Source organism: Carex rostrata, chromosome 8, assembly GCF_964058835.1.
Source record: "Carex rostrata chromosome 8, lpCarRost1.2, whole genome shotgun sequence".
Lineage (NCBI taxonomy): Eukaryota > Viridiplantae > Streptophyta > Magnoliopsida > Poales > Cyperaceae > Carex > Carex rostrata.
The window spans coordinates 14,031,471-14,088,246 of record NC_135925.1 but is presented as its reverse complement, the minus strand read 5'-3'; the positions used below and the strand labels follow the sequence as shown (position 1 = coordinate 14,088,246).

General features: G+C 33.5%; 4 protein-coding genes, 2 long non-coding RNA genes and 1 pseudogene across 7 annotated transcripts; 5 read left to right on the top strand and 2 right to left on the bottom strand.

Annotated features, from left to right (window-relative positions):
• The first annotated feature begins 12,238 nt into the window (after nt 1-12,238).
• On the top strand, nt 12,239-14,021 carry PRPL35 (Ribosomal protein L35). Its single transcript, XM_078307545.1, has 3 exons — nt 12,239-12,535; nt 13,264-13,380; nt 13,818-14,021. The coding sequence occupies exons 1-3, from the start codon at nt 12,239-12,241 to the stop codon at nt 13,893-13,895; spliced, it is 492 nt and encodes a 163-aa protein (XP_078163671.1). The 3' UTR covers nt 13,896-14,021.
• On the bottom strand, nt 12,323-12,599 carry LOC144558701 (uncharacterized). The gene is made up of 2 exons (XR_013512970.1): nt 12,459-12,599; nt 12,323-12,428 (listed from the first exon to the last, which is right to left on the bottom strand). It is a non-coding gene; the product is annotated as an uncharacterized LOC144558701 (long non-coding RNA).
• A 1,784-nt stretch (nt 14,022-15,805) lies between the features above and the next one.
• On the top strand, nt 15,806-16,375 carry LOC144558562 (SKP1-like protein 1B pseudogene; annotated as a pseudogene).
• Nucleotides 16,376-23,280: 6,905 nt separating this feature from the next.
• Nucleotides 23,281-25,869, top strand: LOC144558702 (uncharacterized). Its single transcript, XR_013512971.1, has 3 exons — nt 23,281-23,742; nt 24,693-24,775; nt 25,743-25,869. It is a non-coding gene; the product is annotated as an uncharacterized LOC144558702 (long non-coding RNA).
• A 7,441-nt stretch (nt 25,870-33,310) lies between these two features.
• On the top strand, nt 33,311-37,730 carry LOC144558696 (two-component response regulator ORR24-like). Of its 2 annotated transcripts, none has more exons than XM_078307541.1 (6): nt 33,311-33,687; nt 34,263-34,415; nt 35,238-35,624; nt 35,865-35,941; nt 36,373-37,227; nt 37,410-37,730. In XM_078307541.1, exons 1-6 carry the CDS (start codon nt 33,501-33,503, stop codon nt 37,458-37,460), a joined length of 1,710 nt encoding a protein of 569 aa, XP_078163667.1. In that variant the 5' UTR covers nt 33,311-33,500; the 3' UTR covers nt 37,461-37,730. The 2 variants fall into 2 exon arrangements, with proteins under 2 accessions (XP_078163667.1, XP_078163668.1); XM_078307542.1 differs by lacking the exon at nt 33,311-33,687 and adding an exon at nt 33,700-33,797.
• An 86-nt stretch (nt 37,731-37,816) lies between these two features.
• Nucleotides 37,817-42,482, bottom strand: LOC144558697 (alpha/beta-Hydrolases superfamily protein). Its single transcript, XM_078307543.1, has 10 exons — nt 41,988-42,482; nt 41,689-41,869; nt 41,156-41,289; nt 40,824-40,936; nt 39,375-39,498; nt 39,100-39,255; nt 38,746-38,898; nt 38,493-38,572; nt 38,337-38,386; nt 37,817-38,154 (listed from the first exon to the last, which is right to left on the bottom strand). Exons 1-10 carry the CDS (start codon nt 42,399-42,401, stop codon nt 38,021-38,023), a joined length of 1,539 nt encoding a protein of 512 aa, XP_078163669.1. The 5' UTR covers nt 42,402-42,482; the 3' UTR covers nt 37,817-38,020.
• Nucleotides 42,483-47,997: 5,515 nt separating this feature from the next.
• Nucleotides 47,998-55,277, top strand: LOC144558695 (chaperone protein ClpB3, mitochondrial-like). The gene is made up of 10 exons (XM_078307540.1): nt 47,998-48,362; nt 48,623-48,841; nt 49,355-49,592; nt 50,046-50,241; nt 50,578-50,632; nt 50,781-50,931; nt 51,289-51,597; nt 52,045-52,310; nt 53,111-54,040; nt 54,691-55,277. The coding sequence occupies exons 1-10, from the start codon at nt 48,087-48,089 to the stop codon at nt 54,979-54,981; spliced, it is 2,931 nt and encodes a 976-aa protein (XP_078163666.1). The 5' UTR covers nt 47,998-48,086; the 3' UTR covers nt 54,982-55,277.
• The last annotated feature ends 1,499 nt before the right edge of the window (nt 55,278-56,776 follow it).

The following is a 56,776-nucleotide window of genomic DNA, read 5'->3' as shown; positions in this document are numbered from 1 at the left end:
GCCCCCCCCCCCAGCCCCTTCCCTCTCTGTTACGCCAAAACCAGAGGGGCTCCGCCCCCTCCCCTCCTCCGTCGCCGGCGAGCCGCCCACCAGCCCGCCACCCCCACTCTCTCCTCTTTCTCTCACCGTGAGCCCCACCAGCACCGCCCCCCTCTCTCTCTCTTTTCCCGCCTCTCTTCCCCACCCGTCAAAACCCTAACCCGCGCCCTTGCTCACTGACCCTGGACCTCCTCTCTCGATTGATCCCTCTCTGTTTTTCGCCTTTTGCCCCTGATTTAGTGAGGATCCGAAAACCTAGAATTTGGGGGTTTTCGTTGTTGCTTGCGGGTGCTAATCGGGTGTCTCTTGGTGCTAATGTGGTGTTTGGAGACGCTAAATCTGTGGTGGTTGATTCAATTGTGGTGGCCACAAGGCACGGCGAAACCCTCGGAACCGGCCACTTTCTTTCGACATTCCCTCTTTCGGTAATTTCTAAAATTCGTTTCTAAATTCTTGATTTGGGCCTTGATGAGTCGATTAAAGACCGTAGCACTTGAATTGACTAATTATCGAGTTCGAATTGTTGATTTTTTCGACTCGGTCAGATTTAATTGATATCGTAGCATAATTGTAGGAAGTGATTTGTATAAATTAAAGGGGCTAAAATGTAAGAAATTATTTGTTTGAAATGGTGGCCGGCCATATGTGAATTGAAATAATTGAAAAGAGGCCTTAAATTGAATTGTTGGTAAATAGGTTTTGAAATAGCTTGTTATGGCCATATGTATGTATGAATGTGAGATTGTATAAGTGTTAAGTAATAAAGAGGAATAAAAAAGGTTGAATTGCAAAGTAGACACCATTGTGTGAAATTATATTGATTAAGGACCAATATGAAAAAGATGTGAATTTATATGGAATGATAGCCGTGACTTTGCTGTTGGGCTATACTTGAATTAAATTGAAATGGTTGATTGTTTTGGGCCTTAGTAAATTGGACTTGAATTAAAATGATTATAAATGAGCCGAAAGGTATAAAAGAATTGACAAATTAAAAGACGGCTTTTGAAATTTAATTTTTGATAATGTAACCGAATTAAACTAAGTATACGTATAATATGGGTGTAGGCTCGGTCGAGCAAGATTTCGCGAGGCAATTCGAGACGCCTGAACCTTAATTAAGCGGTACGCTCGTCGTAATCAGGTGCGGGATTCTTGGACTTGTTTGATACTTTATTTTCAGGAATTAAACTGTTTATTCGTTTGTCATGTTGAATGATTAATTGTTGCATATTTTGGAATTCATGCTGCATATTGATTCTTGCATAAATGAGAATGATTGAATTGTTAGGTTAAGATTAATTGGCATGTTGGTATGGTTATTATTTGATTAGTTCTATTAATTGTTCTTGTTGTGAATGAAACTGCCAGGCCGACCTGTTTAGGTGGCTGGATAAGGTAACGGTGACCTATCCGTTGACCTGTGTTTATGAATTTTCCAGGCCGACCTGTTTAGGTGGCTGGATAGGGTGACGCTGCTGACTTATGCGTTTGACCTGTTAGAATTTGCCAGGCCGACCTGTTTAGGTGGCTGGATAAGGTGACGCTGCTGACTTATGCGTTGACCTGTTAGAATTTGCCAGACCGACCTGTTTAGGTGGCTAGATAAGGTGACGCTGCTGACTTATGCGTTGACCTGTTCGAATTTGCCAGACCGACCTGTTTAGGTGGCTGGATGAGGTGACGCTGCTGACTTATGCGTTGACCTGTGATGATTTTGCGAGGCTGACCTGTATGTGTGGCTTTGATATATTTGCTCGAGATTTAGCAAAGTTGACCTGTATAGGTAACTTTGATTCCGTGTGATTGCATTTGTCAAGTTGACCTGTATTGGTGACTTGTAACCGGACCTTAGGAAATGGTTAAGCCAAAACAGCTACAGATGGGTGTCAGATAAAGGGTCCAGCTTGGTTGGCCATCTGTAGGCGCCTGTAACCCTACAGATGTGAGTTTGATAACGGTTCAGCTCGAAAGAACATCTGTGGTTGCTACCAGTCATAGGAAATGAGTTAAGCCAAAATATATGGTGTGTTTTGAAATCCGTATTGGAAATTCCGTGAACTGTGTTTCAGGTTGATAAACTGTTATCGAGCATTGGTATTCTGTTATTTATGATTATATATATCTGTTTGCACTATTATTGTTTGGGTTTCATTGTTGAATATAGAGTCTGATTGCAAGTCCAATAATCTAAACTGTGGCAAATTTCGCACTGAGAATTTATTCTCACCCCCTCTCCCCGATTATTTTCAGGTTTATTTTATGGATGCAGCAAATGAGGATATTGGTAATGCATATAAAAGATCCACTTCCTTGCGTGTATATGTGACCCTTGATGAATACACGCGACAGGCTGTCAGACCCTCTGGATTTGGGGTGTGACAACCTTGGCAATAATCATGGAGACAACACCACTTATCTCCGAATGCTGGACACTCTTGCTCATTTGGATTGGCCCAATTTGGACTCCAACCATTTAAGGGACGAGGACGGCCGGTCGGTAAACGAGACCAACACCAATGTTGTAGAAGCACATTTGGCCCGAACATAAGCTTTGTTTTACGCTGAACCGCAACACAAAGACTTCTGTAGAGATAAGCTAGAACAGCCCCACCCCAGTTGTACTGTTCCGGGGAATCAAGATCTTGTAGAAATTGCAAATACATTGCCGGAACCGAATCTCCCGACGAATCAGCAAAAAACATAGACCCGAACAAATCGAGTACATACGCCCTTGTGTACTGGCATATCTGCTCCTCTGTCGGCTCATCCGAGTTCGTATTTGGCATTGCAGCAAATCGAATACGCAACTCCTTCAAACTTATAGCATACCTAGAAGTCGCTCGAACCTCTTGCGTGTCGTTTGGCCCCGATCTCTTTTTCTTTTTAAGCACCGCACTTGCGGTCCCATTTCCAAGAAGTTGATCCACTAAGATAGACCAAGTACGGTCTGAAGCACCTGTCACCGGTAACCCTACGATCGGCAGCGCCCAGAGACAAGAAACATCCTGCAGCGTAATTGTCATCTCTCCCACGGGAAGATGAAAACTGTGAGTCTCTGGTCTCCATCGCTCCACGAGACCAGCGAGGAGTGCTGGATCAATTTTTATGTGAGCCATTTGAGAAACCTGATACAAACCGAGTCTAAGTAAGAATGGTTTGCAAAGGTCGTTGTACTTAATCCCAGTCCAGATACCTCGAGGGTCCACTCCTACATCTTTGTAATCCTGTCAATGTTATACAATTTAATTAAAGTAAAATATTGTAATTCAAATAGTTATATCATTCTATAAAAAAAATAAAATTATATGATTCATGTAGTAACTTACATCATCATGGATTCGTGAGACCTTATGTTGGTCATGCGGCATCCATAATAAATTGCTAAAATTATTTGCTGACCATGCCGATTCAAAACCAAAATCATCATGTGCAGATGCAGCATGTGAAGGGCCACCCGGATCACGACTACTTGACATTCTGCATGCATGATATTTTAAAAAAATTTAATAACAATCTAAATTTACTAACCACTAATATTATTAAATAAATTACTAAATTAAGCAATTACCTATGAACTCTAAAACTCACAAGAATAAATAAATTGATAAATAAATAAAATACGAGATGAATAAATTATCTAATTTATCACTTCTTGCAAAATACACTTACCAAACTAATAAAATGAAATCTAATTAATTCAATTCATTTTCAGAATAGATTAGGAAAATAAGTACCTACATTACCTAAATTACTTGTATTACCAAAAAATCTAAAATTAATGAACTATGAACTTTAGGCTAGAATATTGTCCAAATAATCCTATGAATTATTTATATCTAATAAATTGCAACTACTGATTGAGAGTAGGTAGTTAATCTCAAGAATAACTAAAATAATGCTATCAATACTAGGGGTGTTCATCGGTTCGGTTCAGTTGAAACCGAACTGAACTTGGCAAACCAAAGTTATCATTCAGTTTTAAAAATAGAACCGAACCGACCCGAATTAGCATAGCATTCCTGTACTTCAATTTTACCAAGCCATGCTGAAAGAGTTCATTGATGTTAGTGTAGAATGCTCTTAACTTTTTCGATTCCTCTAGACAATTCATAGAATTTTCTTGCTCCAACTTAATATTCAACTAATTAGTTCGTCTTAGTTTATCAAGGTCAGTTAATATCCATAAGTCTGATCTAGTGACATTGAAAGATTTTCCTTGGAGTAGTTTTACGAATATTTGGTATTTTATTATATCTGTTGGAATTTCTGATTTTAACTAATTTTGTTTTGGTTAGTTACCATTTTATACTGTTGAAACATGATTATTTCTCAATTTGTCTCAAGACAAAACAACCAAACAACAAAAGGAACCAAGCACTGCAGCACATTCTCTATCAATATTACTGAAAATTTAATTAGGGTTATCCTTTACCAGCCAAAATTTTGTGCATATGAGTTCCGGTATTTTAATGATGATCATGATTTCATGGTTAAGTCACAAGAACAACCAATTAAGTAAAAGAGGAGCAAATACCTGACTGTAATTTAAGGGGTTTAAGTGATTCCTATTTTTCATTTTTTCTATTGCGGGTGGGTTTAGGTGTGTTATGTAGCTTGTTTTTTCTTTGTTTTTTTTTAAATCTAACTTAGTGATAGGAAAATTGGTTCAAACCGAAATAACCGAACTAATTCAGTTCAGTCCAAAATCGAACCGTTTGAATACTCCTAATCAATTCTTTTAAAATACAATTAACAAATTAATTAAATTCACTATAATCAATAGTTTGATAACAAATCAAATTAAAAATTACTACAAATTAATACATTTTTACAGTAATTTAATTTAATTATATTTAAAACAAACCTGAAATAATCTGAAATGATGGATGGCTGAGGCGAAAATTTACAGATCCGGACGGGTTGCGTTAGTCCGTCCCCTTCTTAAGCTTTCTTCCGCCTTCCAGATTTTTTTTGCGCTGCGGAGCGGAGACAACGAGAGACAGAGAGCGAAAGTTTTTTTTGCTGCGGAGCGGAGACAACGAGAGACAGCGGAAGGAAAGTAAATAAGTGGGGGACGGGTTAAGAGAACCCGTCCACCAAATTTTTTTTTTTTTTTTTCGGGACGGGACGGGCTGTGTAAACCCGGCCTGGGAATTTTTTTTTTTTTTTCGGGACGGGACGGGCTGTGTAAACCCGTCCGGGAATTTTTTTTTTTTTTCTGTGATTATGGTTAACGCTAATCAGATTAACCGGGACGGGTCAATTGGACCCATCCGGTGGGACGGGTTTACAAGACCCGAGCTACTTAGTTTTCGAAAAAACTTAAAAGTAGTGTTGTTTTTAAATATTTAATTTATTTATTTCTATTAATAAAAAAACCGGTAAATGCGTCAAGTATTGTGGGTCGGTTCATTTTTTTTTTTTTTTTGGGTTGCAGAAGATAAAAAAATCGAATCAAACAGTACTAAAATTACAAATTAGAATCTTTCTCAATCAAATGGAAACAGTTAAACTGAAAAACCGAACTGATTTATCTGAATTTTACCGGTTCAGTTAAAACCAAATAAATCGAACCAGATGGACAGTCCTACTCATGTGGGTTCGTCTCCTATTTTTTATCGGTCTAAAATGGGATGTAAATGAGCCGAATTTGAAATGACAATAACGAACTGTAAAGTCAACTCAAGTTGGTTTACAACTCGTTTGACCAATTAATTTCCTTAGTTATAGTTATATAGAGATTGGCTAATATCAAAATGTTTGTTCCTAGACCGTGGTACAAACGCTTTGGTTTTTTACATTTTCAAAGTCTAAGCAGTCAATCCAAACTGTTCAACATTCAATCTATATTAAAATGTATGTGGAGACCAAATTATATATTTTTTGGATTTTTTTTTACTAATAAGAGTTAATCTAAACACAAACAATTCAAATGACTTGGAGTTTATTTAAACATAAACAATTCAAACATAATTAATAATATAACTAACAAAACAAACAATTCAAACAGCAGCTTAGGAGTCATTTAGAAGGGTATGAGATTTATTGTGATGAATTTTGTATAACTCAAGTTGTTAATGAGCGAGCCGGGATATATTTAAATTCAGCTCATTTATTAAACAAGTCAGCCAACTCAAATTAAAATTGACTCGAGCTGTAAATAAGCGAGTTAAAGCAAACAATTAGTGAGCAAGTTTTGAATTTAAACGATTTTGTACAATTCTAGATTCTCCATATTATATAGTATGAAAACTTGGTAGCAGCGGATTGTGATTAATCTTTTTGTATTTCCATGCTTCGGCTGCTTGCCTGTCGACATTTTTCTTAATGGACAGAATTCTAAATATGGCTTTATAATTTGGACATACATATATCGTTGGAGATTTTAATTGAAACGACAAATTTAAACTGTTAAAACTGATGTAATTCATTATTAATGCATTTATATATTAAATTTATAAAGTTTTGAATTTATTTGGTATAAAGTCAAGTGGTTAAAAAATGATAAATTTGAAGTCAATTTTCATCATTTTTTTTACTACTTGATTTTATATCAAATGAACTCAATTTTTTTATAAATTTGACATGTAATCGCCTAATGAAGTACATCGGTTTCAACAGTTTAAATTTGTCGTTTGAAGTTTATATAATAGATTTTTAAGACAATAACACGGAATGTATTAAGCTATCTATAGCACCTAAGGCTTACTCATTTTAATTTATGTAAAATTTGGAGGTATAATACTCGTATTGTTTTTCTAAGTAGAATAAGTTCAATATTTAATAATATTTATGATATTGTTCATTATTATATTTTCTGAATCAAACACTGTCAATTGTCTTGATAAATATCATAATTATTGCATTATATAAAACTTGAACAAAATATTATCTGAATACCAATTTGTAATTAATGATCACTACCCTCTGTAAAATATGACAAGTTTATACCTTTCTCTTGCTCTTTGTTGGATAGTAAAAGAAATGATCTATAGAAGTATTTGTTCTTTTGATTTGGGATTTTTAACATGTTGCTTTCACTTTGGTTCCGGTTATTACCCTAATAAAAATTACTGTTAGTAATTGTCGCCCATTTTTGCCTGATGATAAAACTGAAAATATTTAAGGACCGAAATGCTACATTTATAATTTTAAGGATCAAAACAATAATTAAGTAATACTCAAAGGATTATTTGTGTAATTTACTCCCTTTTTCAAGATATTGTTTTCAGAATCTTCCTTGTAAAGTCCATTTGATGTGTGGGAAGGAGGAATCGAAAAAATTATGAGAAATACATTTTTAATTAAATCAATGTTTCTTTCTCCGGTATAATTAAACTTACAAAAAAATAAATAAACTGCTTGCCTCTTCTTTTTTTCATTTTCCGACAAATTAAACAGTATTAATCCGGAAAATTTGCTATTTTCCACCTTTTTTTACTTTATTTTCTAGCGCATCAAACAGACATATGTTTCACATTATATTAAATCCAATTCCTTATTGAATATGTTTTACAAATTTAAAATAGAATTCAATGCCACTATTGATAATCCATAGAACCATGAACATCGATCATCTAAAGCCACTATTACATCAGAATTTTTTTTTTGAATTCTTCTCTATAGCAAAGTTGGCTGGCCTGGGGGTTTGAGATGTAATTGTCACACCTTGATCTCAATGAACAAAGGGAATTAGGAGATATTCGGCATAAAACAGCTGCAAATTAAATGAATAGAGCATCAGTTAGCTCTTCTCAACTTCGAAAAACAAAAAAAAACCCAGAAATTATTCCTTATTTCTTTTCATTATATTTTATTACATTTTCAATGTTTTGATGACAATGAGATAGAAGTTAAAATTTACCTTCCAAATAAACATGTAAAATGATGTTATAGAGCTTTTGTTTTCTATATCCAAACATCGTGCTCGAATTAATAGAACAGATGCAAGTATTCCATGACCAATAACCTACAATGAAATAGGAAAACAAAGAAGAAAAAAAGAATCACAAACAATATTTAAGTTATTCTACAGATATAAATTTCATATTTTCTAACTTCAATTTCAAATATCATATTAAGAGTAATTTTTATTCACCGTTACAATTCTTCGATATATGTCTGAAGAAGCAACTCCTACCAGTATTGCAATAGTATATGCTGTTAAGAGTAGCTCGATGCAAAGCCAAAACACCTGCTTAGACATACATTTTGTGTAAAGTCAAAAAACCGAATGATCACGAGGGGTCTAGCAAGTATTTGTTAATATATGAATATTAATAATAATTTTCTTTTGAAGGAATTGATTTTATTGTACATACCCTCTTTTGCCCCAACCGAACACTAAAAGATTGTATGCCGAAATGCTTATCTCCATTGACATCTGGAATATCCTACAAGAGTTTAAAAAAAGTTAAACTAGGTGGGCTAGAAAAAGTTTAAACTGCGATTATAATTTTAGATCCGGACTCCCAACAAACAAACCATTGTCCACTGAATTGGTCTAGTTTACAAGCAATACAGTGGCTGTAAAACATTTTACGACTTGGAACTCATTTTCAAGACCTTTAATAAGCGAAAATATACTTAATTATCCCTTTAATTTGCCTATTGACCACCATAATCAATATGTTTGGTGACAATTACAGACCATTTTATTACATGAAGCAAGAAAAACTATCAATTGTTGTCGCAGGGGAAACCTGATTCTTATGAGGAAGAGATTTACCTTGAATAGAGCTATAACAACTGCGAAGAAACACATGAAAGCTGTTGCAAATATCACCGACTTTGTAAAGGCCAAAGGTCTTTGTAACACATATACCTGATTGGTATGTCATACAAAATATTATATAGGAGTGTCACCAAAAAGTTAAAAAAATAGATATTTAGCATATAGAAGAATGAATGTTTTATACCTGTATATGTGCATAGAATGCTAATTGAACTAAGATAGCCCTTACACAGAGGATGCATGTGGCCGCAAGAAATGCATGCCTTTTCCATCTAAATAAAGGATGCTGAGAAAAACAATTAAAAAAAAAAATTCTTGTGAAGTAAAGATTAATATGATATTTTTAATAGTAGAATGTAATTGGATAATTACGTACATCAATCGAATATGCACTTCCGAGAAGGAAGCTGATGACCAATGCACCGAGTAGAGGTGGTGATCCAGACTTGACTCCCAAATAAAAGCTCTAATTAATTAAACAAACAAATCGATCAAAAATTTGAAATAATAATGACATCAAATTGAAATTAAATGATAATATGACTATTAGTAATAGAATACCATGATTAAGAAGGAGATAACCAACGTAACTCCTGTTGCAATATTTAGCTCCCCTGAAGCTAGTGGTAAATTAGGCTTATTTACCTAAATGGAAAATCAGATCATACTCATATTGCATTCAACATATTAGAGAGAGAAATATCAAAGAAGAAACTTGCCTTGTCGATTTCAATGTCATAAATTTGATTTAGCCCAACCACATAGATATTCATGAAAACAGCTGGTATTAAAGCCTGTAAAGTACAAAACCAAAATAAAAATGATATTATGTAGAAGTTTGTTGTTGTTCTTCTTCAAAGCCTTTGTTCCCAAACAAGTTGGGATAGGCTAGAAATGAAACCCAACCGAAATCAGAAATACAGAGTCACCCATCCTAGTACTACTCCTTCCCAATTCGTGAGGGTTTCATTTCCATAAAGATGCTGTTTTTTTACCGCTGGCTCACCAAGCCTATCACGAACCCTCCTCCTTTTTCTTGACTTGAGATAGGCTGTGTAGAAACTTATGTAGAAGTTTGTTACCGATGAAAAATCAAACTACCCTAAAACATGGGTTGAAATATTTGATCCAAGCAAAAGGTTTTTGTAGAAAATAATAAATCTTTGAAAGTGTACGTACCTTAAGAAGTCCAATAAAAAATAATGGGGAAATATCGGCTACAGTCTTCACTGGAAGTAGTGACACAGATGTCACACCTATAACCTGTCAAACCAAAACTACTATAACCATGTTTTCTACAACAACAAAAAAAGAATCATATTCCTCTAATTGATAAGCAGACTTTTTGAACCTTCAGTATTGGAACTTACAGTGCCAAAAATTGTGTGAGGCCGACAAAACTCGTAGAATGATTTCAAGTGCTTAATTGTGGTTGTAAGAAACCCAGCTGGACCTTCGGATTCCAAGTTATATGCACTTGAATGGTCATATCTATCAGACTTGCACCTTATTTCTCGGCATCTAATAAGGTGGCTGCATGGTGATCTTGTGAAGCCAACACAACCATTTGTTGAAATCAATTTGAAAGATCTGAAACTGAATAAAACGAGTGTTCCTAATTACTGTTTCAAGAACCAAAGCAAACTAAGGCAAATAATTTTTGCTATCTTGCCTATGATCAAGTAGCAATTTATGAATTAAGATTTTAGGTTCTGTTTACAGAAACTGTGGAGAATTTCTTCATATAAAAATGTTAGATTGTGTGCAATTGCAATTAGGAACAATGAAACATAGGACATCCCTTGCAAGCAATTCTAACCACATGCAAGTTGAGTCGTGGGAAACTATTGAAACAGAGCTCGAGTTGAAAAAACAAAATTTCGGCCATAATTAAAAGAAAATATGTTGAAAAAGAAAAGAAACCTGGTTGGATTTTATCAGTAATTAACAAAATCTTGCCAAGAAAAAAAACTGTTCAAGTGTCATGTCTGGTTACAAAATATTTTCTATGATTATAAAAAAATCACTTTAATTGAAAATTATTTTCTAATTGATTTCTTTCTTCTCACCTTATGCAATGGAAAGCGGAAGCTCTGGCCTCCATCGCTTTACCTGAAAAATTGAATATTTTTCACATGCAAGTTCTAAATTTTATGGAAAAAAAAACTACATCAAAAGAAAATTAATTAGGAAAAAAATAGGAGGAGAGACTTACCAATAAAAAAGTCATGGCGTGCCAGTCCCCTTTTTCTTTGATCATCTGCAATAGAAATAGAAAAGATAATATTAAACGAATGTACCAATTCATGCAAACATGCATAAATTAAATCAAGGAAGATTTTTAACACGGTCATGCATGCATGGAGCTTGCCTATTAAGCAAATACGTACCTCTTTTAAGATGTGTTGCTGGAATCGTTTGCACTTTGAGCATGTCGGATCAAAATAAAATTGTGAAAGTAAAAGAAAAAGAAAAGAAAAGATATAGAGGCAAGAGGAGGAAAGGAATGCTAGCATTTATCAGTGACTCTTTAATTAATTTGTACAAGCCTAGACTGCTTTGTAATCCGTTTCCTCTTCGGTATCTGAACACTGGAGACGTCCATTTTGATCAATCAAAGCTAGCTAGTTTAGAAGAATGTTTCAGATTAGATCCAATGCTACTGCAGCTGATCAAATGAACATATATACAACTGTAGACTGGTACGATTAGACTGCGGATCCATACCTACAACCTCTCCATTAATTATCACGAAAAAGATAATGGAGAGGACTTAATTTGACGAGACTATCCGCATGCAGTTTGCATGGCGAAAGAATGCCAGGTATCAAAAGAATTACAGTGCAGTCGTCTCGTCTGGCGTCCGATTTCTAATCTCTTGTTTTATATTTCCTGCTGTGTTGCCTGCCTGTAACGAGTCATTGACATGTTTTATATTTCCTGTTACAATATCTGGAACCCGATCGAACCAACTTAATTCGTATATATATTTCCTACTGTACGTACCGTTACAGTTTTCGACAAAGGCAATAAATTCCTTACCGTACGTTTTGTTTGAATGTTTACTTCCAATTAATTACTAATCGATTTTGACTTAATTAGTTGGGGGCTTGGGGCTGGAGCCAGGCTCTAGAAATGAAATGACCAAACGGACTGCTCTAGAACCTATTTCTAATTTAAAAGGCCACTGCATACTGCATAGGTTAGTCTAAGCGGGCTATTATTGGGCCTTCATGCTTCATTGCTTTATCATGTTGGCATCTGGCCCATGGTAAAATTAATGGACTCTCAATTTCATTGGAACTTGTGGCAATTGCGCAGTCTCTTCTTGCTTCTCAGTTCTCTCTATCCACAGAAACGGAAACGAGGTCGCTCTCTATTTCTTCCTTCGCTCATAGTCATAGCTGAACCACTCTCAGTATCAGATAAGATTGAAATTTAAAGAAGATCAGAGAAAAAAAAATGAATTTATCAATGTGTTTGAGTAGGTTATCCCTTTCTCTCCCACCTCCCCATCTCTGCTCCAATGGCGGTCGTATTTTCCGCCGTCCTTTTCCTGCTCCAATGGCTCTCCATTTGGAGAAGATCGGCAGCCACTCCAATTTCTTCGCTGGTTCTTCTCTTTCGCTGGGAAAGAATCTTTCTCTGTTCTCTATGACTATGCCTATGCCTATGCCTATGCCTATGCCCACGCAAAAGCACTCAAAGCTCACAGTTTTCGCCGCTAAGACAAAGAAATACAAAATGAAGACTCACAAGGTACCTTATCTACATTACTAATTTTATTTATTCATTGCTAATCTAAGTGCAAGCTCACTTTAAGAAGAATCCCTCTTACTGATTGGGGGAAATCGTTGCCTACAAAATTGGTAATGTATACTCAACTGCTAGAGCATACAAGTGTTCTTATAATTGAAGCGAAATGCCAATTTTGTTAAAACATTGACCGAATTGATAAGTGTATCACAGCTATCAGAAAGACTATTAATGAATATATGGAGCTCTTTTATCAAAGTATCATCTGTAGGATAACAAAACTAAATTAAGTTCCTTGTTATTTTACTGTTTACTATTTTTATCTCCTTATCTATACTTAAAAGCCAAACTTACTTTTTATTGCTTCTTATTTTTTTGTTGAAAACTAGTAAATCCAAGGTAGGTTACCTGCTTTCATTACTTTGGAAAGCCTTGGATTCTGATGCTACTGTTAGCAAAAAAAAAGACTTCTGTTTACTGTTATCTGCCAACCTCTGATTATATTGTGGTACCTCCTTATATTTATGCACGCATATAAATATATAATGTTGGTTTCTTTATCATTTTCATGGTTGGTAATGGATATGATATTTTACGGAATGTAAGGAGCACTCCCATTTTATTGCTTTAGATGGTCAACCAAACTTTTGCCAGCTAAATACTAGATAGCACCAGTGTTTACAGTAATGTTTTGGATACATTTTATTTACTGTAATTTTTTATAATTTCAGTCCTCAGCAAAAAGGTTTCGGGTGACTGGTACAGGAAAAATAGTGAGACGACGTGCTGGTAAACAACACTTGTTGGCAAAAAAGAATACCAAAAGGAAGAATCGCCTCTCCAAAATGGTACATATTTTATTTCTTCACTTTTTGGGTGCTTATTCAATTCTTTCTTAATCAGCATTTTCTAAAATCATAAGCTGGCTTATATGTAATGGTTTTTAGCCATGTGATTAATTCCGTCATAAAATGTGGCTTTTTTATGCTTATCAAAGTATAACTGTATAACTAATGAGTACCAAGCTGTATTTGTATGGTATTAGATTAGGTTGATACCGATCCTCTTAAGCTAAGCTTGCTTTCTCTGTCCGAATTTAGTTCTGAGTTTTCTTTAGCCTCAATTAGACTGATTAAAAGAAGACTTGAATTTTGAACTATATTAATTTATTAGTATGTATGTACTTTATCGAGTTGTGAAAGTATTAGAAATTTAAGTATAGTAAATCCCTAAATAATAAAAGTTAATAATTCTTCTGAGCATATCTTTTGTTCTTTCTTAATAGGTACAAGTGCACAAAAGTGACTACGACAATATAACAGGTGCACTGCCGTACCTCAAGGTCAACCGAAAGGCAAAATGACATTTCTGCTCTTGACTTTTCTCTCTTTGTTTTTTGGCACACATTAGCCATGCAAAGTCTCTCTTGTACTTAATTTCCCTTAGCAACGTTTTTCAGTATACTCTGCTCGATCAATATCTTTTCAATTTTTCTTTGTCTAATGGTTTTTATTACATATAAAAGTATTCTCATGTTGGTATAAAATGCCTATCAATTGTCTCTAACAATGCTGTAATCACTATTGATTCATATAAGATGTTAAAATTAGACCAGGAACTAAGGGTACTTAAAAATTCCTAGTTGATACCGACCTGGCTGTAAATTCGGTTTGTCGATCCATTGGTACGTTGTACCAGTAGATCATCCATTAGTATATTGGCTGAAGTGAATGACGTTTTCAATTATTTATTTTGATTGAATTCATTATTTATTTGTTTTACCTGGTTCCATTGGCAAGTCCATTGCTTTTAGCCTTTTACAGCTCTATGCTGTAAATGAGAACTAGTAAAATATTATCTTATGAAAATACGTACACTGGAAAAAGCACACAATCATTAAAGAATGATATATTACTTCAGTTTTCATTTGCTTGATCCCAAAAGAATGAAGTGAAAACTTTTTCTCGCTATTTGTTGAATATCTATCTCTCTGCGGAGTGATTACAATAGTTACAATTGGTTTCTACTTTCTACTTTCTACATTGCCTTGCCTGTTCTGTTCTGTTCTGTTCTTTAGCCATATTTGGGCTTGCAGAATTGAGAGACCCATCCACTTCTTAGAATTACAAAACAGCCCAATTTAATCTTGCGGTCTAATCGGTCTAATAAAATTATTCTGTTCTTTCACAATAATTAACTGCACAATTTAAGATGGTTTACATTCACACAGAATTAAGCTAAGATAAATATTTTCTTTGGTATAATTATAGCAGGCATCTTTTACTTATTTTTTTATATAAAATATGCGGTCACATTTTGATATTATTTTTGACAAAAAAATTAATATTTTTGTAAAATTGCATTCTACATTGTAGGAGAAATCCATTGTTTTATGTTGTGGATAAATTGGTCTTTTTTATAATGGCAGACTACAAATAATCAAATGGTTCCAATAAAACACATATGTTAGATTGTTAATTACAAAGCATGTAAATCTTACATGTTATAAAAAAATTTCCAAGTATAGGCATCACTCACGAAGTATATGGATTTCAACGGTTTGAATTTGTAGTTCGAAATCAATTCGATAATCTTTAGAAGGTGTGCTCACCAATCCTTCTTGGTAAACACATCACACCCTGCTGACTGCTGAGTTTGTTTGTTCAATTCTCTTGTCTCTGAGCTTCGTCAGGTCTAGAACCTGACACTTTAGCAACTAGCTAGGCCGTGCAATAGATTCTGGAAAAGATTGTTGTCTCAGCAGAACCTGGTACTACCAGTGCAGACAGACGAACATTCTCCGACAAGGCCAAGCTGGTTCACATACTAATAAATGAAGCGGCGATAGACGTGAACAATTGGGGGCCATTTATACGAACTAATAGATAGGATTAGACAAGGAATGAGATAGATGTATCGGGTTGTGGCCTTGTAAATACTATGTAGAACCCGATCAAGAGTACATAGTGTATAGACTATACAATCAAACTAGGATTGTAAAACTTTTTTAATTATCAATCAAATCGTTGGAGCAATTGTTTCCAACCTTCAAAAATAAAATAAAATGGGAAACCAACCGTTGAACGGCCATCACATTCAGCTTAAAATGATCAGAAGATCAGACGACGGTTGATTCAAACAACACAGCATTGGATCATGCTTGGTAAGTTGGTATATAAAATCATAGCGTCACCTAGAACTCAACCAAGATTCCAAAGATCACTCATCTCCTTAATTTCTATTCCTCTCAATTTATCTTTCCACAATAAGAAAATGTCGGACAACACGACCGACAAGAAGATCACGCTCAAGAGCAATGATGGAATGGAGTTCGATGTGTCTGAAACAGTGGCGAAGCAATCTACAACGATCTGCAGCTTTATAGAAGCCCACCCCATCATGGACCCCATAAACCCCAAAAACGACCCCATCCCCATACCCAATGTCAATGCACAGATCATTAAAATGGTGATCAACTATTGCGAGAAGTGTGTTGAGGCAGCAGATGAGGCGGAGACTGAGACTGAGACTGAGACTACCATGCAAGGTAGCAGCACCACGCAGGTAGCAGCAGATGAGGCTTCCTCAAGGATTTCTGACAAGGAGCTGAGGATCTGGGACGAGTTATTTGGAGGTGTCGATATGAAGACACTCCTCAGCCTTATCAATGCAGCTAACTATCTCAACATCCAGGGCCTGCTGAACGTTACATGCAAAAAGGTGGCCGGCAAGATGGAGGGGATGAGGGTGGAGGAGATCCGTCAGGCCTTCAACATCACAAACGACTACACAGCCGAGGAGGAAGAGGAGATTCGACACAAACACCATTGGGCTTTTCAGTGATGAAAATTATTAACTCTCCTGCTTTGATTTGGTTCATCAAGATTGTGTCTTTTAGCTGCTAACAACTTGTTTTCTGCTTCGATTTTTAAGTCTGTTTCAAAATTGTCTTTTAGTTGATATCATATATTGCTAGTGTGATTATGCTCTTTTAGTTGATGTCATAAGTTCAAGGTGTCTTTGACAAGGAATTTTGTATTGAGATTTAGAGGTTTTTTTTTTTTTTTTTCTTGGATTCAACATTGAGTTGTAATAAGTTCTGTGAAAAAAAGAAGGAAATGTTCTTACAATTAGAAGTTTCAAACTTCATTTCTTAAGTTAAATATATAAATTAGAAAATGTCGCACCTAATTTGGGTCCAAAATCCTAGAGCTCACATGTTAACTTACAAACTTTCTTCCTGTCTTTACCAATCTCAACCTAATTAAAGAAATATTTAAATTAAGGTTTGATGTTTTTTTAATTTCGAAATTATAAAAGTCACATTTTCATACATATTCGATGTAAAATTAATAATTTCGACCACTATATAATATATGACAAAAATTGAAAATTGAAAATTTCGAGCCCTCTCATGATAGTAGGAGTCAATATGTGAAGCCAATTTAAAAAAAGGACGAATTTGACAGTATCTGACTTTTCATGTCAGGTTTGGCTAATTGTGAAGGTTTTATTAACCCAAATTCAACTTTCAATTGACATATCATTGCCTGTATCGTACCTGTGTACTGTTTCCTCTCGAGGAACTCTGAAAATATAAATATGTACCAGTATTACCAAATATAGTGAACAAGCATCATAAAAGAGATCCTGCAATACATGTTGTCAGATTTTAAACTTTCTCACATAATATTGTTTATTTGTATATATTGTACATTTAACTTCTTTTATGCACAATAAGCAAAATTTAAAATGAAAGAAATATGAGCATTTGCTGGTGTACAAGTACAATTGCTCAAATGTGAGCAGCTGCTGGTTTCCCTGATGGTTCAACAAATGCAACGGTTACCAGTACGAATTATGCAAAGCTTCCATGTATAAAGGGCATTTTGGTCTTTTGTAACAAGTATATTATTACTCAGCACTGTAACCAGTCATTGAATCGCATCTGACTTAGATTTATAGTTAGAATTCAGTGTGCTTTGGTCCTCTAAAATTGTTACAGTAATGTGCACAAAATATGAATTAACTCCTTTCATTTTCTTTTTCTGAAACAAATTGTAACTTTGAGCATGTAATGCATGAGTATATACTCTAGAAAGATCTCTTATGATAGCATGTAACATGAAACACCAACTGCATGGAGGCAAGCATATACTTTGGAAATGTAAAGCAGTGCAAAATTACGCAAGCATGCAGAGCATCAAACACAAAAATATGACAATGTTTCAAAAAGCATTACATCAACTGTAAACAAGTCTTTATATAAATATGATAAAAGTATCGGGGTTTCATTCACAAAATATATATTCCTGATTACAAAAACTATCACCAATTATCACAAAATATATCTTTCCCAGTATCCAGATAAATGATGGATGCCTATATAGCACCAAACAAAAGTGGTTGTAGGTTGAAATACCTTAATTGAGTGACATCATTTCTATAAGGCTCTTACACTTGCTAGCAGGAGATCCAAGAATAACATCTACCATATCAGGATTCTTGCCTAAAAAGATATATGCCTTCATTATCTCTAGGCCACCAAAACCTAGGTCGACCAACATATTCCAAATTTCACTCTTTGGTGTTGGAAGCTTTGGCTGAGATTTGACAAGCTCCATAGTTGATATCAAGATATAGCATTAGCAACAGCCAGAAATGATTCTTTCAAAATCACAATGTCATCATCTTTCGAGTCCTTTGTCTTAGCTTTTTTGTTACAAGTACCTGCCAATTTGTTCATTTAAGGATAAAGTTTCCTATTAATGTAATGTGCTGGAAGCCTTATCTAATTAGACATAGATTTCATCAACAAGCCCATCCAAACCCAGCTTAAACCAAAATATAGTATTTATTTAGGAGTGAGGCTATGGTACTATGCATAGAGCACATTGGTCCGTACTACGGATCAATCTTTTTGTTTTCAAATTCTAGCAGTCCATCCGAACCGTTCAACATGGTCTCCGGATGAATATGTACTTGCAAACTAAATTTTAATTTTTTTAGAATTTTTTTAGATGGATAGAAAATCACTGTTTTTTTATGGTCCAGAATTTGCACATCAAGTGATTTTCTACCCATCTAAAAAAATAGTACAAAAATTCTAAAAAATGTAAAATTTAGTTTACAAGTGCATGTTCATATGGAGACTATGTTGAACGGTTCGAATCGATAGTTAGGACTTTCAAACTGAAAAATTTGAGTCCATAGCGCGGGCCAATATGCGCTACGCATAGTACCATAGCTTCACTTTTTATTTATTGTTGATGATACTGTGCCAGTTCATAACTCAAATGAATAGTAACCCGTGACTGAAATCAGATAAAGAAATAGTACACTTTTGATTTATCTGTCTGAGTTTTCTTTCTCTTTCCCTAATTTCAGCAAGTGTTTCGGCCTCTTCTCCACCAAAGTTGGATGGATACTTCCTTTTCCCATTGCAAAGCTGCATATAATAAAAAAAATTCAGTTACAGTATCGTCATTAGTACCAGTACACATTACACGGAAAAAAAGAAAATTACAAAGAGATTGTTTCTTTGCTCATTCATCTACTGGTATATATATGATGCTCACAGTCTCAGACATAGTTTCAAATAATAAAGCTGTGGTTGGAAGATGTAAATAACTACAAAGATCATAATCCTCTTTACTAATTGAATTAAAAAAACCAATAGTTTCATAAGAAAAGAGATCATACATATATGAATTGATTGCCATATAAAGTAGGTCCAGTCAAATCTTTTCCAGTTTTTTTACATGAAAGAAAAAGCGCTTTCTTTTACAAAAAAATAAAAAAAGCATCAAGTTCTTTTGTTTTTCCTGTGTTGAAAGTGCCTTGTGATTAAACAAAATGCAAATTTCCTTGGCACAGTTCCATGCGGCGATTGCATTTGTGATATAACCCTTACTGGATTATTGAGAACAACATAAAGAAGAATGCAGCGGTGAACTAAATAAAAATAGCGCAGTATAAACTTACGTTGAAGACCAGCAAAAAAGAGACAACACCGCGGAGAAAGAAACACGGCCTGACAACTTAAGCCCTTTGGTTCTGGAATCTGGAGGGAAAATGAAATAAGACAACTAAAAGAGGCGGGAAAAGGGTAGTTCTTCTTCTTCTTTTTTGGATCGAGTTTCGTGCAAAATGTTGATTATAGACAAGAAGTCGGTTTGATGGAAGGAAGCCATATTCAGAATCAGAAGCAGACTTAATAATAGTTTTATTATGTTTAATATCTGTTTGCGGAGTGATTACAATGCTTACTGTTACAATTGATTTGTATAAAAAAAAAGGGTCTTAACGGTCAATTAAATGTCCGTTTAATCATTAACGGCAGCCAAATCGTTACGAATACACTAATTGGAGGTCTGTTAATAGATTTTTCCAATTAATTGGCCGATTATTCTCGTTTAATCGTCCGTTTATTCATGTTTATTCCTGTTTATTTTCATTTATTCAAGTAAATATTTATTTTCACATTGTTTTATAAATCTTGGTTTTATTTGTGTTTTGTGCTTTGATATACATTCAATATTTTTTATATATATTTTTTCTTCTTACTTTAAAATTGATTAATTTTTCTATTATTTATATAGTATATATTTGTCTTACTTATTGATATAATTTTTTCAATTAGTACAACATGTTTGTTTATATATGAAATTTAGTTGTTATCATAAACTAAATTTAATAATTTTATATTGAGATGTTTGATTTCTTTTAAATAATATGTTATTAGTATTTGAAAAAAACTTAATTTTCGGAATTATTATTGTATTAGATAAATATGTTACTTACACGTGCAAAGTTCGTATGTGTTGTTAAGAAGAAATAAGCGTTGTGTCATGCTATAATAATAGAACTAAGTTAAATTAAATTTATTTGACAAGTTTGATGAGTTAAATAAATCATTTTTAATAAATTAAAAATATATATACATAATTTTAATGAAAACGATTAATCAGTCACATAATTTTGATTAATCAGAAGCATACCAAATAATCACTTGGCGGTATCTTGTCCGTCCGACGAACACATACCGTTATTTACAACATTGGTATGTACATCGGCTCGCATGTCCTTTAGCCATATTTGGGCTTGCAGATTTTTAGCCCGTAATGAGAGACCCATCCACTTTGCAAAGCAGCCCAAGTAAAACTAGTAATCTATTGGTTTTAATACAATCATTCTAGTAGAACTAGATTGTTTTCAAGTTCATTAATTTTTTTTTATGAATTTAATTTTAAAATCTATCATATTAATTTTAAGTGAAGAATTTGAACTGTTGAAATCCGTTTAACTTACGAGTGATGCGTCTACGTATAAAAAATTAAATACTTTAAATTAATTTAGTATAGAGTTGAGTGGTAAAAAAAAACGTTCAAAAATGAATGTATTGAAATTGATTTATAAACTTTCTAATTTTGACCGCTTGACTTTATACAAAATTAATTCTAAAGTTTAAAATTTTTGCATGTAAACGCATTATTCAATGATTTGAATTCGTCATTTGAAATCAATTTAATAGATTTTAGAGTTGAGTTCACAAAAAAGACTTGGTGAGAAATTTATTTTTCTTAAAGAGGCTGCGAAGTCGCAATGTATGAGAAATTTATTGTTTTATGTTTTGTACAAATTGGTCCTTTTTTTTATAATGGCGGACTACAAATAATGAAATGTTTCCAAAAAAGGTTAACATTATTCTTTCTAGCATTATAAAACACATATGTTAGATTATTAACTGTGAAGCATGTTGTCCGAAAGTAAATTAAAATATATAGTTTCTAACTAAAACGTATTTGATATTTTACATAATAGTTTATAGGTGACCTTTGCTTTGATTGAAGGACTATATATAAAATGGGGAAAAAAAACACTTGGCTTATTTATATTGTTTGAAGTTAAAAAATGGACGTGAGGTGTAAAAGGGTATAAAAGCTAGGAAAGAAAACAACATCCAAAACTTTGTGAAACCAATATATATAAATAAATCCATAATTAATTAAAGTCATATCATCATACGTGGGGACAATACATATATTATACATAGAAGAAACCAAATTAAGGGACAATTAAGCATGGAACGGATTATTTTATTTTAAGGAGATGAGTAATTCAGGGACTGATTCTGAGTTCTGACCTTATCAAAGAATTAAATATCATTTTCTGTGCACACATGAAACACATTAGCCTTTGCAAATATAGTGGGGCTAGTGTCGTCATATTGGCGTCATTTTTATTTTATTTTAATTAGGATATAAATTATGATAGGAATAAATTCGAATACAAATAAGAATTGAATATTAGATATTAATTTAATATACAGCTAATATAATAGATTTATACGTTAAAAAATTACATATTAACTAACAAAAATTAATCACTGTTTTTATTATATGGGTCTTTGAAACGAACATCCATATTTGAAAAAAATAGATCCAGATAATTAATCCGGATTTTAATCCATGTCCACTTACGAATTGAAAACCATAATTGTATCTATATTAGGGGTGTAAACGGATCGGATATTATCTGATTTCGTCTGGATCTGAATTCAAAAATTTATTTAAATTATCCGATCCGTCAAAAAATTGTTTAAATTATCTGATCCGTATCTGTATTCGTATCCGAGATTATATGTATCTGTATTTGAGAAATTATAACTAATAAGGATATGGTTTGATCTCTAACTATCTGTATCCGACTGTTTACACCACAACAAAGATATTCTTTGTTCTTAAAATAATTAATTAAACTGCATATACATACCAATGATTTATTACTTGTATTTTTTTTGTTATACCAGTGATTTATGACTTATATTTTTAGTCACATAGTATTGACATATGATCTTAGTAACAACAGATACAGCTCATTCAAGGCTCTTTTAAATTTTTTTTTCCTATATGCTTACAAAAAATATTATCAAGCTTGGGTTGATATATTCCGATGAACAATATAATACTATGACATGATTAGTGATTATCAATTTGGTAAATAATATATATTTTGTAACCAACCAACTTATTATGAAAAATATTAGTTCGAATTTATGAATAAAAAAATTATATTTGTTACATTTCCGAAATTTTAAAACTTTATTAAATTACTAAATTGATCATTTGGCTTAAATAAAAAGTTGAATTAATTTAACGATCTGTCAGAAATTTCTGACCGACTAAAACGAAACTAAAATTTCGTAATGTAAATCATATATATAAAATTATAAAATTATGTATAATAAAATTTAGAGATTTAGAAATAAAATAAAATATAGCACTAGGAATAAAATTATAATTCTACGAAAATATTCGTACAAATAAAATATAGAATTTATAAAGCTTGTTCATTTAGAATTTTTAGATAATTAATTGAATATACATAATTATATAAAAAGGAAATCAAATTATTCGAATCTTAAATTAAGAAATAAATATACGAATTTTATGTACAAATATAGTTACAAAAATTTTATGAACTTTCGATTCGAATTAGAGTCGAAACAGATTTCTTAAACCAATTAAATGACCTTATTGAAATTCTGGATTTGTTTGGACCTTTGGATTTAATTTCAACACGGATCTAAATGTTGTAAATTAAATGTTGGAATGTTATTAACCACCCATCCCACCCAGCACGAATCTTAAAGCAACCCATTTAATCCCACCCCTCTCCCTTCTCTCTTTCTCTCCTCTCCTTCCCAAACCGTGACACCCCCACAGCCCGCCCCCCCCCCCTTTCTCTCTACGCCAAAGCCAGGAGAGCCCCTCCTCCCCTCTCCTGTCGCCGGCAAACCCCACCGGAACCGCCACCCTGCTCTCCTCTCTTCCTCTCTGGCCGTGAGAGCCCCAGCTCCGGCCCCCGCTCCCTCTCCTCTCTTCTACACCGAAAATAGGGGGTCCCCGCCCCCTCCCCTTCCGCCGCTGCCACGGCCACCCCCGGCCGCCACCACATGCTCTTCTCTCTCTCTCTCCTTCTCGGTTCGAAAAACCCCCGCCCCTCCTCCTCTTTTCCCGCCTCCCCTCCTCTCCCGTGAAACCCTAGAAACTAGGGTTTAGGCGGGGTGCTGCCCCGGTGTTGGCTTGGTGCCGTGATGGTGATGGCTTGGTGCTGCCTTGGTGCCCGCTTGTGCTCAAGTGAGGTGGCCGCAAGGCGAGACGAAACCCTCGGGCCCGATCAATTTCTTCCGACATTTTTCTCCTTCGGTTAATTTCTAAAATTCGTGAATTATGTATTGATGAATTGATTAATGTCGTAGGATGTGAATTGACTAATTATCGAAGTACGGGTTGTTGATTTTCCCGACTCGATCGATTTGTTCGAATAAATTAAGTATAAGGGGTTATATTGTAAAATCTGAAATTTATTTGGTTTTAATTGATTTATGGTTTGTGTAATTGGGGAAAATTATTGGGTGCCTCTTAAATCTTTTATACGTACAACCACCAAATTAGTATGAGAATAAATTGATTAGATGTGTATATTTGATAACTCTTGTTCATCTCTTTTATATTTTCGGCCTTGGGTTGAACAAGGACTAAATTGGTAAATTTTGCAAATTGTGTCTATATACGGAAAGGTGTATGGTTTATATGACTAAGGTGCAAGTGTGTGAATTTTTGTGGAGGTTAAGTGATAAAAAAAAAGGAATACGGCATAAATGAAATGAAATTGTGTAATTTAAGACCAAATTGGTATATGTGATAAATTAGGCCGTGACCGTTACTGTTGGCTTGTGGATGAATTGATTAAATGAATTGGGGGCCTTTGTTTATGTATGCATTGGACTAAATTAAATAAGTAAGCCATTGTATTAAAATGTATGACATGCATAAGAATTTTATACATGGGCCTTGAAAGTGAAAATAGTTATAATGAATCTGAAATGAATTGTAAATTTTAAATAGGAGGCTTAAACCTTTACTAAATTATGGGTCTTTAATTAAATTGAATTGGAATAAAATAATTGATACGTCCAATGGACCAAAGTGTAATAAGGTGAAAGTTTATATAAGGGCCTTATTAAATTGGACTTGAATTAAAATAATTATAAATGAGCCGAAAGGTATAAAAGAATTGACGAATTGAAAGACGGCTTTTGGAATTTAAGTTTTGAGAATGTAACCGAACTAAACCAAGTAATCGTATAATATAGGTGTAGGCTCAGTCGAGCCAGATTTCGCGAGGCAATTCGAGACGCCTGATCTTTAAATTAAGCGGTACGCTCGTCATAATAAGGTGCGGGATTCTTGGACTTGTTTGATACTTTATTTTCAGGAATTAAACTGTGTTTTCGTTTGTCATGTTGAATATCATTGATTGCATCACTGAATTGCGTAGAGCATTTGCATAGCCCAATCAAATTAAACTCGAATTGATCTGAATTGAATGATTTGCATACTGGTATGGTTATAGGTTATGTCGATCTATTGTGATCTGATTTTGATTTAAAGTCACCACGAGTGGAATTGATATGTGTGTGAATGGATTTACGAAGTTAAGCACTTGGATCCAATTAATTTGCCAAGTCGGGCTGTATGCTGACTTGGATTCCCAGGATCCTAAATGGCCTTAGGTGAACGGCCCTCGATATTCCCAGTACCGGTTGGGACGAGGGAGGGTGATTATGTTATGAGATGTGATTGGAAATCGTGGTTGACTTGTGTAACGTCTATGGCTCGGTAGCATTTTCCTACGTGTTAATGCATTTGAACGGTCGATTGAATATGACGAATATTGGAAACGATTCTAAAGTGGATTTTCTTTACATGATTTGAACCAGACCTTAATAAACTGTTAAGCCAAGCGGTTGCAGATGAGTGTCAGATAAAGGGTCCAGCGGTTGGCCATCTGTAGGTGTCAGTAACCCTACAGATGTGGGTTTGATAAAGGTTCAGCTCGAAAGAACATCTGTAATTGCTACAAGCCCTAATGAACTGAGTTATGAATCGAGTTAAGCCAAAATATATGTTGTGTTTGAAATTCATCTTGGAAATTCCGTAAACTGTGTTGCAGGTTGATTTAACTGTTGTCGTGCATTGGCATTCTGTTATTTATGTTTATGATTATATGTATCTGTTTGCATTGTTTATTGTTTGGGTTTCATTTTTGAATATAGAGTTTGATTGCAAGTCCAATAGTCTAAACTGTGGCAAAATTCGCACTGAGAATTTATTCTCACCCCCACCCTCCCGATTATTTTCAGGTTTGTTACTCGGACGCAGCGAGTGAGGGTATTGGCAATGCATATAAAAGATCCACTGCCTTGCGTGTATATGTGACGCTTGATTTATACACGCGGCAGGCTGTCAGACCCGGTGGATTTGGGGTGTGACAATATTAGATGTTATTTTTTATTAGAATGTACATTAGTAATTTATTTTTAATTATCCGAATTATATTCATATTTATATCCGTATTCGTATCCGTCCGATATCCGATCAGTATTCGTATATAGTGGCTATCAGGTGTTTAAATTACAATAGCTTAAACTATTCCTTATTTGGTTAGAATTGGTGGAGGACTAAAGTTTTGAGAGCCTAAATTGGTTAATTATTTATAATAAGATAATAATTATATAATATTAATATATTAATTAAAACTGTAATATATTATATATTATTATAAATTTTATTTAATATATTAATAATATAAAATATTAATTATTTACTATTAATAATAAAATACTAATTATATAATTATAAATTAATAATAATTATTTATAAAAAGATACTAATTATATAATCTTATTAAAATAATTACTTAATATATTAACAATATAAAATATTAATTATATAATTATATATTAATAATACTTATTAATAGTAAGATACTAATTATATAATATTAACATATCAATAACAACTATAATATATTATAATATTATTATAATAATGATTTACTATGTTAACAATATTAATTATTAATTATATAATTATAAATTAATAATAATTCTTAATAATAATAAGATACTAATTATATAATATTAATATATTAATAGCAACTATAATATATTGTAATATTATTATAATAATTATTTAATATATTAACAATATAACATATTAATTATATAATTACATATTAATAATAATTATGAATAAGAAAATATTAATTATATAATTATATATTAATAATAAGATACTAATTATATAATATTAATATATTAATAATAACTATAAAATATTATAATATTATTATAATAATTATTTAATAAATTAACAATATAACATATTAATTATATAGTTATATATCGTTAATAAGATACTAATTACACAATATTAATATATTAATAATAACTATCATATATTACAATATTATATAATAATTATTTAATATATTAACAATATAACATAATAATTATATAATTATTTATTAATAATAATTATTAATAAAAGGATATTAATTATAATAATTATTTACTATATTAACAATATAAGATATTAATTATATAATTATATACTAATAATAATTATTAATAATAATATACTAATTATATAAAAATAAAATATTATTATAATCATTCAAGTTAGGTCACGAGGTGGAATAAAAATTAAACCACCATGTGAGGTGGTTTAATTTAGGCCGGCCTAAAGATCGGCTTATACCATCTTAGTCCAGCTCAATTAAGGCACGTTTGATGGAATAACGATGTCTAAACTCCTAATTCCACCCTGTAGGTCACAACCAAACATGATGCAAAGGAGTTGTCCATTTACGTATGGAACAAATGTCCGGAGGCAAATTTATTTATGAATGGATAATGTCTCATCTGTCTACACCCCCTAATTATAGATGAAACTCGACATATTTTTCTTAAAAAAAAAAAATAGCTTGAGTTAAAATTTAAAAGTTATTAAAGATATATTATTTAAAAAATTAGAATAATTATTGAGATTTTACGGAAGTCAATATCGAAAAATGTAAAATGAATTGGATCAATATATCTTGACTTTTCCTAAGTCTTAACCCGCAACATGATTTATAACCGTTCAAATTAAGATTAATTAATAATGTTGAAAAATGTGATGATCGAGTTAGTAGGGTTGTTTTGTTTTCCATATATATATATATGATTCTCACAATAGGATAGGATAGGATAGGATATATAGGACTTAGGAGTTTATCTGACGGAACACTGTATATATTTTTGGTGTTAATATAATATCTTTGACTAAAAATGAACATAAATTAATTGTAAATCAAACGACAGAAATAATTGCAAAGAAACAGTGTTAAAACTTTTGATAATTCCGTACAATCGAAGCAGGATTGGGAAAAAATAATTACGATATTAACCCAACCCAACCTAGCTTAAAAGTTAAAACGGGGCATTTAGGTAGACTTTGACTATTGAGTATTGACCTTAAAAAAACAAAAATGCATCCGAATTTACAATATATCTCCAGATGATATAGCAACTGTTAAACCAAAGCACCCAAACAAATGATGTTAATTATCTTTTCATCAATTCTTGCAAACTAAAAAATATTCTTTACAAAATTAACAAGGAATTGGTTGATAGTTCATTACTATTTTTCTTTAGATCAATTATGTTACAGTTACCAAAAAATGATTAATTATTCTTCGGATCAACTGGCATTATTAGATTCCATTTTTTTTATTTTTTATTCTTGACTAACTGCCTAAATAACCATTTGTAATTAATGCCTCTCGGTTCGACAAAGTTTTTGAAAAGTAAATTCATCCTGTGCAATTTTCTTTTAAGTTTGCTTATCATAAGGGCCTGAAATTTACAATGCAAATGGGGAATTTAAATTCAAGTCATCTCAACCACAAAATAGAACTTTAATTATTAGAATGTAAATAAACATTTGATGTATATATTATGAAAAAGTCTAGACTATATAAAAATTCTAAAATAAATAAATTTCAATGTACGTAATTCAAATTTTAAAATTATAGAGGTGGCTTAGCCACTCTAACAATCACCTTAGATCGGTCCCTACTATGAATATTATAATTACCAAAAAAATTATTTTTATCATTGTGTAGAATTTCGCGAATTTTATTTGTTCAATCTCATCCACATTTCTCACGATCTACAAGGAATTTCGCGAATCTAAAATCACGAACGTCTTCTACACAATTTTATCTTTCAAATGAGATCCATGATGACATACTTTCGAGTTCGTTGTCACACAAGTATTTATACCTCGTCATCTAAATTTATACCTAGTATTTTCCACATATGACACTGCTGACATTTAAAAGTATTAATATCAAGTATTACAAGTATTTATACATATGTACTGAAGTATTGATACCTATGTGGTCAACTATTTTTGTTAGAGAAATGTTGATGCAGGGACGATTGGGGAAGGTTGATGCGGAGATGCGGGATCCGCGATTAGGGATAAATACTTACAAGTATATGTATAAATACTTGTACGATGAGGTATAAATACTTGTGTGACGATGAGCCCAAAAGTATGTCATCATGGATCTCATTTGAAAGATAAAATTGTGTAGAATACGTTCGTGGTTTTAGATTCGCAAAATTTCTCATAGATCATGAGAAATGTGGATGATATTAAAAAAAAAAAAAAACTCACATCTAAAATCTGTTTAAGAGATGGAGGATGATGGAGAGAGTGAGAGTGAGAGGATTCATATAATTATTCTTTAGTTTTTATATGTATGATACTGTTTAGAAAATAACATTTGTACAAGCTATAGCTATTAAATAAAATAATGACTTTTATAGAAATATCACTCCTTGCGTAAAATATATTACATAACCAATTATAATTATAATTAATGCTGATATATTTGAGAAAACTTTCTAATTTGAAAGATTTAAAAATTATGCTCTATTATTTCCTTATTGAAAATGGACAATTTGATGAAAAAAAAAATATATATATCTTCTCTCACTTCACTTCAGATATGTGAAAACTAATTAAAAAGCTAGCTGGTAAAATGGGTAGCCGAAGGCTTGCATTTGGAGCTTTCCCCTCCAGTCTTCGAAACATACGGCTCCTCCGACTCATGCCACGTGGAACTTCAGCACAGATCTCCGTCATGTCATGTCCTCATTTCGCTGGTACACATATTTTTCTTGTCCCCTGTTTAGTCGTTTACTCGTTTACATACAATTTTGAGTCGCTACACGATACATAACACATTTTGAGGGAAGAGTTGAATGCATATCAACCGCCCAATGTATATCCTGCACGAATCATGACGCGACCGATATATTAAATTTCCAAGGCACGCACCCACCAGTAACGTAATATCCCACAATTTAAAGGACCATAACAAATACTTTAGTTAATTAATTTGCTGTTCTTCCATATTATTTCAGATTTTAAAATTCCAAATTCAAATAAAAAGTAAATGACCAGATACAGTCTAAATCACTTATCATAGTCTCACTCCAAAGTGTTGCGTCATTGGTGTACACAACTATATGAAAACTAAATGAAAGAATAAAAAGTAGAAAAAGAAAAATCCTGAAAAAAAAATATATATACATGTAGCAAGAACAAACGACATGATGCACAGCTAGCACAGGGTGACAGGGTTGCAACAAAGTACTCCAAAGAGCAAAAGAGAAAACTAGTTTGTAAAACAAAATAAAAAGAATTAGGACTAAGTTGTAATGTAATGTAATGTAATGTAATGATAATTTTTACGTCAACTTTGCACTTTGGTAGGGACGAGTGTGTTATACAAAAACAATTTTGTCTCTTTCCAGGAAGTGAGAACACATTTATTTATTTAAAAACCCGTACAGCGAACACAACACATACATAATCAATTATGAATGTCACCACTCACCAACGTCACTTTGGGGTTTAGAGTATTAAAAGCGGGCACTTTATGTAATAGGACCCCTGGCCCCTGGGCAGTGGGCACTCGTATCTTTCACGTGCCAGACACCTGGGCACTCGTTAGGCCTTGGACACCTGGGCACTCGTTAGGCCTTGGACACGTTGGCCGCGGGCCGCCTCATTTCTTCTCACGGGAGACCGCCAAATACACAAATTGCTTCTGCTTTCTTTCAACCTTTCAAAACGTCCAATCCGTAGAAAATATCCACGGGACCACGGCTCCGTTTTTTTTTTTAACTGTGAATTTTTTTCACGGTCCCATTAAAAAATTGAAACCGTGAAAAAAAAATTTACGGCCCGACCTTTTTTTTTTTTTATAAACTCATTTTTTTTATAATATATGTATATATAATATACAAAAACGGCGCAATAGCAGTGCAATAGCGACACAAATTATATATTTTTTGGAATTTTTTACTATTTATTAAGCTAATTTGAAAACCGCTGTTTTCAGTAAATTTCTGCAGCATTGAAATCAGCGATTTTCAAACCAGCTTAATAAATAGTAAAAAAATTCCAAAAAATATAAAATTTGGTCTCCAAATAGATTATAATATAGATTAAAGATCTAACGATTTGGATTTGTTGTTTGGACATCACAAAATAAATAAAAACCCGGCAGCACCTCTGGCTAAAATGCTACCGGCAGCAAATTAGCCGGACCCTATATATATAGAGGAGGGTTCAAATGCACCCTATCATTTTTCTCCGTTTTCAAAGTCCGAATAGTCAATCCGAACCGTTAGATGCGATCTATATATTAAGATGTGCTTGGAGACCAAATTTTACATTTTTTTGGAATTTTTTTATTATTTATTAAGCCACTTTGAAAAATCGCTGATCCAATGGTCCAGAAAATATAAAATCAGCGATTTTCAAAGTGGCTTAATAAATAGTAAAAAAATTCCAAAAAATGTAAAATTTAGTCTCCAAGCACATGTAAAATTTGCGTCTTATAATTTTTTTTTAAACTCCCAAAAATAATGCAATTAATTTTTGTACCATGCAAATTGAATAAAATTATATTTATTCTTGACTAGAATAACTTACATACAAAAAAAAATTAATCGTCAAAGCTTTATATAATGACGCAATATATAGTACACTATTGATTACAAAATTAAAATCTTGTAATTGTTTATAAAATTTGAAATCAAATATAACAATAAGCTTTTAGTGAATTACCAAAATAACTAAATACACTTTTTATTAATATTTTAAAAATGAATATTATAGTTTCTTAATTAAAAATATATTCTTTCATTAAAAATAGGTTGTCTAGAGACGTAACATGTCCGTATTTTAAAAAAATTATCATGTCATGTGACTCATGTGGTCTCAAATTATACCGTGTCAGGCATTTGTATCTGTACTGTATATCTGCGCTACATAGCTGCGCCACAAAAAAGAGCCACATAAAGAGCCACACCAGAGATGCTACACGAAATTGGTTTCATGATGAAAGGAGTCAAAGATACGCTCTTAATTATTGTCGTACATATCTTGATAAATTATTTACTAATTAATTTATAATGTTAGCAGTGGTGCAATTGATTCATAGGAAAGTTGCTTATAATAAGGTGCCAAAAATAATTCCCACTAGCATCAACCATCAACAGAGGCAGAGGGAGAGAGCAAGCGGATAAGGATCTCCCATGTCATACCAAAATTAGGCCTAAGACAATCAATGATTGCTTCATGTGTCAAGCTTTAGATGAAAATACAAATTGTAATCTTGAGTTTTAACAAAAGAAAAAAAAATTGTATTTTAACTTAATATTTGAAAATTGTAGTGTTTTATCTCTATAACATATTATTGATTTTTTAAATTGTAACTTGTCTTAAATTTATTATCACTTCTTAAAAAATAAAAATAAAAACACCTCGAAGATATCATAAGAAGAACCAGCTGTTAGAGTATGAAATGTAAAATTATATTATGTGAGTACATTAAACCTAGTTTAATATTTTGTTGTCTTAAACATTATGAGAATATTTATTAAAGCATAAAATCATGGTGACGTCAACATTTATTCTTCACGTGATTTATATCGTACGTAGCAGTTATGCTGATAAAAGTTATAACGACCAATTTAAGATGATGAACTCATTATCTTCTTGTCGTTATGTTGTCGGGCGCTAAAATCATATATCCCTTTTAATTAATTGCACGTGTATATATATCTTACGTTTCATTTGTAATATTCACATGAGATATATAACTAACGGCTATAATTTTGGTACTTTTTTTTACTAAATACATACAATAATTTTTATTTAGTTTTTTTTTTAAATTAACCACTTACATTTAAATAATTAGAAGTTTGTTAGATTATATAATGCAATTAAATCGTAATTAATGTGATAATATATGATCTAATAATTCTTTGACAATAAAAATCAGGCATCATTTGTATAATTGTATGCAATGCTCCTCTTGCTGATAAAAAATTGGAGCTACTAAACATTACAGTTTAAATTGAACATGTGGAAGCAAATGCCTGACATGAAGCCCCGTGGCCTCAATTTGCATGTACAAACATGGACGTATAACATATTAATTTTTTTTTTTTTTTAATTGGATCCCTATCACATTGTTTATGCATCTCCTCTCCTGGCTAATTGTCATTTACACTGCGACCCATAAAACCGCATATTTTGCTTTGTACAAACAAAAACATATATGTTTTAGTCCTCATAACCCTCTGATATAATAAAATATTGTATTTTGTTTTTCTGTCTTAATTCATAGCCATGATGAGAAAATTTTGATTATTTATAAATTTGTTTCTCAGGATATTACTAAATTTATGGGTGTGATGGCATATATTGAGGATAGAAATATGTTTGTATAACAAAAGAAGCAATATATGTTTGAAAAGAACCAAAAGCAGCGAGAAAAGTTTTCCTTATATGTGCGTGCATGAACCAGAGCGCTCTCTCTCTCTTTCTCTCTCCCCGTTGCCATTTCCCCAATCTCTCTCTCTCTCTCTTGAAAATAAATACCTTTAAAAACAACACCTATCAATTTCAGTGTAAAGGTTTTGAAAAGATAGGATTGCACTGTTTCCTTCCCTTTGCTTTCCGAAACAAGCAATCGGTTTGTACGAATGGCGATAGGAGAAAGTAGCATGGCGATAGGTGAGAGCAGTATGGCCGCAAAGAAAAAAGAAATTGCGGCGGCGTCAGCGTCAGACAGGAATAATTTTCCAGTGGGGATGAGAATTGTGGCAGTAGATGATTGTAAGATCAGTCTCAGATTGCTCTCCAAATTACTCACTAAATGTCAATACCAAGGTTTCACCCTCTTTTCTCTTTTCTCTTTTCCTTTTCCTTTTCCTCTTCCTTTTCAATTTTCAACTACAAGTTTCTCATTCAAATTGGAAGATCGCTTTGATCTGTTCTGCGTACGTACTTTTCTCAGACTAAAATTGTATCTCTCACTTATTTCAACTCTAAATCTGTCTTTTGTTTATTTTAAACAAAATTATCTGATCGCACATAATTTCAATTTCCAATCTGTTGTGAATTTGTGGTCCTTTTTAGGTATTTTATTTCTCGTGCGTGTTTTCAAGCTCCGATCCCTTCTTTATGGGGTTTAAGCTTTTGTGACTTTCTTTTTCGTCGTAAAGATAATTTTATTATATTTATGGGCATATCTGGTATTTTTTAATATGAAAATTAAGATTCAAATCTGGAACTATAAGATTATAAACTTTCAAATCATAATTCTGTTTTTGGCTCAAAGAATCAGTAACTCTGTTGTTTTTTTTTTCCTTTTTGTATCTTATACAATGCCTAGATTACTACCCCATTATGGATAAATTGTTATCTTATAAAATCCTTATAAACTTTCATTTTTGTTTTTCCAGTTACATGCTTTACTAATGCAGTGGAGGCTCTAAACACAATAAGGGAAAAGAAGGATGAGATTGACCTTGTCATAACTGATGTGCACATGCCTGAGATCGATGGATTCCAACTTCTTGAAATCGCTGGTCTCGAACTGGACCTTCCTGTTATCAGTGAGATACCCACCTCCTTCTCTCGACACACACACACACGGAAAATAAAATATCAACGTTTCCATATTATTTGTAATTTCTCCTCTATTCAAACAGCATTTGATAAACCAAAACGAAACAAGTCCGGTTTGTTCTGGCTGACATGAGAAATGTGAGCTTTGCCTTGGCTTTAACAGGTGCAAGTTGTTTGATATTTATAACCTGACCCATTAACATGATGGTTAATGGGTCCACTTCTTTTCCTCCATTTCCATTTTTTATTTTGAGTCTTAAACATTACAAAAAAAAGGCAATTTCCTTTTATAATTTGCACGAATCATACTTTCTCTTTTGAACTTTGAGCGATAAAAAGATAAACTAATTAAATCTCTTTCAATGATTTGAACTTAAAGAAACAGATAAATCTATTTACTGCCCAAACCTTTTGATGAGCGAAAACATGTATCACATTCACACCGCTAAAGGAAAGAAAAGGGAATTAAATTGCTTTATGTATAATGAATTTGCCAGTGCATCACGAGCATTTCGAGAACGCATTATAAGGGAATTAAGTTGTATGGATGTGGGTTTTAGAATTATTTCCCTAGAGCAAACTTATAGTAAAAAATGATAAATAAATAATGATTTACTATATATTAGTGTTATAATAGGTATGATGATTTTTTATTAGTATTAATTTCATATTAGAAAAATTAAATGACTGAGCTTTCCTATCTGCAACAACTTCTCCTTTTCTTAACAATAGATATCAATAAACGGGAATGGGTTATTTTTCGAACTTTAGAAAAGTCTCATAAATATTAGTTTACTACTCTGTAACAGTGCTATCAGCCAACGACACAAAAGAGTCTGTAATGAAAGGCGTTATGCATGGTGCATGTGACTACCTCATTAAGCCGGTACGTATTGAAGAGCTGAGAGTGATTTGGAAGCATGTGGCTAGGCGCCGAAGGCCACTTGAAGAATTTAATATGGATTCCATTAATAACAACCATGAAACAATTGGAGATCAAAATGCTGAGGCAGCGCGAAGCGGCACTCGTGCCAAAATTGCTACTGGGAAGAGGAGGAAGGAGGATGATTCTGATGAGGATGATTCTGACGAGATGGAGTCTAATGAGAGAACTACTAAGAAGAAAGCAAGGGTAGTTTGGACACCAGACTTGCACCGCAAGTTTGTTAATGCCGTCTCTGAAATAGGCGTGGACAGTAAGTTTCTTATGTTTACTTATTATTTCTTCAAGTTTGTGAGAGTCATTATTCCTTATCTAGTTTATATATTTTTTTTAATGATGCATAAAATTTTAGCCAGTTTATGGTTTTGTTGCTGCTTTGGTGATTTTTTCTGTTCATTACTGCTGCCAATAACATTTTTCTTTTTGGAATCAAGTGCAATAGTTCAAACTGAATAACGGTTTTTTTTTTTTTCTATGTTATGATAAATTGCAGAGGCGGTGCCAAAGAGCATTCTGGAAAAGATGAAGGTAGAGAAATTAACCAGAGAAAATGTTGCTAGTCATCTCCAAGTATGCATCTCTTCTCTATAGAAATATCCCTTCTTTTATAGGTTTATGAATTATTAGGCTTTCATATGCTGTTATATATTTTACTACATGCTAACACTTAGTATTATGTTTTTCTATTGTAAACAAACATATTAGAATCCTAGATTAATATCTTCATTAGAAAAGTATACAGACCATACATATGGATGTGTAACCAGACTGTAAAAATTGAATAATAAATAAACAAAAGGATTTTCATGGCCAATTATAAAAAGGACACAAGAAAATGGACAAGTAATACAAAACTAAATTAATGGATATATTGAACAATACTGCAATTTCATGTTATGTAAACAAAAGTAAAATATATTAGAAAGATAAGGTTGTGCTAATTACCTTGCTGATTAGTATATTTCAAAAATAACCTTTCTTCTTCATCTATTAATTTTCAGAAATACCGGTTGTACCTAAAAAGGCTCAACTCAAACCCACATGCTTTGGAAGCTGCTTTTGATTCAAGAAACCCCTTCAGCCTTGATTTACACTCCTTTGAGCGTTTTAGGAATTTTCATGCCCATGGCCGGTACCGACAAGCTGCCAATAATTCTTCCCCATTCCACTCTACCAGGTTCAATAATTTCTCGGTGAACTCCCCTAGCCCATCAATCATGCCCAATCTGGCACCTTCTTCTCCATTGACCCAAATTGGTGGTTTTAATCATGCTGGTACTAATAACTTCACTTTGACAAATAATACTATGAATAATAATAACCAAATGAATTTGTTGAGGGGGGTCAATGGCATGAACTCCTTTCCCTGTACTTCCAACAGCAATTACTTTACTCATGCTAATAACAATCCCAACTACCTATCCATGACCTTCCCACCCCCTGCTTCGGGCCCTCTAGCTGCTCCTCTCGGATATCCAATCACTAATCTGCCCCCGATTAGTGGCCCAATTTCTCTGTTGGGCCCACAATTTGGTGCCCGTCCCAACCTAATTGGAAACGAGCTGCAACAGGCGGTTCCCTCATTCAACACTTTTGGGAGCGTGCCCAACCCAAGCATTACTGGAAACCCGAATAATATTAATTTTGGTCCTTTTATTAACAATCCGGCTACTCCTCGTGCTGTCATGAGTGCTGGTATGGGGATGGGCCCCATGAGGCAGGGGAGTGGTGGGTTTGGTGGAACGACCTTTGGTGCAGCTAACAATGTTGCTGATCACATGAGTTCAAGCTCTATGCACAGTGGTGATGATGTGTCAATCAGTGGCCTTGATGAGCTCCTAGCTTCCATGCAGCCGGTACAATTCTATATACTGTTTTATTTTTTTATCAGTTCTTTGTATACCGAATACGGGCTCAATGTTGTATGAAGTACATATGAAAATGCATGTTAGCGGAAAGAGGCCAACATTAAATTAACAACAGGAGATATCTAGAATAGGAAGTTCTTTACTTATGGTGAGTTTATGTTATTATTTAGGGGGAAGGAGTCGATTCGCTCCCATTCATGGATGATGACTTCTTCAACTGAGATTCCTGCTCTTATATTTTGGCCATAATATCTCATTTCAAAATATGCATTTCATGGCCGAACTCTTGTAAATTGTCAGTCGCTATGTAGCAACAGGTATAGAAAGATAGACAGATCAGTTGACATTGTTATAGTTGTGTTGGTAAGTAGTCGTGGTCGTTGTTTTTTTCTTTAAGTCTGAGACTAATAATTGTGGTTTTATGTTTGAGAATTTGTTGCAGTGTGTAATAGCATAAATAGTGAATGCTAATCTAAAAGGTTTTAGGTTAAGCTCTGTGCCTTTTCTAATTTATTTGTTTCATCTGCGTGCATGTGCATATATAGGTATAAAATAGGAATGCCCAGCTTAATTTTACTAATTATTTCCTTTATACTTCTCCTAGAATGCAATGCAGATGATTTTTGTATTTCAAGCCTAAAGTTCCATAGGTATCTAAATACATTTTTTAAATTTATTTGAGAAGCACAATTTTTGTCTTCAAAATACTAAATAAGATCATCATTGCAATAGAAGAAGAGCAAATCTAGGCCGTTGATTCCATTGAAGTAGCTCTTTATTGTCATGATATGTCCTTTAGATCCTGATAATACTGATCTATCCATCCTTGAATAATTGCTATTTCTTGGTTCCTTTGTTGTATCAACCAATCAGGGTCTTCTTTTGTTGCAAATCTCAAGTCTAGATGATGTGCACCTGAATTTTCAAAACAAAAGCCATCTCAGTGTCTTAAAAAATTGTATATTTAACCAATATCTTTTAAAGTATTTCCGTAAAAATCTCATTTTCAAAATTATCAATTTTATGATTGAAAAGAACACCCAATATTATGCTGGTACAAAAAGGAATAGAAGTATATATATTTGTTTGTTTCTAACCTTTCTCTGTGACAAGAGCAATGATGCTAGATGATATGCTCTTCAGGACCCTGCATGATAAAGTTTGCCAAAATTTTATGTGCAAAAATAAAAGATTTTCATTTAATTTACCATGTATTCTTAAGGAAAATAAAAAAGAAAAAATTGCATACATACCCTCCTCTACTCCAAGGGTCTAGCATTCCGTTAGAGAAAATTATATTGCTCGCATACCTCTTCAGCACTTGCTCAATTCTCTGTTTTTCAAACACACACAAAGGCAAAGAAAAACAAAAAATTAGGAACAAATGTTGCATGTTGGGTTTAATTGAGACTAATTAATTGCATGAATCGGTGCTTGACCAAGTATTTGATACAACAATTTAGTAAGTTTATTTAGTGATGTGAGAGTGTAGTGAAAAGGCCTTACTAATCCCCCATACTCAGTAGTAATCCAGTGTGGTCTTGGCTTTACACCGTATGTACTATTGCACGAAATTATATCGGCTTCATAAGTAAAGTTATATGGAGGAAACATGCTTTCATTTGTTATGGTCATCGGCATAACCATCTCGGTGCACGCCTACAACAACAAAGAGAAACATACTTTCAAGATCCTTCCAATATCATATAGCCTTCAAATTAATTTTATTATAATTCTATTGAACTGTGCTGAGATTGCATATATAGGCAAAACATGATTTACCAGATAGCTGGTCCTGGCAGTGGACATTCATTTTGAAGAAACATTATCTTTGTATATTTTTAAATAAATAATTTGTACCTGCCAGCCCCACCCATCAAGGCCATGAGGGTCTGATGCATTTTCTATCTGGAAACATTTCTGATCGCCAGTGTAGTTGTAATATACATTTGCTGCTGCAATTACCATGTCTATTTTATCTGAACCCACTGGAAATCCATCAATCCTTCTGCACATCTTTTGTAAAACAAATACAGAATGAAAACATTATGAAGGTCTTAACGAATCTTGGAAGTTCACATGTGTGAATATATATATATTTACACATGCTGGTACAAAAGAAGGTTTGCTGGTACCTCTTGGATAGGGAAAGCAGGGAGAGGCTTGAGGAAATTGGCAGGCATGGGGTAATCTACCATGGCTGTGTAGGTGTATGATGACCATATCCAATCCCGAAGTGACCAAACCGATTGCACCGGCCTGTTTGTTTAAAAATATTCCAGTACATCAACACAACCAGATAATTCAATTAACAAGCTGTAATTTTTGTACTTATTTTAATTTATTATTTTACTTCGGCTTTGATTATGTAGTTGAGACATTATGCCTTTTTTCTTTTTTTCATTTGAAATTGTACATCTTACGGTAGTTAACCTCTTATATACCAAATTTTTGTTCTCTCCCAATTTCAACCAGTGACAAGATCATAAGCATAACCCTGAAGGGATACAAAAATATTTTTTTACTTTTTTTTTTTTTGAGAAAAAAAACATATTACTATGATTTTAGAACTATTAAGGTTGTATAATACTAGTGACGTTGATTATTAGATTATTTTTTACTGGAAGGACATTTGAGAAATGCTATGATTTTTTTCCCCATTTAATTATCTTTTAAACGACAAAATAAAGAGTGATGTAGAGAAAAACCAATTGTGCGAATAGTAAATCATTTCATATCTTCTCTTTGATAGGTAATATATCCAAATAAGCGCTAAAGAAGGAAGGGTTTGTGAAAAAATTAGAAGGATGTATATCTTTTGACAGCTCAAATAATTAATTAATCATTGCCTTCTGACTTCTGTAGTGGAGGCTGTCAACATTGTCCTCCAATAAATGGGGAAAGAATTTTTGATATATATAGCATGTACAAGTAGGATTGAAAACCAAGTTCTAACTAATGCATTTAATATGAAGTTGACAGGTTGGTTTGGTTTGGTTTGTACCTGATATGATATCTAACAACGACCATGATTTTTAGTAATTTATAAAACACCTCAGGCACTCTCTGCCAGGGCATTGAAAAATAAAAGACCATGTTTTTAGTTTTAAAAGGAGTCTTAATTATACTAGTGAACTGTCACAAAAAGTTCCACTTGATGCTAGTTTTGTGTAAAGATATTGACAGTGTTGTTTTGGCTTCATACAACACACGAGTCATATGCCTTTTCATTTAGACTTTGCTGTCTATGCGTTGTATGAAGCCAAAACAATGTTGTCAATACTTTACCCTGTTTTGATCATCTGGTGTTAGAATAGGTGCCATACAGAAATTGTAGTCGATTCTACAAATTGAAGTATGCATAATTTATTTTTATAATTTTTTTAACATTTCATAAGCACTTTCATCACGAGCATTCTTGATACGAAATCATGCTTGGATCAAAGATCGACGGAAATTGTCAAATTAAGTTTTCTTTGACAAGCAATTGCAATTTGATGTGAAGAACAGATATATATGTTATGACGACACAGCTTGTAAAATTAGATTTGAGGAAGGTCGTAATGTTTTAAAGTAGAACTTACTGGCAAGCCTTGAACTTTTTGCTAAGTTCCATCAAGCCTTCTGTGGTGGATCCTTTTGTAATTATCTCATCCCAGCTCCCTTTGATTACCTCAAAACAATTCATGCTTGCATCCTATCAAGAAACTAACAAAAACTTCAGTATCACGCTTGTAAAATTTCTATTTAATTAAAAACAAATTTTAATATATATATATATATATATATTTTTTCCAAATAATAAAATGGAGATATCACTTCACTAGAGTCTAGAGGTATCTTAATATTAAATGTTATATTTCATATTTGATATGAGAAAATGGTGAAATTGTTATAATGAAATGAATATATGTACCTTGAAGTCCTGGGAGACAGCATCATAAAAGCTGGACCAAGGTGTAATATTATCAAATTGAAGGATTGGTGCAGAGGATGACAGAGCTCCAATTGCCATGTGTGGATACTTTAACCTAAACCATGCTGCCAACACTAATATATGCTTCCACCAACAAGCGCTTTGTCAGTAAATTCTTCACTTTTCTCTCTCTCTCTCTGCCATTTTATCCACTTTACAAGCTTCTTTCTTTCTTTCTTTCTCAGAAATATCATTTTACTAAATAGTATATTATATATACTTGTAAAAAGTTAATTGTTTAATTCAAGAATCTATATATATATATGGGGTATTAATTAATTTTAAATAGTTTTCACCTACTACTTAACCTACAGTACATGCTAGTCAGTACTAGCTACCCTCACCCTGTCAAGTCAGATTTCTCACATGCATGTTTTGAGTAGTTTCATAGTTGAACATCCTAAAAAATAATGAATGCCTGATTTCTTACCAAGAAAAAAAAAAAAAGGTAAAAAAATAAAGAATTGACTTACTTCCTCCGTATGAACCACCAAAAACTACAACAGGAGATGCCTCAGCAGACAAGTTCTGTTTCAAGCTCCTAATTAAAATTGCATAATCTGCCAATGCTTGTGTTGATGTCAGATATCCCAATGTCTCTGCATTTTTATACGAATCATTCCCAAATGGCAACGATTCTCCATAAAACCTATGCTACAAAATTCAAAAAATAAACTATTCATTAATATGTTCTGTTTTCTTTTTATACATGGAATAGTGGAATTATACTATTCAATCATATATACAAGCACGTTATTACATAATTAATTACCTCAATGAAGATGAGTAATGCTCCAAACTTAGGCGCGATATCATACATGAACCCGGTGTTTTCGGCAAACCATTCTATGTTGCCCTCATTGCCAGTATAGACAAAGATTGGTCCATGGTGGACTGGGCCCTTGTCCCAATGCGTCGAGTTCATGAGGTACTTCTGGTAGAACAAGTTGAAAGACTTTGGTTGGAAGGTGAAATGGTCTAATTCTTGGGGGAAGTAATGGGTTGTGAAGAGGCTTTTATTTGACTGTTTGCTATTTGATGTTGCATCCTTTTGCTTTAAAGATTGCAATGGTGCCATTAGTGGTATGGGTAAAGAATTACAGATAGTTATCAAATTTGATGCACTTGTTAGTGTAACAAGGATGAGCACTAGAAGAGGAGAGCTATGCAAATCCATCTTTGGCATTTTTTTTTTTTTTTTTTGTGTGTGTGTGTGTGTGTGTGGGTTCAATTGGTTAGTGGAGAAGAAGGGAGGGGGAGGATTTATGTTATGGAGAGGATGGGTTCATTGACTTCATTCTAATAAAATATCAACCAAAGAGAAAATGAGATCTTTCTCCATTTTGTGGGGGAAATGGAGAGCAATACAGCCTAATACAATATAATCATAGGAAATATTTTTTTTTTATAAAAATAAAATGAATACAGAGTTTCTTAGTACTTGTCAAAACCTATTCTACCCGGTTATAATTCGCTAGATGCAACTAACAAATGCATTTTATGAAATATTTGAAACTACAATTTCATTTCATTTGAGAAATTATTTGCTTCAATTAACTTAAGTCAAGAATAACTTTGAGACGCATTCAAATGCTATGTATTTGTTAAATTTTGAACTCTAAAATAAAAGTTAAAAATACATACAATAACTTATCTTTAATTTAGTAACAAAAGATAATGATATTATCTGTGTGAAATGTTACCGGATTGAAACCTAAATGATAATTTTCTTGTGAATACCAGTTTGGTGGTATGATCACAACTTTTTTTTTTTTTAAAAAGGAGTTAAAATGTATTTCCATATATCATATAAAAATATTAGGAAATTGGTGCCTTCATTCACCTCCATTACTTACATTAATGGAGATGAGCCTTTAGGCATATTTTATTCCGGTAAAGCAATTCCCCAGTTTGATCATTCACCTCTTGCTCTTGGTACTTCCGGTTTCTTGGAAGATTCAACTGTTCAAGATGACAACAAAATAAGTCGTTGAGTGATCTATTCTTTTTTTTTCTATGGAGTCCGGTTTATCTGGAGCATGTAATGATTAGTGCACAAGTTTTCAACAATGTGATCAAATACGAGGTAAAGTATGGCAATTAATAAAAATATTATTCCTATAACAAATTACAAATTACAAATTCAAAACCAAATATATATTACTGAGATAATTTAAGCACTTTGATCTTTATCTTATTTTGCCAGCAATCCGCCACACTGAGTATACATAGATGACCCGCCAGTGAGGACTCGGTTCTCTCGTCTGTATTAGGGATCCTTGTACCCTGAAATTATTTCTGTAAAATGCTATTACTTTTTTCTGATATTTAGATTCGTATCATCCAATTATAATAAAAGTTTCGGCTTGTGGTCCCCCCAATAGGCCTATTTAGCGATAAATTCTCTCTTGTTATTGTTATCCAATTAAAAATGTTAGAATTTTGGTTCCTTATAGCTGTCTCTATAGGGAAATTAAACATGATTAATTTCATGAACAAATAAATATAGATATCATATTGTTTTAGGAGGCATTAATGCTAATATAGTTAAACAAATAATTTGTTTCTTTAAATGTATTAAATTTATTGACTTTATTTAATTTAAGCTCAAAATGTGTATATAATGCAAATTAAGAAGAAGGTCATTTTGTAGTAAACTTAATTTATTAATTTTCTATTATATATGCCGTTGCAAAACTGAAGATACTAGCTTCTGCTTCATGCTAGCTAGCTTGTCAATTCAATACCAACTCAGAACTCACACCACAACATACACATGAGACATGACACATCTATGATCGATCTATATATCTTTAATTTCACCGAAAGAGCTATGCCATTATATGCACGCTACTCTACGAAGATGTCCTACTTTAATTTTGAGAGAAAAATTAAATACTGTACAAGTACTGTACTACTCACTCAAAACAGATATTTATATGTCTCTCAACTCTCAAGCTTTGAGACTCTATTTTCATCAGACATTAATTATTGTACGAAACCATGGACCATTTAAAGGTGTAATTAACTCTACAATTAATGATATACAAATAATTGATTCATTTTTGTCTAGGTGGAACCTCACTTTTTAACGTAAATTAGATATATACAACCAATGAATTAAATATGGCATCTTAATTAAGCTAACCCAGTTATTTTATGAATTTAACTTTAAAACCTATCAAATTACTTCACAAATTCAAATTATTAGAACCTTTACATATCAAATTTATAATTTGTGAATTAATTTAGTGTAAAATCAAGTGATACAAAAACGATGAATAATAAATGCATTAAAATAACTTATAAATAATTATTTTTTCACCGCCTGACTTCATACTAAATTAATTTAAATATTTATTAATTTGACATATATATAAACATATCAGAAGTGAAATATAATTTGAAAACAATTCGATAGGTTATAGAGTTAAGCTCATCAAAACATTAGTGAACTTAAGAACACCCTTTTACATTATTATATTCTATAGGGTACGTTTGGATGGAAGCTATAATAGTAAAATTTGAGAATAGTAAATGAGAATAGGAAAAAAATTCTATTTTTTAGATTAGTATGAAAATGGTGCTATTCGGATTAGTAAAAATATTGTTTGGATTATATATTTGGAATAGTGAATATCTGTAACCGATAAAAAAAAGTGTTACCAAGGTGATAATTAAGAGGAAAGATATGCAAATGGAGTCTCAAACAAATTGTCACAACGTGAAAATAACAAATTGTTGGTGAAAATCCAAGAATTAATAAAGCATTTTTCTCTCTCTTTTCACACTTTCAAATAGTAGCTATTTCAACATTTACAAAGAATAGAGAATAGCGATTATATATTCTCATTATTCCGAATAGCAAATTAAAATGTTATTTGGATGCATATTGCTATTCCGAATAGCCTCTATTCTCGAATAGCTCCCTATTCTAGCTATTCTCACCTCATCCAAATATACCCTATATAAATCGTATGATCTAAAATGAAAGATTCTCCTGTAAATGACATATTTGATAAAAGTTTGAATTTGATGTCCATCAGAATCAAATTTGGATTTGATGGATCTCAAATTTGGATTTCATTCTTCAGATGTGCATCAGAAGTTCGATGACAATAGAAAAGAACCAAACTGTACACGCACGCCGTTGAAAAAAATATAGATAGGAACTTTATAGTGATCGCACTGGTCCACATATATATATATGACTGCAACACCCAACATATATAGGAGATAAAAGAGTAGCACAATGCTGTACGTGTCCCATTCGAAAATTTATTTCCCTGCTCATGAAATGATTCATTGTGCATGAAATGATGTTCAACTTGAATCGGTAAGTCGGTACGTCTAACCTACAATTTTGCCTCACACGGCAACAGATATTGGTTACGTGTTGTGATTTTGGACGGCGGTTCCATGAGTAGAGATATAAAAAAGTTACGGTATGACTTGATATTGGTTACGTATTGTGATTTGCGTGTTTTGTGATGTGAAAATTTATTAAAAAAATTGATATGGCACGGCACGGCACGCAAAAGATCTTATCATACTATATATGATACATATATAGTCACACCGAATTACGTGTAATTATAACAGTTAGATCTTGATCGAATTGTGAATTTTGAATAAACTATCCTAAATTATGAAAAAAAAAATTAGACGTGTGTGATTAAAAGTGTGGACCTTGACTGTTTATGTTTGGAGACGTCACGTGTGGTCACAGCGTGATTAATGTGTCGTGACCATCTTTCTAAATTTGATCACGACACATGATTCAAATTACAACATGACATGTGGCTCAAGTTACGGCGTAACTAATCACAGCACAACAAAGTCTAAATATGCAGGAATTTAGTTCAAGTTACGGTATCTAAATTATAGCACGGCATGCGACTCAAGTTACGGCATAACTGGTATTCAATCAAAGTTGTTCGACCTGCATCAATATTTGTTCATATTAAATGCGCTCAAATCTTGAAGCCATCAGCACTAATCTTGATGCAAATTGAATGATTCCAATCAGACATCAGACCAAACTTAGTCCAATATCCATCAGACCGTTCCGATTCCAACTTGGTTTTGTACTTCTGTCGGCAAATTTAGAGAGTTGAGTAAATGTTATTTTTACATTTATAGATTTAAAATTCAAATAAAAAATCTCTTATAAATATTAAATAATTCAGTTGATTTTTCAACATTTACTTAAAAAAAAACCGATGGTTCGGCATTGTGTATTATAATCATCATCAAACCAAATTTGGTTGCTTGCACAACTTTTCTTTGTAAGTCAATCATTTAGCACAATAAGATCAATAAAAGTTGGGGACGTGATATGAGTATCTGCATTCTCATCCCCTCATTATCTTCTTAATTTTATTTGTTCAATCTCATTCACATTTCTCATGATCTATAATAAATTTTGCGAATCTAAAACCACGAACGTCTTCTACGTAATTTTATCTTTCAAATGAGATCCATGATGACATACTTTCGAGCTCGTCATCACACAAGTATTTATACCTCTTCATTTAAGTATTTATATCTAGTATTTTTCACATATGATACTGCTGACATTTAAAAGTATTAATATCAAGTATTACAAGTATTTATACCTATGCACGGAAGTATTTATACCTATGTGGTCAACTATTTTTGTTAGAGAAAGGTTGACGCAGGGACAATTAGGGAAATGTGATGCGGAGATGCGGGGTCCACGATTAGGGATAAAATACTTACAAGTATAGGTATAAATACTTGTACGATGAGGTATAAATACTTGCACAATGAGGTATAAATACTTGTGTGATGATGAATCCGAAAGTACGTCATTATGGATCTCATTTGAAAGATAAAATTGCTTAGAATACGTTCATGGTTTTAGATTCGCAAAATTCCTCATAGAATGTGAGAAATGTGGAAAATATTGAAAAAAAAACCCACATCTAAAAACATGTATGATTCTTCTCCCATGTAGTTTGAGTGATTCCTCTATATAGTTATATCAAGTTAGACATGCAAGTATTAATATCTTAATTTGCAAGTATTAATTTATTATCTTCCAAGTATTTATACTCATGAATTTAATTAAACTTGGAAGATCACAGTATTGTGAATAAATTTAATTAAACTAGTTAGTTAAGTTAGTTTATGGAAAGTTAAAATATGTTTAAAAGATGGGATTACAATGCGAGTATTGAAGTGTGGAGATTAAAATAATTGTTCTAAAAGTTGAGAATAAGAAAACTAAAAAATGATCCCTTTTCAGCGAACCTGAAAAATTGGCCATCTCACACATAAATATAATTCCTCCCGATCTTTTCTTTAATCCGACCCAGTTCATATCCATATAACTTTTCTTAACATTTGCAAATTACAATCATGCGTTCTGGGCCTTGTGGCCTGTTATGTAGGCCCAAGTTCTGGTTCAACAAATTACAAAAGTTGTTCGGAACATTCTGCAAGTTTCCACAGTATTCTTTCTTTTCTCGTTATGTCTGTACCGTTTGACGAAAAAGTTACTCTTATACCCTCTCTAAAGTTCATATTTTAACTGACAGACCATCAGCGCAAAAGTACAATTAGATCCGGTGAAATTTTGAAATAGTTTTCTTTGTTGTGAACCAACCCTATTTTTATTATAATTTTGATGATAAATTGCGCTAATGTTTGCTATCTGGAGATCGCAATTTTTTTTAAAAAAAGAGAGAGTAAAATTCAGGGTTGATTTGTAAATTAAACCTTTCCAGAGTTATATTTGCAAAGCATCCTTGTCCTTCTTGCTTCTTCTACGGTCTACACCTATTTCTCAGTGCTTTCTGCGCAAGACACACTGATAAACCTCTGTTCCACTTCTCTCTCTCTCCATATGGCTTCTTCGGCCACTGCGAAGCGGCTCGCAAGATCAGCATACGCCTACATAGAGGCGGCGCGCCGAAGCGGAGCGGCTCAGCATCACACACTCCGAGCTCTTTCCTCCGCCACTGTTCATCCTCTCCTTGAAAGCGCCACCTCCTTTTCCTCCGCTGAGAAAATTCATTTCGGAGTACGAGTTGCTTTGAGAGGAAACACACTTCTCTCCTCTCGCCATTTCCATGCCACCATTCCCTCCCGTTATAGTTATGGCGCCTCCTCCTCCTCTCAGGTTTTATAAACCTCACCTTCTCTATGACTATGTTTTTGCATTGAATAATTCCGCTTCTACCCTGAATAACATCAAAATATCATCTTTATGCATGCACTTCTCTGAGACTTAGTGCCTATAGCACATAGTCTCCTCTGGTAACTATATTAGAAACATTGCAGGATGAGGTGATATATATTTGACTAAATTGGAAGGGTACGCATGAAATTGTTATAAATGGTGAAACATGTTTGAAGTTTAATTATCTACTACACTTTCAGATCTCCCCCTCAGACTTTACTGAGATGGCATGGGAGGGGATTGCTGGTGCAGTTGAGGCGGCACGGACCAGCAAACAGCAGGTGGTACAATCTGAGCATTTAATGAAAGCCCTTTTAGAACAGAAAGATGGCTTGGCGCGAAGAATTTTTACCAAGGCTGGAGTCGACAACACATCGGTTTTACAAGCCACAGATGACTTCATCTCCAGGCAACCTAAGGTATTCATTGTACTGTGGTTTCATGTTTTGCTGCTTGCATTTACTTTAAGTTGCTGTAGAGGATGCATGGTAAAAAATTTCCCAAGTTACTTGTCCTGAATAGGAATATAAAATAAAGTGTTTGAAAAGAAGGAATCAAACAACCCTTGAGATGAAAGGATGTGAAATTTTTTACTGATTCTTGAAATAATAAATCAAATGACCCCTCAAAAGCCTACCATAGTAATCCAAATAAAAAGAACAAAAAAAATGAATTTAGAAAAAGAAGCCAAAGGTTTTGCCTTTTACCTTTTTCTTTTGTTTGTTTGGCCAAAAAAAATGAAAAACGTATGAATGGGAACTTAAAAAATAATGAGAAACTAATTAGGAACAAGAGAAAACTTTCCCTGAAAAAAAGAGGACGTAAGAACAGCCGAAGCAATTAGGAAACATGCCAGAGAGGTTACATCAGTCAGTTCTCATTAGGGAACTATTAGGATTTCATTTTATTCATATTTTACTTTAAATTTGCAGGTGTCTGGGGACACGAGCGGACCTGTAGTGGGCCAGAGTCTAGTGTCAATTTTTGACAGTGCAAAGAAGTACAAAAAGGAGTTCAATGATGATTTTGTGTCAGTTGAACACTTTCTGCTAGCTTTTACTTCTGACAAAAGATTTGGCCAACAATTGTTGAAGGACCTACAATTAGATGAGAACAAATTGAAGGAAGCTGTCAAAGCCGTAAGAGGAAATCAACGAGTCACTGATCAGAGTATGGCCTCAAATTTTAACATTATTTTTGTTTGTCAGTTGTCACAGGACTGTACATACATTTATCTGTTCAGTGGTTGATCTTTATATTCATAAACTGTGTTATCCGATGATGATATATAACATCATTCTAAGATGTTACGGAAAGTCCCTATACCTAATCCACAGAAAATCTGTGAGGCTGTGATTTGATTGCCGCTGCTCACTTTTAACCTCTGCGTCGCATGTGCAAACAACACTAATCTAATCGAAAATATCAACCTGCAAGTTATAATAAAGCCTTTCCTTTTTGTTTGTATTTTTCGATTAGTTACCTATTTTTATCACTCTACAGACCTGGTTTGAATAAAAGAAAGAAAAACGTGAGCTCATTGCAGTCTAGTATACTGGCATCTTCTTAGGAGGGCTTGTGATGCTATCCATTTACATTTCACTAAATTGTATTGTTTGATAGATCCTGAGGGAAAGTATCAGGCACTGGAGAAGTATGGCATTGACCTGACAGAGCAAGCAAGGCGAGGCAAATTAGACCCTGTCATAGGCCGGGATGATGAGATAAGGCGTTGCATTCAAATACTTTGTAGGAGAACCAAAAATAATCCTGTTATTATTGGCGAGCCTGGTGTTGGAAAAACAGCAATTGTGGAAGGGTATTGCTATTTTTTTTTAGTCTGTAGCATTGATAATTATACGATGGTGCCCATAACAACTATTACCATCATGCACCTTTTCTAATTAATGCATTAATGCACAAGCATCTAAATCCAGCAGCAACCTTTATAACCCACCCCCCAACTGACCCTAAACATCCCAGTTCTGTCCTGCAATCACCAAAACAAAATTAATAAGAATAAAAAGATAACTAAATAAAAAGGAAGGAAAATATTAGAGTTAAAAGTACGTTTCTGGGTTGGTTTTACTTGATGTTTCTTTTGTATCAGTAGAGGTATATGTTTCGTTAATATGCTTGTGATATGAATTTTCAGGCTAGCTCAAAGAATTGTTCGAGGTGATGTTCCTGAACCTTTGCAAAACAGGAAGGTATGTTTCATCATTTCTTTCTTGTTTGGTTGTACTTTATCATTTTACATCCTCTCTCTTTCTCCTTTTAGTGTGTCTGTAATCATCTCTTTTCACAAGCATAACAATTCATTGTTGATAAAATGATTTAAATTAATAATGTGCGCAGCTAATATCACTGGATATGGGTGCTCTACTTGCGGGAGCCAAGTTTCGTGGTGATTTTGAGGAAAGGCTGAAAGCAGTCCTAAAAGAAGTGACTTCCTCCAATGGGCAGTTCGTTTTGTTCATTGATGAAATACATACAGTTGTTGGTGCAGGTTCGTTCATTGTGTGAGTTACCATGTATGTTGTCAGTACAGTACCGGGATCCCATCCAGTACTGAACTGGAAAAATGTTTTTCCATTTTTCACCATATCCTTTTTTTTTCCGTTCTTGGTCATGATCCACCAAGTTGAGAATAAGTTGGATATAGGGATTTGATTGAACATTTCAAGCTGAAATGAGCAATTGAGGGCTTGTTGAGGGAAAGTGGTGCCATGCTGTTCGGGCAAATACTGCACTCAAAGGCTGTTAGATGTTTCTTCAGAATTCGAGACTTTCACTTAATATGTTATTCTCAGTTTTTGTAAACTGTTTTCACCCAGCCAAATTAGCTAACCCAATGTGTAATTAGGTGCGGCTGGAGGTGCAATGGATGCGAGCAACTTGCTGAAGCCGATGCTGGGCCGAGGTGAACTGAGGTGCATAGGTGCAACCACTCTTAATGAGTACCGCAAGTACATTGAGAAGGATGCAGCATTGGAGCGGCGGTTCCAGCAGGTGTACTGCAGCCAACCAGCAGTTGAAGATACCATTTCGATTTTGCGAGGCTTGCGTGAAAGGTACGAATTGCACCATGGGGTTAAGATATCAGACGGTGCTCTTGTTGCTGCTGCTGTGCTGTCAGCTCGGTACATAACCGATCGGTTCTTGCCTGACAAAGGTATGTTGTTAGGTTAATGGAAAAAATGATTTTTTTTTTTTCCTTCTATTTGCTATCTTCTTATTTTATACTTTCTGTTTGTCGGTAATTTGATCAGCTTGTGTACCGGTATTGTCTTTGTGAGCTATTGTTTTACCACTTTCTAATGCCTGTTTATGTTTTGGGTTTATGTTGTTATGATTATTGTTTACCACTTCTTATTTTTCTGAGGTTAGATTGGGTAACCGAGGACAAGTGAGGGTTAGTTGATACTGAATTGCACGATTTAGGTGTCATTGAGGCTCAATTCTCCACTACCACTGCATGATACTTTTGCCCAAATCAACAGATACTGGAGGTGGATTGGGTCTTATTGAATGTCATAAGGAGCCTGTACCTGTGCCATGCAACCAAAGTGATAATTTAAGAAACATTTTGACATTGCAAAGTTCATCTATTGTCTTGTAGCTATTGATCTTGTGGATGAATCTGCTGCCAAGCTGAAGATGGAGATAACTTCGAAACCGATCGAGCTTGATGAGGTTGACAGATCAATTCTCAAGCTAGAAATGGAGAAGCTCTCATTGAAAAATGAGACCGATAAGGCCTCAAAAGAACGGCTTGGAAAAATAGAATCTGAGCTGGCATCTCTGAAAGAAAAACAAAAGGACCTATCAGAGTTTTGGGAGCTTGAGAAGTCGCTCATGACCCGAATCAGATCCATCAAGGAAGAGGTTAGTACCTTCTCCTTTTGCAGTACAGAGTATATCTGGGAGACTGGCACGTATGCAACTCTTTTTTATTTTTTTCTCCTTTATTTTAAATTTTTTCCTTATAAAATTCAATTTTCTTTTTAGTTTCCAAGTCTCTTTTTTCTGATAGTTCGCTTCAATTTTTTTGTCTTCTTTGTTGATGCTAATAGTTCTTATTAGAACTCTAATGTAGTATTTTGTTTGTTGTCAATCCGTCAAAGGTAATTATTTGCTACTAAATTGATGTAATGATGCATATGAGACAAGGTTCTTGGGCAATACTTATTTTATGTGATGCTAGTCACTGCATTTCTGGTTGATTGCTTATTAAGATAAAAGCACTGCATGCATCTAAAACTACCTCTTCTAATACATATTTTAGTTGCTTCATATGGGCATGAGTTTAAGGCTGTTACTTTACATTTTTACATTGGTTGAGTGACTATGATCTGCTTTTTACAATTTCTGTGTGGGCAGAGCGCACCCCTTTTTTTTTCAGTGAGTGTTGGTGACAGGTGCCAGAATTTAGAATTTAGAATATATAGGGAACTGACTTGGACTTCTAAATTATATGGATGAAGAAATGAACAATATGTAGGGGATCATTTATGTATTTCTCTTATCAAGAGCAATTCAATTAAACAATAAATACTTGGTTGAATACCACCATTTCTTTTTGTGGATGTAGCATATTAACCCATATTTTAAAAGTCATATATTCTAGTCTAAGGAATTTAGATAATAATTATTCTAATGCCTAGGAAACATTTTAATTTTGATAGATTGACCGAGTCAATCTAGAAATTGAAGCAGCAGAGCGAGAGTATGATCTAAACCGAGCTGCCGAGCTCAAATATGGCACTCTACTATCCCTCCAAAGGCAACTTGAAGAAGCTGAGAAAAAGCTCGATGAGTTTCAGAAATCGGGAAAATCAATGCTCCGAGAAGAAGTAACCGACCTTGACATAGCTGAGATCGTCAGCAAGTGGACCGGCATCCCCGTTTCAAATCTCCAACAATCAGAACGTGAAAAGCTGCTTTTGCTGGAGGATGTGCTCCACAAGCGAGTGATTGGTCAAGATTTGGCCGTCATATCAGTTGCCAACGCAATCAGAAGATCTAGAGCTGGCCTCTCTGATCCCAACCGTCCGATTGCAAGTTTCATGTTTATGGGGCCCACTGGTGTTGGCAAAACTGAGCTTGCTAAGGCCCTTGCATCATTCCTTTTTGATACCGAAAATGCCCTCATAAGGATGGACATGAGCGAGTACATGGAGAAGCATGCCGTTTCTCGCTTAGTGGGGGCCCCACCGGGCTATGTCGGGTACGAAGAAGGGGGACAGTTAACAGAGGCTGTCAGAAGGCGTCCTTACTCCGTTGTCTTATTTGATGAGCTAGAGAAGGCACACCATGATGTGTTTAATATTCTATTGCAATTGTTAGATGATGGTAGGATAACTGACTCGTTAGGCCGTACAGTCAGTTTTACCAACTGTGTTATCATCATGACTTCTAATATCGGGTCGGGTTTAATTCTGGATACACTGAGGAATACCGAAGATACAAAGGAGGCGGTTTATGAAATTATGAAGAAGCAGGTGGTTGATATTGCAAGGCAGACTTTTAGGCCGGAGTTTATGAATAGGATCGATGAGTATATTGTTTTCCAGCCATTGGATGTGAAAGAGATCACCAAGATTGTGGAGTTACAGGTAAATTTTGTTTTAAATTTTCTTATATGCCCTGCAAAAATAAAAATAAGTAGTATGTACCTACAAAGCAAGAAATATCACATTTTCCCTACAAATTGTGGAACATGTCAAAATTAATCTCTTTTCTTGGTTATTCTCTCTTAGATTTGGTGTGGTACAGTTGAGGTTGGTTAATACAAATTCGGACCAGGAGCATGAAATTTCATTTCTCTGCTTTATTTAACTGTTTTATACCATTTAGGACCATTTTTAATTATTTATCCAAAATGATGCATGGGTTGACTTAACATAAGCTAGTAAAGTTTGGCTAAATTTTGGTCCCTTCAGGAGATAAAGCTGTGAGGTGACCGAATTGGGATTTTGATTGTTAATTAATTGACTAGAGACTCAGTTTTAATTATATTTTCTATATCATGGTTGGGATTACTGTTTACTGTGAACAGCTGGTTGTCGAGTTTCAAGTATTCTAAACATTTTAGTTAAAATCTCAGCAATTCTTCAATTTTAAGGATCACAGCTGCAGGGATGCATTTTTTCAAGAAATGAAGAAAATACAGTTATAATTGTTACTGCTCCTTGGTCCAATCTTGATACTTGTCTTAAAAAAAACTCTTAACAAAGCAACCACATTTGTTTAATTTATTTTGCAGCTGAATCGGGTGAGAGATAGGTTGAGGCAGAAGAAAATCCATCTCCACTACACTAGTGAAGCAGTCAAGTTATTGGGATCTCTCGGGTTTGATCCCAACTTTGGTGCTCGACCCGTTAAGAGGGTGATTCAACAAATGGTTGAGAATGAAGTGGCAGTTGGTGTGTTACGAGGTGATTTCAAGGAAGATGACTCAATCCTACTGGATGTGTTGTCACATCAGAAAAAAATTGAAATCAGAAAAATAGACAGCAATGCAGATGCTGACAGGCAGATGGTGGCAAATGATTAGTTCTATGATGCTGGTGTATTGTATGTGGGATGTCATGTTTTTTGTTTTCACTCTTTTTTTAAAATAAGAAAGGTGATGGTATTGTTGTAGATGTATAACTTTCTGAGGGCTGACGTGTGTAGCTTCTTTCTTTCTTGTTCCTTGTAAGTTGTAACAATAGGTCATGTTCTTTTTCTTTTCAATTGGGGGAGAAATCCAGTAAGAACTTGGCATTCTTGCTTCCAGTGTAGTTGGGTTTCTTTCCAAAAGATGTACATTATTTGTCTTTCTTTGAAAAAAGCACCCCTGAGTTTTTGTATATTAAATAATGTCTATACTGTGATACATGAGGAATTATACAAAGTATACACTGCAACATATGTGGATTCCAATGGCATTGAATCTCATCAGACATTCAGCATTATTTGAAAAAATAAAATTGTCAGACTGAATTTGGCTTAATTTGTAAATTACCTGATCACTGCAGATTATTACCTGTCAAAATTAATCAAAATTTCATATAAATCTGGTTTGATCAAAATTGAGCTCTACTTTTTGCTGTTTTGATTTGTTTTGGCTAAATTTGTGTCTTATTGCAGAATAAGGGTAATCAGAATTGAAATTGAGAAAATTTGAGACAACCTACGCAATTCAGTGTAGGTTTGTGAGGTTGCAAGTTGCAACTATAGTTGTGCATCAATTTTCGGGTTGAATTTAATTGAAAGGTTAGTATGAGACTTTTACCTGATTTCCCAATTGTGGGTTGTACTGGCCGCTTTGTTAATTTAAGACCTGCTACCTTGTTTATCCCTTGATTCAAGAATCGGTACCTGTTTGTACTTGTTTATCCATTGATTTGAAAATTTTGATGCACAGACATAGGTTTGATGTTATTTTTTTTCTAAGATACGTGATCTATGAACAAGATTTGTAACTGCAGAGACACAAAATAGTGGCATAGACTAGTTCAAGAATGCAAGTGATGGAAGATAACAAAAGGAACACAAATAGCATGACAAGATGGTATAGAAATGCCGATTTAGGAATGTAGGGATGCTACGAATAACTCCAGAAATTAATGTCTCTGAATGTATCTTCTTATGAATTTTGTAATCGGGAAAGTTTTGGAGCGCTATGTTGTAAATTAGGTGTAAAATATTTTTTGTGTTGGTACAGAAGATATGTAGTTCGTACAAGAGGAAAAGAATTTAGTGATGAATGTAGTAATTTTTTTATTATTTTATATGATACATAGATGCAGCAATACATGGATGCAGCAGGGAAGAAAATAATGTTCTTGAAAATGTAATTATATTGTTGGAGGATTGTATATATTTCATGTGTTGTGCCAAATTTTTTGGGTTGGAGTTGACGTTTTTCATGTGCATTGTGTGCTTGAAAATAATATCGTTGAATTACAAAGTTTCAAATCTGGAAATTGTTGAAAGATGTTAACACTGTATCATCTTTCACGATACATGCCATGTCTATTGTCAAATTCCATGCAAAAACAAATATGAACCTTCTTATTTATATGCCAATTCAAGGTTTGTAAAGGCTTGCAACATAAAACACAACCACAAGAAATGACATTACATTCATCACAGATTTAGAACCGAAAATGAACACAACAATAAAAGTACGAGGAAAAGGCGACACCTTTACATTCATTACAAGAACTGGCATTACATGACATTCTCCAACCTGTTAAGAAGAAAAGGTAAAACGGAAACTACTGTAATAGTAAAAAGACATTTTAGATCAAGCATTGCATTCATCTCAGATTTAGAGAAATCATTAACAACAACAGTTAAAC

Coding starts and splice junctions, on each gene's coding strand:
- PRPL35 (XM_078307545.1), top strand. CDS start 12,239: ATGAATTTATCAATGTGTTTGAGTAGGTTATCCCTTTCTCTCCCACCT. Junction 12,536..13,263: donor ACAAAATGAAGACTCACAAG/GTACCTTATCTA, acceptor TTATAATTTCAG/TCCTCAGCAAAAAGGTTTCG. Junction 13,381..13,817: donor AGAATCGCCTCTCCAAAATG/GTACATATTTTA, acceptor CTTTCTTAATAG/GTACAAGTGCACAAAAGTGA.
- LOC144558696 (XM_078307541.1), top strand. CDS start 33,501: ATGGCGATAGGAGAAAGTAGCATGGCGATAGGTGAGAGCAGTATGGCC. Junction 33,688..34,262: donor CACTAAATGTCAATACCAAG/GTTTCACCCTCT, acceptor TTGTTTTTCCAG/TTACATGCTTTACTAATGCA. Junction 34,416..35,237: donor ACTGGACCTTCCTGTTATCA/GTGAGATACCCA, acceptor ACTCTGTAACAG/TGCTATCAGCCAACGACACA.
- LOC144558695 (XM_078307540.1), top strand. CDS start 48,087: ATGGCTTCTTCGGCCACTGCGAAGCGGCTCGCAAGATCAGCATACGCC. Junction 49,593..50,045: donor TCAACGAGTCACTGATCAGA/GTATGGCCTCAA, acceptor ATTGTTTGATAG/ATCCTGAGGGAAAGTATCAG. Junction 50,242..50,577: donor AAAACAGCAATTGTGGAAGG/GTATTGCTATTT, acceptor ATGAATTTTCAG/GCTAGCTCAAAGAATTGTTC.
- LOC144558697 (XM_078307543.1), bottom strand. CDS start 42,401: ATGCCAAAGATGGATTTGCATAGCTCTCCTCTTCTAGTGCTCATCCTT. Junction 39,256..39,374: donor CTGCTTTCCCTATCCAAGAG/GTACCAGCAAAC, acceptor GTTTTACAAAAG/ATGTGCAGAAGGATTGATGG. Junction 38,899..39,099: donor TTGATGGGTGGGGCTGGCAG/GTACAAATTATT, acceptor TTGTTGTTGTAG/GCGTGCACCGAGATGGTTAT.